The 60,948-nt window shown below is 43.4% G+C and overlaps 2 protein-coding genes across 2 annotated transcripts in view; one reads left to right on the top strand and one right to left on the bottom strand.

The window, feature by feature from the left end:
• Positions 1 to 6,334: 6,334 nt before the first annotated feature.
• Positions 6,335 to 42,173, bottom strand: hmga2 (high mobility group AT-hook 2). The gene is made up of 5 exons (XM_056424828.1): positions 41,615 to 42,173; positions 40,982 to 41,068; positions 33,311 to 33,361; positions 18,103 to 18,135; positions 6,335 to 11,644 (listed from the first exon to the last, which is right to left on the bottom strand). The coding sequence occupies exons 1-5, from the start codon at positions 41,723 to 41,725 to the stop codon at positions 11,576 to 11,578; spliced, it is 351 nt and encodes a 116-aa protein (XP_056280803.1). The 5' UTR covers positions 41,726 to 42,173; the 3' UTR covers positions 6,335 to 11,575.
• A 9,740-nt stretch (positions 42,174 to 51,913) lies between these two features.
• Positions 51,914 to 60,948, top strand: part of dera (deoxyribose-phosphate aldolase (putative)) — a 9,815-nt gene continuing 780 nt past the window's right edge. Inside the window, exons 1-8 of the mRNA XM_056424829.1 lie at positions 51,914 to 52,024; positions 53,088 to 53,185; positions 53,352 to 53,499; positions 54,447 to 54,542; positions 54,615 to 54,725; positions 56,046 to 56,195; positions 59,404 to 59,516; positions 59,960 to 60,109. Coding sequence (XP_056280804.1) covers positions 51,994 to 52,024; positions 53,088 to 53,185; positions 53,352 to 53,499; positions 54,447 to 54,542; positions 54,615 to 54,725; positions 56,046 to 56,195; positions 59,404 to 59,516; positions 59,960 to 60,109 — 897 coding nt within the window. The 5' untranslated portion in view covers positions 51,914 to 51,993. The remainder of the gene's footprint in view (positions 52,025 to 53,087; positions 53,186 to 53,351; positions 53,500 to 54,446; positions 54,543 to 54,614; positions 54,726 to 56,045; positions 56,196 to 59,403; positions 59,517 to 59,959; positions 60,110 to 60,948) is intronic.

The raw sequence follows: 60,948 nt of genomic DNA, 5'->3' as shown, positions 1-60,948 counted from the left end.
TTTAGTGCACGGCGATCTCATTTCTCATGAATCCACCAAGACGAGTCTTCCCCCCCGAGTCGAGTCTTGTTGACTCATCTCACTGTTCGGCTGCCAAATAAAGTGCAGATGCATCTTCAGAACAGCGCCGTGTGTCTTTGATCTGTGCAGAAATATGAATGGCCACAAAAGTGATGCCACTTAGGAGTGAACTAGTCATGAACCGGGCTATGACAACAAAGGGGGAAACACACAAAGCATGTCGTCAACAGGACGGGTTTTATTTATCTTAGGTAGCATCACTTATCTTTGGTAGCATCACATAATGTAGGCAGAACAACATAACTAAGGTAGCACAACAGTAGCGTGTAGAGTCAGTAGTTCAAGTGGTGGAGGTGAGTGTGTGTATGGTGAGTGTGTGTATGGTGTGTGTGGCATGTTGTGTGTTGTCGGGTCAAACCGTACTCTTGGGGGGGCGGGGGCGCTCGCCTTGCCGCCGCGGCTTGGAGTCTGTGCCTCATTAAACTGAGATCATGCTCAAAGCCGAGGGGGCGGGGCTAAATGAATCACAGAAAGAGTAAGAGGAGAGGAGGATGTGCGGTGGGGGGGAGGGGGGTTGTTCCTCGATGACTGGGCTCTGACTCACTGAGGAACGGAACCCAGTAGCAGTGAGTCAGAGGGCTCCCGGGTCTGGTCCTCTCCAGAGAGTTCCTCTCCTGACCTCCGTGACCTTCGGCAGGTTGTGTCTCCAGGTTCTCACCTCCGGGCTTCAGCCGCTCTGCCAGGTTTCTCTCGCCAGCTGGACGGCGAGTTGGGTCCTAATCTAACGTTGGATCACCAAACCTGTAAAAGCTCGTCGTGGCGTGAAGGCTCCACGCCGGAGGGCGAGCAGCGATAAAGTAACGGAGGATGTACTTGTAAATCTATTTCCTAGTCTTCCGACCTCTCACAGCTCTTTGCCACTTATCGTCATCATCCATAAGCGTTCATACCCTGGTGGGAGGGGCCAGCAGGCGGCCTGTGAAGGGCCCACTTGTCGGCGCCGTAGAACCCGTTTGTGTTCACTTCTCTTGAGGTGAGAGGTCAAGGGACCGATTGGAAAAGGGCAACGCTTGTTTTTCCAACTCCATGTTAAAGCGTGAGTTCCCGTCCGCCCCGCCGACGCTCCGGGTGTCTCGTGGTCTCGGGTGAGACCAGGATGTTTACTGTCGCTCTGGAACCTTCTGGAAAACAAACACGTGGAAGTTTGGAACAATTAAGGAACAGAACAGGACCGCAGAACCTGCATGACGCATCAGACGGAACACAGAACCCACGTGGGCTCTGAAGCCTGCAGAACACAAACGCTAAGGTGTTGGTGGAGCAGCCACACACACACACACACACACATATACACACACACACTCACACACACACACACACACTCACACATATACACACACACACACAAGGTCACAAACACAAATACACACACACACATTCGTACACACTTACACGCACACACAATACCACACACTCACACACAAAAACACATGCATACACACTCACACACACACATTCAGACACTTACACACACTCACACACTCACAAATACACACACACATTCATACCCACTCACACTTACACTATCCCACACACTCACACACACACACACACACACATTCATACCCACTCACACACATACTATCCCCCCCACACACACATACACACTCACAAACACACTCACACACACACACTATCCCCCACACTCACACATACACACTCACACACACTCACTCACACACACACACTCACACACTTACACACACACACACACTCACACACACACACACACTCACACACAGGTTGCTACGGTCAGTCCGGGGAACCAGAGCGGGGAACCTCCGCCCGGTTTCAGGGCGTGTGTGACGGAGACTCTTTCAGGACCGCTGACTCAGCGCCGAGAGGCCCCGCCCCCCGACCCGCCGGCCGGGCGTTCCCTCGGTGGCGATGGAGCGGTTTTCTGTGGGCGGAGCTAGACGTGGTTACCCTGCTCCCTCCTCCCGGGCCAGCGAGTGGTCGACCACTGGAAACCACGCGTCCCCTCCTGGGACCTTTGTTGCTTTCAGACATCCGATTCTTTTCATTTTTTGTTTCCACCGTCGGTACTTCCTCCAGGAAGTAGGAGAGAGCGGACAGGAGACGGAGCGGGAAGCGGTCGCTTCCTCTCACGAGGAAACTCATCAAACAGAGACGGCCGAGAGGAGAGGCGGGGGGGCGGAGCATCGGCCCACCGCTTCAGAGAAAACACACACACACGTTCACAACACAACACAACACACACACGTTCACAACACACACACACGTTCACAACACACACACGTTCACAACACACACACGTTCCTGACCGGCAGAAGTGATCGAGGACGTGCAGCTGATTGAAGGACATTATTATACATGCAGGTACATGACCTTTAACCTCGCAGCCCCTCCTCGGTGTCTGACTCAAGGGGCCTTTGACCCTTTGACCCTTTGACCCTTTGAGTGTCGACCATTCTGAGGCTTGGGAAATGTGGGTGAGAGTTGGAGAGGCGTTCAAGGGTCAGCGGAGGTCTTTGGATAGAAGTACAGGAAGCGAATATTTACGCCGCCAGATTACAGATTCCGAGAGTTCTCCTGGAGCCGGATCACAGAAGCCCGCGTGGCGTCTGCGTCACGTCAGACTCTTCTGGAGCCGCTCTGCATCCAGAGCTGCACGACGGCATCGTTTTAAAAATGAGGAGAAAAGCAAAATGACATCGCAGCAGATTACTAAACGTGAATAATCTGATGATGTCATTATCGCGTGTCCTGTTGGCGCGATATGTACAAAAGCATCATAATCACAGCTCTGGTTCTGAGGGAACTGTCGTAAACGGCCTCAAGTAGCAGCGTGGCGGCTGTGAGGTGTGGAGGAGAGAAGAAAGAGACAGTTTTATCGCAACCGCGAAGGTGCGGAAGAATAAAAAAATACACACAATTAGTTTAAAAAAACAACAACAGCCTTTCGGTGGATAAGAGAGAAGCCAGAGGACTCCATGCTTCTTCTCTGGAGATGAGCGGAAGTATCACTTCCTGACACGACGAGTGGGATGTTTAGGTTATGGACTCAAGAGGTCTGGAGTGTGTGTGTGTGTGTGTGTGTGTGTCGTGCGGTGCCACTGGAAGTCCTTCAGGGTTCTGCTGGTCTGTTAGAGGATCAGCAGGGCCGTGGCAGGAGGCCGGCCCACCAGGCAGGAGGCATCAGAACCAGCCAGGTCCGACGGACCCGATGAGACGTGGAGTCACAACGACTCCGAGGAGGAAGCAGAGTTAGGAATGTGTGATGGAGGGATGAACATTCATCCATCTGGATCGTGGTCCATGCCTAATATTAATTATTCATACATGTCTGTGATATTCATTGAATGTGTTTTAACTCTAATGATTCCTTCTGGTCACATGACATCTATTGTTGTCACTTTTTTTCTCCCTGTGAAAGTTTTTTTTGGGAGTTGTTCCTGATCCGATGTGAGGTCAAAGGTCAGGGATGTCGTATGTGTACAGATTGTAAAGCACTCTGAGGCAAATTCGTAATTTTGTGATATTGGGCTGTACAAAATAAACTGAATGAAATGTAATATTTTTTATTAATTCACATTAGTTTAAAAAAAAAGTTTTCACTTTGATATTTTTACTATTTTCTTTTGGTGCAAATCCTTGTCAAAAAAGCCGAATTATATTGACCATGATTCATGTATAAATGCAAAAGAAGTGTGAGACATCCGTGTGTGTGTGTGTGTGTGTGTGGGGGGGGGGGATACTTGTTATAGGTTGAGGTAACACAACTACTTAGTTAGGTTTCGGGAAAGATTGTCGTTTGGGTTGAAATTGAAACTATCGACCACTTATATGTTCGCGGTTTTATACTCTATTCTAGATTACGTTGATAACATATAAAACTATTATGTGAGCATAGGAATTACGATGCAAAACGATGCAAAAAGTAGCTTGAAGTGCTTATTTAAGTTGTCAAAAAGATTTTGATGAAAAAATATATATCCCATTTTGGTTGCTAGACATAGATATTGTAGGGGAACATTCATTGTTATTCAATTCAATTCGGTTCATTTTTGTATATCCCATTTCTCACAAATTACAAATTTGCCTCCTAGTGCTTTACAGTCTGTACACATAGACATCCCTGCAGCACATTTTCGAAAAACCCCCTCTTTGCTAATGTTATTAACATAATGATCAGCATTGACATGCCGTCACCATTGAATGATGGTGGCATAAGCTTTGCCTGCAGAGTGAAATCCATCACATTAAATATTAAATATTGCTTTGTTGTTTCCCGTCCTCCTGTAAGATACATATTTATAACGTCAGTAAATCTATTTGGACATAAAATGTGATCTGATTCACTCAGCGTGGGAAACCCAGCAGGGCAAAGGGCAAAACTGGTCCTCAGAAATATAATGTTGCCCCTGATGTCACGAAGAGGGGCAACGAATTCCCCCAGAATGTCCTCTAATAATGATGATAATTTAATGTCCTTTTATTTTTGTGCTTTGTTTTGTCTGTCGTTCTGTACTTCCTGTAGATACACACAAAAAAATCGATGAATCTAGTTTTGAATTGTTAAAAAAAAGTTTGGAGTGTTAATAGTTGTTTAAAAAATGTAATAACAATAATTAACCACGATGACATAAGAATAAAATTGAATATGATTGTCTCATTTATGTTTTCTGTTTGTTTGTTTTTCAAAAAATCTAAGAAAAAACTTTGAATCTGTAGACTACTGCCTAATAGTCTTATTATTGCCCAATAGTCTTATTATTGCTTAATAGTCTTATTATTGCCTAATCGTCTTATTACTGCCATTTTTATGACAATTGCTCATATCCTATAAGCCTAAATAAGTATATTTAATATTTTTGAACAAAGGTTAAATGTTATTTCACAAGTTTCAAAAAGTGCCCCAATTTATTTTTAAATGCTCATGGAATTCAGTCAGTGGGGGGAAAAATTTGCAACAAAAAAATATGTATATTTCTCACCGTGGTTTCGCTTCACTGTGCCATAAATGAACTTTCATCATGTATAAAATTGAGTGGTACACTTGAGAGAAGGCGTATTAAGCTGCTCCACACCTGCTCCTCTTCATGGGTCAATCAGGAGGAATTAGCACAAGGCTTTATCATGGGCTCTGGCACTGTGTGTGTGTGTGTGTCGGGGGGGTCGCTGAGTGACGCCGCCTGTCAGGCCGGCTTTGATGTGCGGTGAGGGAGCCCCCGCTTTTTTCTTTTCTTGCAGAAATCCCTTTAAGGTCAGAGGTCCGGCGCTCCGAGGTGGTCACGTACTCCCGAGAGGGGAAGGAGAGAGATGTTATGTCGAGGAGGAGCAGGACTGAAAGGATGGAGAGGGTGCAGTGTGTGGTATGGTGTGTGTCTGTGTGTGTGTCCTTAAAAAGTCTATTTAATCCTTTCAAAAGCTTGTATTTTCCTCAGATTCAGTGGAGACAATGTGAACGGCCTCCACGGCGGCCTGCTATTGGTCGCTGTGACTACGCCTGCATGGTGGCTTCCTGTTTACTGAAAACATTCATTTTGACCCAAATCCACTCCATAAAAAATAATTACAAAATTAAAAATAATTAAAAATTCAAAAGAAGAAGCCCAAAAATCTCATGACAATGTCATGAGATTTTTACGTTACATGACATCACATGTCATTTAGCAGACGCTTTATCCAAAGCGACTTACAATAAGTGAATCAACCAAGAGTACAAACTCAGAACAACAAGAATACAGAAAGTAACATTTCTTCAAGATAATCAAACTACAAAAATACTATAAATAAGAGCCATTTAAATGCCACTGAAGCGCTAATCTGTGTTTTAATCCAGATAGATTAAAACACAGATCGGGGCTTCTTATTTTTGAATTTTTTTTTTTAAATAGTTGGAATTCATAACTCTTTCTCCTCATGACCATGAACACACACATGCACACGGAAGTTTGTTTTGACTCAAACCTGATGCCTAAAATCTGATGTGGATCAATCCGCTGCTGAAAATAGTCCCAGACAAAAGCAAAAAATGTTTTCCCTGTGTGCTAAAAACTAGTGTTAAAAAAAGAAGAAATATAACTATTTGTAAAGCTGTGCGTCTTCAGTAAGAACCAATGGTCTGGGAGCTGAGTGCTGCAGACCAAAGGCACACCGAGAACACAGAACTCATAGCAGATGCGTCACGACTGTTGTCGCCGGAGAGAGAGAGAGAACCCAAATGCCGACAACGGTGCAAAAGAAACTTTTGACACAAGGGCGTCCGAAAAACACACTCACACGTCTGTTATGGATGCCATACTTTTTTATTTATTGTGCTGGGTAAAACGCAGTGGACATCTATACAGACTTTTGTTTAGCAAGCAAGCAGAATATGCAGTGAAATGAAAGACAGTAATACTATGTGGATAGAGAAAGCAACAAAAGTTCGATATGGTAGAAGACATTTGAAATGATGCAGAAGGAGTGAGGCGGAGGGAGAGCCGGGAACTCTCCTCACTTCCTCCCAGCTACGACCAAACATTGCATAAGGGAAGAAACATCTTCTTTTAAAGGTTACATGTCCAGTCTTACCGAACGGCGACTGAGAAGCAGAGAAAAACAGTCTTATAAAATGCATCCCCACAAAAAATAAACTATATATATATATGTATATATATATGACATTTTAAAATGTTCTCCATATGCTCACAGACACCTGAATTTTGAACAGTAAGTTTGAAAATGAGGTAAAAGTCGGGCTTTCTGGAGGTAGCAATTTGTATTCGATTGTACTAGAACATGATATCATGAAGAGAAACTTCATACGGCTCCCAGAGCTGAGCGCTGGTCATCAGCTCCGACAACCTCTCTGCACACCACGGTGAGCATCGCCTCCAGAGGACATCAGCAGGTGGATTCTACAGAACAGGAAATCGCTAACTTTTAAAAAAGAAGCTCAAAGCCTGGAGTTTGACGAGCTCTGGGGCGTCACTTTGACCCCCGACTTTGACCTGGTCTCTTCTTCCCGATAGATGCAGATCCCGGGTGGATAGCAGGTCTACATAGGGTCCCTCTGGCTGATGGAGGGCCGTGTTAAATAATGACGCCTGTCTGTTTCAAAGCCATTCATTCAAAGCCACCGATCAGCCGTCATTCACAGCTGCACACGGTTCACGGAGCTGGAGGTTGTGATTCTCTCAGTTTGGATTGGTTGGATTATTAGCAACAGCATCGCAATATAAATAGTTTAGTAACTTGTAATTACTGATGTCGTTTTTCAAATCATACTTGGGGCTTTTGACAACACTTAAAATGCATGTTTATGGTTGTTGTAAGATTAGCGATGTGTCATCTCTGTTCGTCCAATGAGGTTCGAAAGCCCCGAGAGGGAAGTGAGAAAGAAACGGTGATGCATATTTAAAGTACGATCTAAATAATTTGCTCTCCTGTGTTTATGACTGAGGAACAGGTGGGAAATGTTTCACCGAGATTTATTATCCCTTTTTCTTCCATCTCTAAAAACAGGTGTTTGTTGTTGTAATATTCATTCCAGCCACCAGAGGCTGAAGTACACGACTAACCTGAGTTTTTAGTCTGGTTTAAGCCTCGGACAAAGACTGGCAGCAGATACACGTGCTTTGTCAAAAGGGAGGTTCTGGTTGGATGTTGCTAGCGAGCTAACAGCTAAAGCTAACATTCGCTAGCTAGCATCAGACTGGCTCTTTGTGTCAAATAAACACAGAGAAGCCAAGACAGGGGCCACATTTGGAATACATCCAGGGGAGAGTTTGCTGTGCCGTTTGAAGGTGGTTCAAAGCAACGCTGTGCATATTGTTGGTCGATGAGAGTTTAGCACGTGTGCTACGTAGCTGGTGTCGCTAACGACGGCAGGTTTGACAGGATCAGCGTCGCTCCTCTGAGGCTCGACCTCAGGCCCAAGTTTAAAATACCACGTCAACTCTTCAAAGGTTGCGATGGTGACAGGTGAAAAAATGGTCGAATCCATCACTAAGTAAAAAATAAATGCCATATACATCTGGTTTAACCATATCACAAGAAAAGAAAATCACATGTGTCAAGTACACAAAACAGCTAATCAAGTATATCGATATCTACTAATTAAAAACAAGAAAACATGTTCATGAATACAATATACAAAAATCCAGACATATCTTTTTCAAAAACCTGAAAGTCACTTTGAATGTGAGAATCCAAATGCACTGAGATTGGAAGCTTGATCTGATACATTAAATACGGAGCTTCTGCAGTCCTGATATAGGTCATATCATACATCAATGTGAGGAGACTGGAGGTAGGTATTTGTCAATTGATTAGTCCATTTGTAACGGTCTGTTTATGGTACTGTACATATATAGGTCGTACATAACTCAGGAAAAACAACTCTAACTATTCAAAGCCCCAAAAAAAACAAAAAAACATGTTGCAGTTATATCATGTAGTGCCATCGAGACACTTGATCCTCACTAAACCATCGTGTCAATCAGAACTAAATTAATTCAAGTTACCGTTAAGTCCCAGTTTGCAGATGACGCTAAATAGGTTTCATTACAATGTTGAGATACAAATTAACATTAAGTTAAATAAGAGAAAATAGTACGTAATATGTCAGCTGCTTTTGTGTTTTAAGTATTAAAAACAGACCACCAGGAATAAAAATAAAAAAAGATAAAGTCAGGAGAGTAAGCGCCACGTGATGATGGAGACGACCTCTAAAGACTTCACTTATCCAACGAGATTTATAGAAACAACCAAAGCTGAAACTGAAACTAAGAAACAAAAATGACGGACTAGTTCTGGACAAATGGATTTAGAAACTGCACATGTTGGACTGTCGGCTTTAGAGTCGTCTCCAATTACAGGAAAACATCAGGATTATGTTTTTTACCTGTCTTATTCCTAAAGTTTTGACCATCGCGCCTGAAGGTTAGGATTGGTAATATCTGGCAACTCTTCACAAACGAGGCTGGAGTCCAGTGAACACGTTCTGGACCCAGCTGAACCGTCTGGATATAGAAAGTACAGACAGATGTTCTGGCATCTGCAGGGTGGATAAGTAATCGCTACGCTATCAGGGAGGCGTCTTAATAATATACACTTTTATTAATCCTCAAGGGGAAATTAGTTCAGGAACGGATTCCGACTGTATCACTCAACCTTTACCCAAAAGTCAGATGTCAAGCAAATTTGAAACTAACTTAAATGTCAAAAAAGAAAAATATTATCTGAATTAGGCGCATTTCTATCAATTGATTTGAGCAAAAATAAACGTGGCTGAAGCGTAAACCGCCCGGAGACAGAGCAGAAGAACTCGAGGGCGACAGAGGTCTTCAGAGATTCGTGTTCATTGGTCGGCTTGTATCAGCCATGTACGTCAGAATTTATGTACAAACATCGTTTTTCATAATCCACATAGCGCATCAACTCATTGTTTTGATGCAATTGAGGATGTTTTCTTTTCTTTTTGCCATTTACATACAGATATTTAAATGCGATATGTCAAAAAAAAAAAAAAAATTCTACGTGTAGAGCTAAATCCAGAATCTGGAATGTGTGGTTTAACAACACAAATCTAAACAACACTTTGGGTGTAATAAGGTTTTTGTTATCCCTTTTAAAATGTTGTTCTGACAATGTGGTAAAATCTGAAGGTCACAGCCTAGTTAAGGTCAAACATTGTCTTTGCACTCGTACGACTCGTCATAACCAACAGGACGGATGGTCACAGAGAGTTTTCCTTTAAAGTCGATGCACGTGGCTCTGTCATCTCTGATTTTAGCTTCTTTCTGGATTACGCAGTGTTCACCCGACTGAATCAAACAAAACAGTTGCAGACAAAGTGCCGTTCTCCATGACGAGACGACAGCGACCGACCGGCATTTGACCTCGCTTCAATGTACAGTATAAGGTTCGACATCTGAACGCACACGACCGTAGCCTTGGTGTGTGTGCGCTGAGCAACAGCTTCTGTTCGCTGGTTGAGTCAGAGGTAGTTTGAAATCATGAGAGGATGCATATCAGTGACCAGAAAGCGCTGGCATACCACCAGGTCTCCTGACGGTGGAGCTTTGAGTCATCCGATGCCACCATTCCAGGTATCAAGTGATTCATGAGGTAATGTGTGGTTTGATCGTGTGTTTTTTTTGTTCTTGAGGTTTTATTGTCTTTGACTGTGTGTCGTCAATAATGGAGTCGAGGTTTTAAAGCTATGGAGAAAAAAATGTACACAAGTGTGTTAATGTAAAGGTGAGCAAACGGCAGATCGTAGTTTGATGCGACGTCGAGCCGTTGGGTGGTGAAGGGCTTCCATCGTTTTTTCTAGAGCAGTGGAAGAGGCAGTCCACCAACGACAGGGCTCTGGTGGTCTATCACCGGTACCATCCTGGATCAAGTCTTTAGGAGCATTCTGGAGGCACCGCAGGACGAGACCAGTCTAGAGAATGGCTTTCTATCTCGATCGCCTCGAGGTTTCAAAGCAAATGTTCTGCCCGAATAAAAAGTGAAGGGGAAGAGAATATTCGATTAAGAAGGATCTGTTCGCCTGGAGCAGGTTCCGATGAAGAACCTACAATGAATATATCATTTGAAGCTACTTTGTGTTTTCAAACGGCCAAAAACAAGAGACTCCATATGGCTCCATTGAAGTTCTAGAGATTATTAGGTCATTAAATGGTATTTTCATTGAAATTTAACAACCATCTTTCCAGCAGAGCGTCTGACGTTAATATTGAAACGTCTGTAAACTGGTGGAATTTACCAGAAAAGGTTAAGGATTGTTCTCATTTCTAATTGCCATGAATCCAGCGGACTGCCCCTTGTTCTGGCTCAACTGGTGTTGGCCAGGAGGTACATGAGGTCCATATGCCACTTCAAACTTTGCATGGGGTGCTGCTTCTTCCCTGCGTATCGCTAGAGAGAAGATACAAGAAGATGGGCTTGTTTTATTTCGATGTAGAGATGATGTTTGGGGACTCTGAGGTAATGCTGACCACGTAAACAAGTCCGTTTGAAATGGCTTCTCGCCAACACAATGGATGAGCCACTGCCCTGAGTAAAGACCTCTGTGTCTCCCTTTGGTGACCTAACAGTCCGGGTTGAGGGGTGTTTTTAGATATATTAGAACAGTTGTTCTACTGTCCCAGTCTCTTTCCTTACCTCGTTGTGTCTCATGGAGCAGTGCAGCTGTGTTGCACAGGAGCCACGTTGTGTCTGCTGCCTCATTTGTTTGTTTCGACAGCCACAATGTCTGGAGCTAAACGTCGTGCTTGTTCGAATGTGTTCAACCAATCGGAGCTAACGGAAGCACGGTAACCAAAAGGTTGACTCTGTGCAGTCGATGTGAAACTGAATGTAAGGGAATTTAAAGGCCACACTTTTTGATGGACATGTTTGCCCTGACAGAGCAAAACAAAAATTCTCTAACTGAAATTAAACCGAGTAAAATAGTCAAAAATAAGTGGTCACGACAGTCTTTTTCCTTTCAAAGACCTGACAGCTGAATGAGGTAGAGATTTCACGGTGTGGTAGCTTAGTCCTCCTCTGGGGACTCTGCATCCTGCTCTTCTTCCTCTTCCTCCTCTTCTTCTTCTTCTTCTTCCTGTAGATGAAAACAAGATGTGTCGGTCAAACTCTCAGCTCTGTCGTAGAATGATTATTAAATGTGTATAGTGTCTATTTCTCTTGACACTCATGGGCCTCACTGTGAACAGTCAAACAAACACTGGAGTTTCACCCAGGGGACCGCTGTGTGAAACCAAAGTCGCCACGTTGAGTTGTTGAAAGAAGGTCCGCAACAACGAATCGATACAAATCGATTATTAAAAGAGTTGGCGATCAATTTCATTATCGATTCGTTGTGTCTCGCGATTATAACGCCACTCGATAAGGAGAGTATAAAAAAGTGGCGGATGGCGAAAATGATAACCGTTTCCGCGGAGCAGAGCCACAGAGATAAGCCACGCCCCCTTCTCCGACACGAATAAACCACAAATAGTCAGGCGAGTAAAGCATTGCCAGTTCTGTTTTTGAATATAAAGGCTTGAAAATGTATATATATATATATATATTAATATATATATATTACATATATATATATATTTTTTTTAAATGAATAAATATATATATTTTTTTATCCGATTCATCGATTAATAGAAAAAATAAACTACAGATTAATCGAATATTAAAATAATCGTGAGTTGCAGCCCTAATTGAAAGTGACGTACGTAGTGCTGTTTAACAATGTCAACCACTGGTTCAAATGAAACTACGACCGTTTCCCACCATTAAATGAAATGGTCATGTGTGCAGTTAATGCATGCCGCCATTGGATATTAACTACCTATTCTGTCTTTTATGTTGCTCATATGTATATTTACACTTATTTCGTACTTTATACTGCAACTTCTGAACCTCAAGTTCCCTTTGGATGAGTTATCATGTCGTGTTTCATACCAGAGGGGCTTCACAGTCTCACTTCAAGATGAGGAGGACCACAACCAGAGCGGTTCAGTCACCTGTTAATGGGGTTAATGAAGCAGCACGGCCACAAAGTGAATGCTTAACCTGGAACAGGAAATGCTCATGTGCATGATGAGACGAGCCGAGGCAGAACCAACATACTGCCTTGACCCTGATTAACAAGTCAAGTCAAGGCCACATTTCCTGGATTAAACCACAAACTCACGCTGTCCTGAGGTCTGTCCTGGAGCTTTTATTAACCTTTATTTTTCCGGCTTCATGGCACTAATTTGACATGCTGCATTGTTATTTAGATAACTCTGAAAATGGCACTATACAGTTATATGAGTGTCACTTCCACAAAGACATCAGAATAATCTGACTTTATTGTAGCTAGTCACTTTTGTTTTCCGTTTATTTGGTTTTACTTATGCTGTGATTTTAAAAAAACAATTAATTTTTTATTTTTGTATTGTCTGTCACTGTTTTACGTTGTTTGTCTGAAACTTTGTCTTGGCCAGGACATTCTTGTAAAGGAAATGTTTTTTATTATTATTATCTCAATTAGGCTTTTTTTGGTTAAATAAATGTAAATAAAAAAATGTAAACAAAAAAAATGTTATAAAAAAATTTAACATTTAAAATTAAAAATTAAAAATGCTTTTGATTTATACGGTGTCATCCAGTGTGGACACTAATGGAGGACTGAAGCTGCTGCTAATGTGCTGCTTTAGCTCTGCAGCCAGTATTGAAAGGTGTTAAACTTCATTTATACTTCTGGATTATGAGGTTTGCTATGAATATGCTGGATGTGAGCATATCGGCTTAATAGCTAGTCGGGGGAAATAGCTGGGAAAAGTATGTTTTGATTCACACATGTTTTGGTTCCAGAAGTGTGTGTAAGTTTGGACTGGAGGAAGAAGCACGTTTCTCCCTCCTCCTCAGATGAAATGGATTTCATTTTCCACATGGCTTCATTTTATTCCGGGAGGCTAACTGACACAATTTATAACCCTCTTCCTTTCCCAGGCCGCGGCGGTGCGGCTCCAACTCCATTCATTAGTGCTCACACACTTCGGGCTTTAAAGGCCCACTAAATGCTACCATGTGTGACGAGGGCAAGTGAGAGCGAGGAGAGAGGAGAGAGGAAAGGTGGTGGTGGTAGTGGTGGTAGCGTGGGTGGGGGACACAAGAAAAAGCAGCTTTAATCCTACTGCTCCACACCTAAACCATTTCACACGCTCATTCGACAAGGACGAGGGCATCTTTGATCAAAGGCTGCAGTTTACCCAACCTAGGAATGGAGTTTATGATCTTTCCAAGGCCTTTTTTTATGGTTGTTCACTCCATCCTGATTGATAAGTTCTGTTCTATTGGTTTAACCCAGTGGTTCTCAAACTGCGCGGCGCACCCCTCAAGTGGGGCGCCGAGGTATTACAGGTGGGGCGCGGGGGGGGGGGGCAGTGTGGAGAACTTCACATAATACAAAAGTAGGTGTAAATATTTCCGTTACGGTTACGTCGTTAACAGGTTCGCGTGCGCGATCGCGACGTCACAGATGGTTCAGACCATGGCGGGAAAAAGGAATGGCGTGCAGCCGCTGGTCAAGAGGGTCTCTCCAATGGGCAATGGACACGCTGTCGTACACAGAGAAGCGCAAGATGTGCCGTGAACTACACGATGTTTTGACCGATGCTATCAGCGTGTCAGTTTCTTTCTTTTTTTATACTTGATATTTTATTAAGGTATTTTTACAGAAATACAACCTTCAAAAGAAAGAATGCATAATAATAAAACCTAAAAATAAAGTAAAAATTAACCATGCAATAAAAATTCAGCGTGGACCATTTAGTTAACATTTTTGTTGGGGCATTGGGGCACGAACATTTTTCTTCCTCCGCGCAACAGAAAAAGTTTGAGAACCACTGGTGTAACTCAACATTGTCTCTTTTGGTTTATTTATTATCTTCAACATAGGTGTCAATGTGTAATCTTTCAGGGTTCTTAGTCGAGGTATTTCATTATCGAAAAGGGTGTTCCGCAAGGCTCTTCCTTGGGACCATTTATTTTACCTCAAATATGTTTAAATTTCATCTTTGTTATTTACACTTCTAACACTGATGTAATATTCTTTACATTCCGAGTTTATCACAAACAATAAAACAAATTGTGCTGAATAAAAAAAGAGATTTGGATATATTATGATGGGTCGCCCCTTGAGAAAGACCATTCATACAAATATCTTGGACTTTAGATTGACCCTGAACTTTCCTTTAAGCCACACTTTGATATATTAATATTATAAAAAAGGACATATGTTTGTCTGAGTTCACTTTATCGTTCATTTCATTGTTTTACATTTCACATTTGAAAATAATAATTTCTAATTCGATACTACCTCTTATTAATCATGCTGTTGTTGTCTATCAGAACACCTTATCCAGACTAAAATTAGAAGGCAATTTTACTGTTCAGTTTATCTTCAAATGTGTTTATGTTGATTGGCCTCCTTATTTGGAACAGTATATGGCTCCATATAGATTGTTACTCAGACTTGTGTAATATACTTTTTTCTTTCTCCCTAGAATTATCAAAGAAAATTACAAGCTCGACTGAAACAACCGACCTTCCCTCCAATGCTTTGGGACATTTTAATTTTTCTAATCTTAAATCAACCTTTTTATGCTTTACATGTGTACATTATTTCAGTCTAACTGGAGTCGAAAAATAGTTGCTCTTCATGCTGACATCATTTGTTGATTATCACATGAGTCCTTATCATTATCATTGTAATCATCGTGTACTGCGAGCTGTCTATATCTGTGTATTCGTAGTGTATGTTATGTTATCTCATGATGTTTTTGTATGTCTGTGTTTGTACTTGTGAACTTTTGTTGGCAGCAGTAGCTGAAACTTCACGTGTACAGCCAGAGCTTTCTGTCGGGTCATGTCTCCACCCCACCCCGAGCATGGAATGAAAGGGGTCTGAGGTTTTGAACAGGCTGGTCAGGCTGAGATAAAGCAGCCTATCAAAGTGGGAGAGCAAAATGACATTTTTATGGCTTGCAGCTCCCAGGGCCTCACAGCGCCTCCCAACTACCTCAGCCCTGTTCCCACACAGCCACAAATCAGAGCCGAGTTATGCATTCACACCAAGAAGTGGCCCGCACCAGTGAACAGACGGGAGGCTGGTGGATTCCTGGAGTGTGAGGGAATGCTGGGGGGTGGGGGTCCTGTGTCATGTTGCACTCACTTATTACCATTCGGCTTTCATTCCCCCTCTAATGTAGGTGCTACCCACCAACAACACAACACACGTCTAATGATCTGCTACGTATGAACAGTCGCACACAGAGGGACCGCAGTTGACTTTGGAATTTTTCTCCTGAGATAATAACTCACGTCTAATGTCTTAACTCTTTTCTTGCTAAAGCCGCTAGCTGTATTTACAGATGTGACTTTTGCCACAGTTGTCATCCGGAAGCAACCTTTCACAAGTAAAAACAGGAGCACTAGTGTAAGCTTCGGCTGCAGGCAGAGCTAATGTTGCAGTAGTCCGACTTCCAGGATGTTGACTGTTCATAGAAGCCTGCCATTGGCCGCTTTATTTCAGATGGAATTGTCCTCGCTTTTCGCTGCATGTTACCGTTTTGCAAGGGCACCATAGCTCCTGGTCTGAGCGCCAGCTAAGGCGATTGTGATTGGTCTTGAGAAATACAATCACCCCAGAGCATTGTTTTCCCTTAGTGCAGAGTTATGATGGGTTCAGCCAGATAGGTCTGGCTATATAAGACTATCGGGATGTAAGAATATGCAAGACTATAGAAAGTTACAAGACTATAGGGATGTAAGACTATGTAAGACTATAGGGATGTAAGACTATGTAAGACTATAGGGATGTAAGACTATGCAAGACTATAGGGATGTTCCAAGACTATAGGGATGTAAGACTATGCAAGACTATAGGGATGTAAGACTATGTAAGACTATAGGGATGTAAGACTATGCAAGACTATAGGGATGTTCCAAGACTATAGGGATGTAAGACTATGTAAGACTATAGGGATGTAAGACTATGTAAGACTATAGGGATGTTCCAAGACTATAGGGATGTAAGACTATGCAAGACTATAGGGATGTAAGACTATGTCAGACTATAGGGATGTAAGACTATGCAAGACTATAGGGATGTAAGACTATGCAAGACTATAGGGATGTTCCAAGACTATAGGGATGTAAGACTATGCAAGACTATAGGGATGTAAGACTATGCAAGACTATAGGGATGTAAGACTATGCAAGACTATAGGGATGTAAGACTATGCAGGACTATAGGGATGTTCCAAGACTATAGGGATGTAAGACTATAGGGATGTAAGACTATGCAAGACTATAGGGATGTAAGGCTATGCAGGACTATAGGGATGTAAGGCTATGCAAGACTATAGGGATGTAAGACTATGTCAGACTATAGGGATGTAAGGCTATGCAAGACTATAGGGATGTAAGACTATGTCAGACTATAGGGATGTAAGACTATGCAAGACTATAGGGATGTAAGACTATGCAAGACTATAGGGATGTAAGGCTATGCAAGACTATAGGGATGTAAGACTATGTCAGACTATAGGGATGTAAGGCTATGCAAGACTATAGGGATGTAAGACTATGTAAGACTATAGGGATGTAAGACTATGTCAGACTATAGGGATGTAAGGCTATGCAAGACTATAGGGATGTAAGGCTATGCAAGACTATAGGGATGTAAGGCTATGCAAGACTATAGGGATGTAAGACTATGCAAGACTATAGGGATGTAAGACTATGTCAGACTATAGGGATGTAAGGCTATGCAAGACTATAGGGATGTAAGACTATGTAAGACTATAGGGATGTAAGACTATGTAAGACTATAGGGATGTAAGACTATGCAAGACTATAGGGATGTTCCAAGGCTATAGGAATGTTCCAAACCTTTAAGAAGCTTGAAAAGAATAATCGTTCCACCTCTTGAACTGACCAAGCCAGTACACATTTAATATAAGAAAAGGTAAAAAATAAATAAATAAAAGATACAAGGAAAAAAGGAGCAACAAAATATGTTCGCTTGACAAGGTCTGGTTGAGTCAGTTATGAATCGGATTGTCAGGACAAAAGTTAGAGGTTGTTTGCTGTTGTTATGAGCGCTCTGGAGGAGATTGGGTGGTTGGAGGACCACAGTTTCTGGTTAAGCCGACATCTTGAACTTTAGTTAACTCAAATCTATGGATGTAGCAGCACCGAAAGGCATTACCTAACTATAGGGCAAAAACAGAGTGGCCACACACCCACATGGGTTATTTACTCAAATATTCCCCCATTTAACCCAATTACTTCTATTTGGTGAATGCGCAAACCAGCGTGAAAACACAAGGAATAACAACAGTGCAGTACAAGGACAACTCCTTGAGTTAAAGTATACAATAATACTTGAGTATGTAGTCTAAATTTAGCTAACGTCATCCATCAAAAGTAAAATGTTTGAGTCGTGTGTTGGAATACAAAATAACATTTCGTGTAATTAGAATTACAAAGCAATGTTTGTATCCGTGATCTTACCTGAGCACGCTTCTTCTGGACCACTTGTTGCGGCTGCAAGAGAGCAGAAGGGAGAGGTTAGTGTTGGTCCTCACGAACAAGAAGGACAATCAATCTCGCCTGTCATTTAACAAAAATGTCACATGGTGGATCGGCAGAAACGTAAACCTGAGTGGTTCATGAATCTACCTGCAACATATGATACGTGCCACAGAGAGGAATTACTTTTGAAAATAGCCAAACCAAAACCAACCTGCAATATATTGATCTATATATGTGTCTTCAACCTTAAGAAAAGTTAAAATGATTAACTATTTGATATCTAGCAAAATATCTGGATGGACCATCTAAATATATAACCATTCACACTCACACCCTCGGGGTAATTTAAAGGTTCACTATGCTTGAAATGAACGAGGATGGACATGTTCTCCAAAGTCTCTCCAAAGTCTGCCATCATAGCCTCTACCTGGCTGCACACTACTGTTTGATTTAACTCCCTGACCAATCAGGTTCATCAAATTGATGACGACGCCCCCAAAGACGAAGCCCCCAATCCGTCATCGGGTTTTCCGATTTTCTGAGGCTTCTGAGTCTCACATTCATCCCAGCATGTGTTCCTTGACTTTTGACCGATGTGCTATAGACCAAGTGTTTTGAGGTCACGTACCCAGACTGATTTGAATCTGCCTTCAGCTTGATCAGTAACAAAATAATTAAACAGTTTAATGATTGCAGGCCAAGAGCCAAACAGAAGTAGCAGCGCACCACAGGGACAGGTTGAGAGTCATGCTGGAGGATGTGCACAGAGGACGCAGCTGCCTCTGACACTTTGGATGTGAAAACTCTATAAATAGAACATTTTGGGAACTAACAATGAAGTTAAGTGAGCTGAGGTATTATCCACCAAAGTGTGTGTAGAGATTTTGAATGGGACGTGTTTGTGCTTGCCCATTAAAAACTGAGGCATGCACTTCAGGACTCTCCTCCCACTGGCATAGTGGTGAGTCAGCAAATCCCAAATAATCCCAGGACACGCCAACACGAAGAAGAACAACAATTGTGTGTGAAAGGGACAGTTCACCCCCACATTGTTTTTGTCTTACCTGTAATGATAGTTACAGGTAAGTAGTTGTGTGCTGAGTTGTTGGAGATCGGATTGCACTCGACTCAAAGCGGCAAAAAAAACCAGCAGTAAAGTATCTATTCGAAAAACCACAACCCAGTTCATCAAGATGGTCCAAAGACCTTGTTGTGAGCAGCTTCATGGAGGAACTATTTTCTTTCTACAAAACTAGACTCGCCAACAAACTACCATCTTCAACACGGACAAGATGCTCGTACTCGTCGCAGCGGCAGATACAATCATGGGTGGCGTCTTCCTCAGCTAGCGTGAGCTCGCTCAGTGGTGCTAGGTAAACCACCTCTGAGCCTCTCGTTCATGAGTAAATGCTTCCTTCGGTTCGGTGATGAGGTTTGTGGGTGTAGTTTGGAATCTTGAGTAACCGGGTCATGATTTCTGGAAAGAAACATTGCTGTTGATTTTAAAAAAAATGTAATACTTTTTATTTGTGGCACTTTGAGCAGCAAAAGTCAATTCTGTCTCGTTCCATTATATTGGAGAGACGGTAGATAAGACATCCCGATGCAAACGTTCTCCAACAGAACTACAAGTAAGACGCTAAACATGTATTTTAGAAATTTTGGGGTGATCTGTACCTTTTAGGTTTAGCAGCGATTGATTATTTTTGATATAAAGGTCTGTAAGTATAAGGATGAATGGCTATGCATATTCGTAAGCCCTTTAAAGATGCGGAACAACAAATATATACAGCCCGGAATTGCATTTGACTGAGGTTTCACGTTGGCCTTGAACAGAACACACACATTGTGGGGTGAAGGCGGTTCTGATCGAGCTCGCACAGGAAGTCGGTCTGGACTCGGTCTGAACAGCTGAGCACTTCATCAGCTCTGAAAATGTAAAAAGAAAATGCAGAATCCCTGGTGCTCGTAAGCCCGGCCAGCTGCTGGCCCTAAGAAGAGAGCACCATGTTCCTAACCCCCCCCCCCCTTACACCCACCCACCCACCCAATACCAGTCCAAACAGCTGGTGTTTTCTGTGCCAGCTCAGGCTGGAATGTCAGAAGGCTCAAACACAGTAATGGAGTCCATGTCAACACCGGATGGATCCTGCATGAGGATTGCGAGCAGCAGTGGAGGGAGAATGTGGAGACGAGTGCACACAGAGAGGAGGATGCAGACCCTCTGAACACCACCAGGCGTCCCCCTCCTTTGTCGTTGGGCAGGTGGGTGATTGACTTCTTCTCCTGAATCCTAATTCTGACACTTCATCACATGTTCCCTGCAGCAACGGTCATCCATTGCTTCCGTGTCGAGTCATCGTGAAATAAATACGTCTTTTTTTTAAACAAGAACTGAACCATGGACATTGTGGACCCATATTTATATCAAGCCTGAATAATGAATCTTCACATGATGGATCAAGTCTTGGAGTTCATTGGGTTATCCTGAATATAGTTTATAGTTGCGTGTAATTTGATGCCTTTCCTCCCTTCCAAATTTGAGTTTGAAGCATTAAGCGACGGATCAAAAACAACTGCGGGGACTGCAGGCTAGCAAAAAAAGAGTTGAAGTCAATACTTCTAAATCATTTCAAGGAACAGCTGACAGTAGTTTTACTGACCATGAAGACAAAAGATGAAGAGTTCTCTAAGTTTACAGCCTGATGGTAACATCGACTATCTGCTGGTAAACCAGCCCCTTCTCCCTCTGTGGCACAACAGAGAATTGGCAGCATTGTCTTTCACAGGGTTTGGTAGCTTTGACGTTGCCTGGGCTAAACACTACAAATCACGAGTGGGCCGAGCTGCAGAGCACGACGGCAGCGTGGGCAGCTCCAACCCTTCCGAGGTATGCTGAAAATAGGACCCCCATCTCGGCTGAAACCTCATCCCTCCGCTGCTCAAAGAATGCGGCGCTCCAGGCTCCCAGCTATACCGCTTCTTTCTAAAAGTCTTCCTCTGATCGAAGAGAGGAAAGCTGCCATTCACAAAAAAGCCCCACTTGCCCAGCTCCATATGTCCCTCGACTACGAGACCCGTGTGTAGAGCCGAGTGTCCTGAAGAAACCATGCATCATGAGCACACATGGGCTCGATTAAATTCTCTAAATTCTTGCTATTTATATTTGTTTCGTCAAATTTGCCCTCATCGGGGTGCAAGAAGAGAAGGTCAAGGATCAGCAGAGATGTTAATGAGCTCTCAGACTTTGACTGCAAATCTCAATCAATGGAAATCTGTTTATTAGGTGTTGCAGAAATGTTTAGAACCAAAGAGATTGGTCCAGAGGTTTGTTGGTTGTCAGATGATGAAAGGCCCATAAGTTAGAGAAGCATAAATGTCCACAGCAAATTTCATGGAAATCTGCTACTGAAATCTCGCCCAGCGCCAGATAGAAATATTGGCATTGTACGTTTCTGCAAACGACGGAAACATCGAATTAGAATTTTTTTGTTGCAGTCGGATAAAGCAAGTGACGTGGTAGAGAGCAACGTTGATACATCCCCCCGTCGTTAACCGAAACGAACACAGGACTTTCACGAGGAGTCCGATGTCCGTGTCCCAGCGTGAAAGTTGACTTCACACTAACATTGCGCTCATTGCGTACCGTAAGAAAGGAAGCCATAGCCTTAACCCAGTAGTTTGGTTGCGTAGTGATACAAGGCTGAAATGAAACTTATTTTAGGTTGAATCTACATTCAACATATCTCTTGGTATTTCATCGATATTACATTTATATAGTTGATATGATAAAGTGAGTGAGCAAAACTCGACCTTTAAAAACTTGTTTTTACCCCTTTTTACTCCCTTTTACCCTCGAATGAATCCCATAAAGTGCCCCTTCCCTTCCCTTTTGATCTGGCACACAGCTTCCATTCAAAACACTCCCAGTTTGGGGTCACTGAGAAATGACTTTATTTTTCAAAGAAAAGCACTGTTTTTTCAATAAAGATAACATTAAATTAATCAGAAATACACTCTATACATTGTTAATGTGGTAAATGACTATTCTAGGTGGAAACGTCTGGTTTCTAATGAAATATCTCCAGAGGTGTATAGAGGCCCATTTCCATCAACTATCACTCCAGTGTTCTAATGGTACATTGTGTTTGCTCATCGCCTTAGAAGACTAATGTCTGATTAGAAAACCCGTGCAATTATGTTAGCACAGCTGAAAACAGTTATGCTGGTGATATAAGCTATACAACTGGCCTTCCTTTGAGCTTGAAGTTTGTAGAACAAAATTAATACTTCAAATATTAATCATTATTTCTAACCTTGTCAATGTCTTGACTACATTTTATATTCATTTGATAAATAAAAGTGTGATTTTTCATGGAAGACACAACATTTTCTGGGTGACCCCAAACTTTTGAACGGTGGTGTATATGTCCAAGATGTTGGTTTTACAGCCTAAACACAAAGTCTATCCACACAAGTCCACACTGTTCAAAATAATCAAAATTAGACAGTATTTACATTAACCCTAAAGTGGCAATTTTTACAGACCATCTTGTCTGCACCAATCAATTAAATGAGTCCAGCCAAGAGCAAACATGTAACACATGTTCCAGTAAATATTGTGTGCCTGAAGGTATCCCATGGATACACAGGTGTTACATGTCGCCACAAACAACACCTTCAAATTAACTACAGCTTTGTAATCTATTTTCAAAATGTTTGTTATTGAGCGTTCTCCTTCTCTTGTCATAACTATATGTGATATCTCTTCATCCACGTACCAGAGTGTCCTGTATGTGTGTATATTCAGTGCATTGTGCTCCTGCTCTGCTGTCCTTGGAGTCTGGGTGTTAATTATCCCATAAGATAGGCGCTGCCGCTGTTTGCTCTGGTTAACCGTTACTGGGCCGGCTCACCTTTGGACCTCCTTTGAAGCCAAACGGATAATTTGACCAACCTTCCCTCCACAAACACGATGAAAGGCTTAATTGATTAAATGCTGTTAGAACCTGGAAGGCTCACCGTGTAAATTGTTAAAATGTAGCTTTGCCTAATAGAGCACTTAGGTAGGTACACATTTGACTTATCTGGCAGGTTAGTCACACACTTGGTAATGTATTATGGAGGCTAAGCCACAAGAATAATTGATGATATTCATTTTAATTAACTTTATTGAATTGCTTTAAAGTAGTGGTTATTTATGAGCCAGTAATGAAAGTGGCAACAGGCATGTTTTTTTTGCTTTAACTTATCCTGATGAAGAAAATGTTGATTGCACAATGTCATTTAAAAAGAATTATGGCACCATCTGCGTTTGGACTGCTTCCTTTGAAGCCTCACGTTCACTATGCAACTCTTTCTTTAACAGGTACATTGGATGATTGTTGTGTACTAGTTTGCTCTGCCTTTATCGAACCACTGAGCGAAGGGTTTCCATTCAAATTGGGATTATTCCGGTAGTTTCTTGCTTTGGATAGTAGCCATGTGGTAGCCATGTTGCTAACGCTACCTTCAGCTAACTCTGGCTAGGAGAACCAGGAGCGACAAGGAAGCGAAGACCACCCAGAAACCAAAAATGTTAGTTTATGACCGCTAGTGTTAGCGTTAGTATTGCTCAGTTACATTGGGGGGGGGGGGGGGGGGGGCTCTTTCCACTCTATTCAATTCAATTCATTTTATTTGTATAGCCCAATTTCACAAATTACAGATTTATCTCGGAGTGCTTTACAATCTGTACACATAGACATCCCTGCCCCAAAACCTCACATCGGATCAGGAAAAACTCCCAAATAACCCTTCAGGGGGAAAAACTAATACATTTATAAAACCAAACCATAAAATGATTTAACAAACATTAATTTCAATGCTGCTATTTAGATCTTGTCATTGTTAAGGCGACCACTTATTAAATGGACTGATTATCAGCATTATTATTATTAGAACCGTCGGTCTGTCCTCATTCCTGTGGTCTGACATTATGGTCCAGACTGAAATATCTCAACAACGATTGGATTTAATGTTATCACATTTTTATTTATCACGTTGACGTTAAGACCAGGCGGCAACCTTCGGTGCTGCCGAGTGAAGCCAATGCTTGCATTCTCTCTAGAGTCCATCAGGGGGCGACTCCTCTGGTTGTATAGAAGTCTATGCTTCATGTGCTAAAGCTGCATTCTCTCTACTGACCACCAGGGGGCGACTCCTCTGGTTGTATAGAAGTCTTTATACTTGACTTTACTTCTCTCTTGATTTACTCCCTCAGGAAACATTGTAAAAATGAGTTTACGTCTTAATCTCCAGTGTTAAATCTTCTTCAATGCAGTAGGATGTCCATAAATGGTCAAATTCGGACTCATTTAGAGTCAAATAGACCATAAAGGAGGCTATGCTTTAGGGGCGGGGCTACTGAGATTCACAGGTTTGCCTCGACCAGAGATGTATCCGGTGTCTCTTCGTCACTCCTCCACATTCCAAATATTCTCATCTCCATTCATTGATTGCAAAAAACAACAACATGGCATCTCTCCCATTCTCATTCTCTCTCTCTCTCTCGCTCTCTCTCTACTACAACTTTACAAAGAGAACTTGCCCGTGTGAGCCTTACACACATGAGTGGTCAAACAGATTCAGGCTTGTCGGGGGTTCCAGAGAGAAGCAGAGAATATGAATTCCTGGTGGTCCCCGTGAGAGTCTGATGACAGATTGTTCCTGTCTGGGTGTCTCCAGATCGGGGCTCTCCGACCTGTTCAAACACACAGCTCTTCCTCTCAAGATTGGAGCATCCCATTGGAAAAGGTTACGCGGGGGTTCTTCCTGTCGACTCAGTGCGCCGCTCGGCCCCAGAAGGAGACACCCAAGACGACCGAGACTCCGCCGCCGCTGCCCGGTAGCTCTCCCTCCCGGACAGCCGTCATTACCCAGAATAAAAGCCATGTGTTGTGATGCGGTATGAAGTGATGGATATGATCCCCACCCCGCCCAGCCAAGGCCCCATCAGTTATGAATTGCACCTATCCGACTAAACACGGCGATTAGGGGAAATTTTCCGAAGGGCCTTTTTGTACGGGAGAAGGAAAAAAAAAATGTCTGTCGTTGCAAAGAATGTGGAAAATTCCTAACAGACAAGAAGGCTTTTGTTTGTAGAGGGTTTTTTTTTTGGAGGGGGGGGGTGCTCTGAAAGGAAAGAAAGGCGCAGACAAATTGGATCGGCTCTGCTGTTTGAAGTGGAATCTGTTCCCAGAGTATATCAAAGGGAAAGAGGGAGTAAAGTAGAAATGCAACACGTCTGCTTTGACTTGACCGACGTGTCTCCGCTTTTTGTTCTGCGCGTCTCAATTATCTCTGTTTTTGTTTGTTTTTATATACGACGTTTTTGCAATCTTTAGCGTCTTGGAACTATTTGATGAAAAATGCATGTGGCGCGCATGCACGGCGGCCGGCTATGAAACAGGAAGGACTCGGCCTCGTTTGTTTTTTCTTCTTTTCTTTAACAGAGCGTCGCAGATGTTATGAATTAACCTGTCGGGCCTGGAACAGCTCACTTCCTGCCTCATAATGGCGGTAGCAGAAAAATACTCTTAATGACACAAATGTCCATATCTATTTGAGGAATTTGAAAGAACTGCATTGTGAAAAAAGGAAGAGGTGGGGGTTTGGATTCCCGAGGCATCGCTGCACCAGGACACCACAGGACAGCGTGGAGCTTCCTGTGTCAAACAAACAGTGAATGTGGGCGACTCTGGGTAAGTGCTCCCCTCCTCCGGCTGCACTGCAAACATGCGTCTGAAGGTTCGGTGAGCGAGGTTCTCAGCGAGTCGTTTTAAGCTGCTTTGACACCTTTTTTTTTTTACCATTTAGGACTAAAATCCATCACCTTGATGTTCCTAAACACTACAAAAGCAACGATAATGATACCCTAAAATTCCGTTTTAAATGCTTTCATTTAAAAGAAACTTGAAGTTGCATCATGTCGGCATTGCAAAACCTCTTCTCCAGACAACCGGTTTGTTCCCAAAGCGCCGACTATTTTAGTAAAAGAGAAAAGTCGCACGTTAACGACGCGGTTATACGACGTGACGACGGAGTAATGCCACGAGTGTTATCTCTGCAGCGGTCGTTAAACTGCTTCTTTACATCCGGAACCGTGGAGCGGCTCGCCGCCTTGATGTTTCACAGTGAAATGATTAAACCTTTCCAGCAGGAAGAAAGAAAAAAGAACGAAAGAGGGGGTCAGGAGGGTGGGGGGGCCTGGAGGAGGCATAGGTGACCTGTGGAAATCCTGCTAAAGGTCCCAGAGAACTCCTGATGTTTGTCGAGTCCCCCGTCGGAACAAAAGGCCTCTAGTGGCTGGAATTCTGCCGTTGGGCCCGGCAGCAGCAGCCGAGGCTGGAGGAAGGTGGGGGGTTGAGAATGTGGGGAATGAGGCAAAGCTGCTGCTGCTGCCCACCCCCCAACTCCTTTCAGTGGCGTGTCTCCGTGGTCTCTGAGGTCTCTCTTACTCTCGCTCTCACAAACAGCCTTCGGGAAGGAGTGCGTTGCAGCGGAGGCGCTCTAAAAATAACCGAACGCACCTCGATCACATGAAACAAAGAGGAACTGCAAATGTTTATTTTTTATTTTTAAGAGCTTAAATCAAAAACTCCTGAAATCCAAAAAGTCTTCAGTCAAAAAAGGACAAATTAAGGGTAAGAATGTGTAACAGCACAGCATTAAAAAAACTCCGTAAATAAAAAAGGCCACAGATATTTAAAAAAAGCCGTAAATAAAAAACATCCTTCAATAAAAAAACTCCTTAATTAAAAAAAAACCATATATCAAGGCCTTAAATCAAAAAAGGACAAATTAAGGGTAAGAATGTGTAAAGGAATGATCCTTTTTACATGGTCTTATGCTGCTGGTGTGATAATATAACCAAATGGACGCAACACAACAGTGGAGAAGGTCCACCCTGAGAAACACAGAACCAAACCCAAAGCACACGACAAATGTTGATGTTTTTTAAGTCTTATATTTAAAAAATCCGTAAATATAAAAAGCCTTAAATAAAAAACTCCTTAAAAAAAAAGGTCACAAATAAAAAAAGCCGTAATTAAAAAAGCCATGAATAAAAAACTCCTAAAATAAAAAAACTCCTTTAATCCAAAAACCTTGAATCAAAACAGCCGTAAATAAAAAAAAGGACAAATTAAGCGTAAGAATGTTTAACAGCACGAAGAAAATGATAGTTTTCACATGGACGTATTGCTGCTTGTGCGTTTATCGTGTGATAATATAACACGACAGTGAAGGAGAAGGTCAAACCCCAAACATCAGACACACAGCATGCTTATTAAAGGTTTCATGTTTGCTCTTCTCAGCACTCTATATGTATAAAGGGGGCAGTCCTATAGCACAAAAGAAGACGATGTGTTTTACATTACCAGCTTGTTTGGAATTGACCGAGGATGAACTGGATGGTAATCACAAACAGCCCAAAGCCAAGCAACATAATCTCCTGCAAATTATGTTCAAATGCATTTTCTTTTGCAAATGCAGCACTGAGGAAACCATAATTCCACCAGGATGACTTCTTTTAACTCAACGTATACACAGCCTCTCCAGACATGCGCCTCGCTCCATCAATGTGGCGGTGATGTCGCTGTCATGGCTGCACAAAGAAGTCTTCCAGTCCCTTTTTGTAGAAAAGGAGCCGCACAGATGAAACCATGTTTGTCCACACTGTAAAAGGCATTAAAAAAAAAAAGTTATCGTAAAACAGTGTGGATTAGAAGGCGGTTTTAACGAAGATAGATAAGGATTTCGCCGCTCTGATCTCCTCAGGCAAGTCCTACAGAGTCCAGGAGAACAGCTCTAGGTGTCCGAGCAAGAAGAAGAGAGGACCGAGGAGCTCAGGGGAACATGATGTCCTGATAGGTCAACTACCTTTAATGTGAAACCATCCACATCATTAGTGAACAGAGGATTTTAAAGAATCGTTCATACGAAACACGCCCGGCTCTGATACTGTTCTTTTGTGAAGGCTCTGATCAAAATAAATGCTGGCTCTATTTCTTGATTATGAAATATAAATTGCTGTTGTTTCATGAACTACGCTTTGGGTTTCATTTACAGATTTCCCCGTCACTTTCTGTGCGATTGGCTCCTTTGGATTGAATCGTGGATTAGTCCACTATTTGGGGGTTAATTCAAGCCATGTGCTTAACTCACATGGACATAAGGTGCAGAGTTACGTCACAGAAGTCTACCTGCAGGGTTCCTTCACATCACTTCACATCATACCGAGGTAGTTGGGGGAACAGATCTGAACTAGATCTTGACAAATGGATTTCCAGGAGCGTCTTTCTTTTAAAAACATATACAATAAATACAATTCTGATTCTGATATTTATTATTTCAAACTCAGCGTAAACGAACATGTGAATATAACTACATTTCCAGGATTTTTCCAATTTTTTTTCGAGATTACATTTATTTCAAGGAGTTTTTTCCAGTCCTGGAAATAAGCTTTTAAAAATTCCATGACTTTTCCAGGTTTTCCATGAACGTACGAACCCTGTAGCTGACTACTCTGCACTGAAGGGTTATTAGGGGGTAACAAATTACGCCAGGGGCAAAGTCTGTATGTTCCGAGTTGGGGGTAGCAGGTCGGGGTAGAAAGTGGAGATGAAACCTCCTATGAATGAGCTGTAAACAGGACAGAGGTGTAAAGTAGTAGTATGTCGTAAGTGACACATTTCTCAGATTCAGAAAAGAGGATTGATCTCAACTGAGGTCCTACAAGGGGGGGTCACAGAGAGAGGCTGCAGACCACGATCCTGTGACCTATGACCTATGAGCTCTGTCTTATTGCAAGGACGTTCTGAGACATCAATGGTGTGAGGCTTGTGAAGACTTCAGGGATCCATCAATGGCCGTCTCTCATGCATTCATCAAATCAAATCATAAATCAAACAGGATTAGGATTAGAGCGAGTGCCAACACCTCATTCACTCCTTCTTTTTCTCCATCTCTCTTTTTCTCTCTCTCTCACACACACACACACACACACACACCTTACTGAAAGGTTTCCAGAATGAACATGTGTATTCCTCTTAGTCTGTCATTTTTTTGTCGAAATATGAAAGTGCGAGCCCCTGTTTTGATGTTGTTGTCTTTCTTAAATGTTTTTTTAGATCAGTCAGAAACCCCCAAAAATATCTGGTTTCTGTGAATATGGATTATGTTTATGAATGAATTTCCAAAACATGCTTATATCTCTCGTTTCTCCAGCAGTTTTAAGATCCATTTCCCTATGGCTTGTGTGTGTGTGTGTGTGTTAACCCAAAATAAATAGATTTTTCTGTGATTTTGTTGCACTAAATGGATCAAAAAGAATGCCTAATAACTGCATACAAATTATGATTTGTAAAAAGTCTGAATTCATGCTTTGACAGGTCGAGATGAGCACCAAACTACTTTTAAAATGCTTGTTTTCCGAACGATCGGGGATAGGTCACAATAACATTATAGCTGCTCCATCAACTCTCAAACATTTATTTTAATGATCTACAGGACTGTCTCAGAAAATTAGAATATTGTGATAAAGTTCTTTATTTTCTGTAATGCAATTAAAAAAACAAAAATGTCATGCATTCTGGATTCATTACAAATCAACTGAAATATTGCAAGCCTTTTATTCTTTTAATATTGCTGATTATGGCTTACAGCTTAAGAAAACTCTAAAATCCTATCTCATAAAATTTTAATATTTCCTCAGACCAAGTAAAAAAAAAGATTTATAACAGCTGAGTGTTTGTCAAGGCTCAGGAAACCCTTGCAGGTGTTTCGAGTTAATTAGACAATTCAAGTGATTTGTTTAATACCCTACTAGTATACTTTTTCATGATATTCTAATATTTAGAGATAGGATATTTGAGTTTTCTTAAGCTGTAAGCCATAATCAGCAATAAATCAGAATAAAAGGCTTGCAATATTTCAGTTGATTTGTAATGAATCCAGAATGCATGACATTTTTGTTTTTTTAATTGCATTACAGAAAATAAAGAACTTCATCACAATATTCTAATTTTCTGAGACAGTTCTGTATATGGCGGCTCCGGGTCGTCTGGCGCAAAAAAAAATCCCGTTTTGATGTGAATCCATAAAGGCACGGTTACGTATCTGCCTGAACGCAGGCGAGCGACCATCAGCTTCCCGAGGCGGCGTCTGCGCTGATGTGGAGAGAGCCAATCGGGGTCAAACACACACACACACACACACACACACGCACGTCTATTGGTTGAGGTTGGCGACTATGCCGGTCAAAGTTTGACAAATGTTGAACTCTAAAATTTGCTTTGCAACCCGAAAGCAGAAAAGCGTATCTCGTCCTGACGGTTCAGACTCTTGTCGTGTTGTTTGTGCTTCGAAGCCCCAGAGCCCTGATTCCGCCTCCGACTCGCTCTGGAGACCGACTCGCCCGGTGGATCTGCTGCCCAGAGGGCCTGGAGGCCAACTTCCATATGTTCTCTGTGAGCCTCTTGCCATGGTTCTAAAAAAGGCTTTCAATGTCTGACACCGACCACAATCGTGTAATTACCCCCTACCTTTACAGACGCACGCATTCAAAGGAAAGACGTGTTCGCATGCCGCTAATTTCTAAAGGACTTTTCCAGGCCTTCCTCAAAGCCGCTGGGCAGACTCCCAATCGTGCCGCTCATCACCTCTGCCAGACTTTCTTACTTTTCTAACCCCCCCCCCTGAGCTCTGATCCCATTGCTTGGCACCTGCCTTGGGCGTCTGACCCGAAGCCAAGAACAGCAAAGCCTTGTGTGTGAGATGAAGTATACCTCTCTCCCATTCACACTACATCAACTCCCCTAAACACACACACCCCGCGCCACAGCACTTGTGCTCCCATGCCCATTCACTTAGTCATTTCCGCACGTTTAATTCGGAGGGCATTAGTCTCACAATAGACTCCATTTAACGGCAATAAGAGCGCAGAAAGGGGAGATGGGTATGAGTGTATCCTGGGTGTGGGTTACGTCGGATGTGACCGCGGAGGCATCACAAAGAGGCAGCTGTAGGGGAGGCACCGGGACAGCCCTCGCTGGGAGGAACTGGCTGACCAGTGGAAAGGGGAAGCAACGCATGAATAGATGCAGAATCATATTTTCCCCCTCTTTCCCGTGCTTTCTACTCAAATACAAATGGTGCAATCCCTGCTCGGCATTGTCGGCGCGCTGCTGGACGAATCGTCTTTGTTTCACTCGTCTGAAGCCAATATTTGTTCTTGTGTTCCGAGGATCGCCTCCAGACTCCTCGCCCGGTTCTTGACAGCAACATTTGTAAAAGAAGTACACATTCTATTGAATTGGCATCCAGGAGAATCTTTGCAAATTTCAAGACCCCAAAATACTGAGATGCCACTTCACATCGGAATAAAACACGAAGGGTCATTTTGAAGTCAGGAGTTCAAATCTTTAAATCTACGATCGTTCATATCCGTCAGCAGATTGATCTTCTGAATTCCTGTGATAAACACCCCCTCTGTAGATGACTCCTAATAATTACTCCAAACCTTTGTTGCCTGAGCGTCAAAATGCATGGTCTGACTTAAAGCCTCACCAAGATCTGCCGTTTGGTTATATGTGTACGTAACCTTTTGTGCATCTCTGAAAATGCACTAAAAAAACTCAACAGTGCACCTGCACTAGAGCAGGCTGTTCTGGGATTGGGTACCAATCAACCTCAAATATCACCTCAATGAGATGGCCCTATATGAATGTATGGTTTGTTTTGACTATTTCTATTGTTATTGCCGTGACAACAAGAGGGCCTTTCATATTGGCCACCAAGTGTTAGGGTATGCCAAAGATGTTCGTGAACTGCTGTGCACAACTGATGAATGCAATCTATTCGAGAGCGGAGACTCCCCCTTCAAGCTTTTACGAGAAGAGGAAGCCGGTCAGCTTGGCAGAGGTCCTGCCTATCCACCCCGGCACCTGCACACAGAAGACGGCGCCCACGGCCAGACGGTGGAGGAGCGAGAATGCATACCGATGAGGGACCGACCTTGGATCAGCCGGGTCTGACTAACCTGGCAGTTCCTGCCAGCTGCACGGTGGCGGTCCATGGGGAGAAGGAGTGCGTGACGCTGAATAAACCAAATACAAACCCCGGTCCCAGAGACTCTCCAGCAGCTGACTTAAAGGTTGTAATCTCTATCAGCAGATAGCTGCAAATGAATGCAGACGCCGCTCGGCAACGGGGCACGGTGTCATGATCCGGGGTTTTCGTGTCTTGTTTTGTATCTTATTTTGAAGTCCCTGTCTCTCGTGTCCTCTGTTTACCTGCATTTCCTGTCCCTGTGATTGTCTCACCTGTCCCTGATTGTTTCCTACTGTGTGATTGCTAGCCCCGCCCTCATTGTGTCCACCTGTGTCTCGTTCCCCAGTGTCCAATCACCTCCACCTCCCTGTGTATTTAAACCCTGTTTGGGTCATTCCCCAGTTTGCACCATTTAGCCGTGTTTGCCCTAGTTTAGTTTGTGTGGGTGTTCCCGTTTCGTTCATGTCTGACCCGTTTCCTGGGACACGGTAAATGTCCTTACAGTCGATGCGTAGGCTACGACACTCCTTCCAGGGAAATAAATATAAAAGCCACACTTTATGACTGCGTTCTTGTCGGCTTTCACTCTCCCCCCCACCTGAAACGCAGACACAATACATGCGGGAGAAAGTTCCCGTTTCCTTGCATCTCTCCCTTCCTGGTGGCACTTCTAACTGCCGAATGCTCCCCCCCCCCCACCCCATCAATCAGGCCTGTGACTTTGGAGCTGATAAACACTGAGGCCTTCAAGCTGTCACTGGAATTATTTAAGTATTCCTGCGGTCGCGGGTGGAGAGTAAACATTTTCTCAGACCGATAACACAAACATTTTGGAGATATCCCTGAACCCACACACACACACACACACACACACACCAGCAACAAGCAGGAGAGGAACCTCTGAATGTATTCAGGCCACATAATGAAAGTCAATATTGAAAGATGACCACAGTAGAGTGAAGCAGGCTATATCTATAGCTATGGAGACAAAATGAGACACTTTTTGCACTTTTTCCTCCTTGTGTTGTGTGTTGTGTGTTGCGTACGATGCGTGTTCCAGACACAAGCTCGGACCTTAAAGAAACCACCGACTCACCCATTTCCTGGGTCGCCCTCTGGGTCTTTTCTGCCCGGTCGCCTCGGCTTTCTGTGGAGACATAATACACGAGTCAGTCGCTGTACTGAGCGTTCCTTCACGACCGGCATGACGCGAACATTGGATGGAAAACACCGGATCAGCCGACATGTTCGCTCTGGCGCACATTTGAAGGTATTCGGGGGCGACACCTACACAGCCGGTCACAGCGGCGGTGTGGGTCTGCGAACTGTGATGGACGTTTATAACCTACATGTCATATTCGTTGAATGTGTTTATGTAACTGTAACGCTGTTCATCTGGTCACATGACATCTATTGCTTCTGTCCATCCTGGAGAGGGATCCTCCTCTATTGTTCTCCTCTTCACTGTTTTCCCTGGTTTTTTCTGTTATTTGGGACTTTTTCCTGATCCGATGTGAGGTCAAAGGTCAGGGATGTCGTATGCGTACAGATTGTAAAGCCCTCGGAGGAGAGTTTGTAATTTGTGATATCGGGCTATATAAAATAAACTGACTTGAATTAACAGACAGTTTGACTGAGCGTGACTGATCGTCGGACTGCTTGTGTTTCCGATCTGTGTGTCTTCTTTCTCGTGATTCCCAGGTTCCACATATTGACATATCTAATTGTAAAACGAGGATGGTGCTTCAGGGCTCTACGGACCTGCTGGGGTTTTTACATTGAATGTGTTCCCAGTAAAGTGTTTTTGTGAGGTCCCATGACACAGGACGTCGTATGTGTACAGACGTAAAGCCCTGAGGATAATTTGTAATTTTGGCCTAAACAAAATAAATTGAATTGGCTGCAGTTCACATTTGCTGGTTCGGTTACAACCAAACTCTTCTTCACATCCCTTGTGTAATGCCAATAAACGGCCACGCCATGTAACAGCAATACCGGGAGCCAATCAATAGGGCCGGTCCGAATCGGCCGGCCTTACGGTGGAATGGTTACCGTGACGGGAAGATGTTGAAATGAGACAAAAGATCATTCATCGTTCATAAAAAAACATGTCGATTCAGAATCCAAGAATCGGATACTGTTAGTACTCACAGGAGAACGTAGCTGCAGCAGAGCTAGATATATTTAGAATTTATGAGTACGATTGTGGCTTGCCTCCCTGTCCCGTTGACTGCTTTATCTTGTTCTCGCTTCTGTCAGTACGTTGCTACAATAGAAAGAAAATGGAAATTAAAAACGGAATTAAAAGTAAACGTTCTATTTACAAATTAAAGCCAGCGCACCTACAAATACACACAACCAATACCACTGTCCAATATTCTGAAATGCCAACCAACCGATAGTAACATCTATCTTGACCAATAATATTGGGCCTTCTTTACTTTTTATCTCGAGACCCGCACATGTTAAACAGATCAATGAGCAAGAAGAAAATACCCGATATGACGATCAGTCGACTATCGGCGAGACTTTATCAATCGGATTCAACTATTTAAATCCTTAGTTGGGGACACCGATACTGAAGAGGGCTGAAGAGAAAGGACGTCCAAAATGTCATGAACAAGAGCGGTAGGCATATCAATAATTCAAGTAAATTAAATGCACACTAAAAGCACCAAAAGTTGATAAATCCACTGCTTAAAATAATCCCTAACAAACACACTCTTTCCTGATGTTTGCGAAAAAACTGCAGCGACCAGCTGTTTTGGAAATTAATTCAAATGGAACGTAATATTTGCGAGCTGAGAGGAGAAGATTCTCAATTGTATCCGCATCAGCTTGCGCACGGCCTGAGTTAGAAATGTGCCAACTCTGCGTGTTTACAGAGCATTCCCTTGCTGTGAAACCTGGAATGTCCCTGTGTGTTTGGCTTGAGGGGTCGGGAATTACCTTTCTTACTCAGATGATGTTTGCGGGAGAGATTATCATACCCTGCATACCCGTCCAGTGCAGTCAAAAAGCCAAGCTCTGCAGTCACACACAATTAGCAAGACCAGACCGGAGTCAATAATTCATCGGATTCATCCCGGCTCCGGTTGGCAGCGAGTCGGCTGAGATCTGAGTCAAAAAGCTGACCTGCGATTAATTGAGCAGACAATGACCAGCGAGTATTCGGCGGTGGTGTTGTGGGCATGTGTGGCTTTCTGCAGCCAATGTGGCTCAGTCAACACCAGCTGCTCTGGCATGCTGACACCGAGCTTCGAAAGAGATTAAAAAAAGTCTTGACTATGTACGAAATAATGCAAAATTATTGGGAATCGGCTAAGGACTACTGTGTGTAGAGAACAACTGGGCTTTAAAAACATACGATTGTTAAATGCTTACAGGGTCTACGGGTACACCCTCTCGTGACTAAATTCATACGGACCCTCGCAAACGACTTACGGCATTAAGATTCAATATTCAGCCAGTTTATTCAAGTTAAGGATCCCATTGACGCTCTGTTCCAAACACGAAGGAGAGATCGGCTTGTCTGCTTTCTGTGGTGTCGGGTAGGACGATCAATATAACTTTGTCTCTGCAAGTTCACTTGACAGACTGATCCAGGATAAATTAGCTTGATAGGGAAGTTGAGAAGGGGGACAATCCTGGGCCACAAGAGATGCAAGCATGTGTACACGGTAACCTTGGGATTGTTGGAAGGCCCCTTTTAATATTTTTTCTAGGCATTTGGTTAGATGAAAAAGGTTCTTAGAAAGTTCATATTTACATTTTTTGGGCAAAGCTGAGATTTATTGAAACAAATCTTGCTTTCCATTACATACAAGAAAAATGACATAACAGTTTTCTTCTCTGTATTGTCCTACCAGATTATTTATGGACGTGCGGGCAATTCAACTCTCAAACCTTGAGATGCAGAATATCGTTAAGCCTTAAAGGGAAACCTCAGGACTAACTAACATTCACAGACCTACAGAATCAAGTGCTTGCCCAAGGACGCATCGACACGGACGAGCTGAGCCAGGGATCGAACCGCCGATTCTCGATTGAAGGACGACCCCAGTCGCCTCAAGTTGTCTTGTATTGTACCTTAGCACCAATAAGTATTAATAATAATAATACATTTATTTTATAAGGCGCCTTTCAAGGCACTCAAGGTCGCCGTACAACACATTAAAAACAGTTAAGACAACCTCAATGTGTTCTCCAAGGTTTTAAATAAAGAAATAATTGAGCTTTAAGTGTTTTAAACCTTTATTAAGAACTAACACAATGGTGATGTCTTGTGATGTTATGTTCTAATTCTTCGCTTAATGCTTGTGTCTGTCATGACGTATCATATTGCCGGCAAGCCAATCTCTGTACTGTAATCCCAGTTCTCTGTTTGGGATGCTGCATTTTTAATGTGGAGCTTCTATCGGCTGAAAGACGACACCCTTTTCAATTAATCATCTATGTGTTCTATACGTGTGAGCAGCAGCCCCGAACACCCAGCGGTCAGACGGCCTTTCAGCAGGATCGCCTTCCACAGCCGTTACAAATCCACATTGCAGAAAAAAAAAGATTAATGTGACTATTTTCTGATCTGCTACTGCAGTGGTTCAAGGTTTAGCCAGAACAAAATGACTAACTCAGTGTGAGGGAAGGATTGTGGTTTGGGTTTGACCAAATACTATGTTAAGGTTAGGGAACCATTAATCATCATGGATAAAAGAAGAGGTCACGGTTAGGGCTGCAACAACGAATCGATAAAATCGATAAAAATCGATTATTAAAATAGTTGCCAACGAATTTCATTATCGATTCGTTGTGTCGCGCGATTATTACGGCGCTCAATAAGTCACGGAGTATAAACAAAGTTGAGTTGAGCGCAGAGCGGCGCAGGAGAAACCAGAGCGGAGGGAAAGGAGAGACGGGACGCTGTGAGAGCCAATCAGCGCTGAGCTGCTCCTCTGTTGATGAATCTAATTGGCTGCTGCTGTTCACGTGGCGCTGGATGCGGAAGTCCTTCACGTAGTCTGAGACATTCACGGAGCTGAGTGCGCCTCCGGGTGACGTCATGACCCCAGACACCAGGGCGCTACATGTCACGGCGTGTGTGGCATTTCCACAAGAGTATAACGTAGAAAACGTGGTTATTTATTACGTGGCGGATAGCGGAAAATATTTGTCCACGGAGAAAGGCAACGGAGATATGCCACGACGATACTCGCTGTGAGTGCTGCGCGTGCAGACGGCATTTAACGGAGCGGAGCAGCGCGTGAGCTCTGATCGGGCGCTCTTTTAATTAAGTTTAACGTACGGGTACTTTGTTAGTATCGCTACACCGTGCAGCGTGACAGCAGCAGATGTAGCGGACTAACATTCAAGCTAACCTAACTTCCCAAACGCTGTGGACATCTGAACGCTGATTGGCCGAGACGCGACACGTCCCATCAAAGATGTTTTATTGCGAAGAGCACCACTTCACATTTTTTCCGCGTCTCACTGCAATCTCAACGGCAGCGGGCCAGGTGAAAAAAATAATAAATTGGAACGAGTCTCTGATATTGTTCAGGGGGCGGGGCCACATGGGGACCACTGCTCAGGAGAGGAAAGCTGTCAGTCTGTTTGTGACGGGTTCATCACCATGGTGACCAGTGAACAGGTTCATCACCATGGTGACCAGTGGATCTCCAGGACCTTTCCATGACTTTAAACCAAATTTCCATGATTAAACATTTTGTGAAAACTCTGACTATACGTGACAAAGTGAGAAGATGTAGTATTTAAAATAACAATGAGAATTCCAAAGCATACCATATATATACCGTGTAAATTAACATTTGAATAAAGCAAATTTGCATTACTTTTCCAAATATTTTGGGATTTTATTTTTTCAATTACTTTTCTAGGCCTGCTAATAGCCATTTAAAAATTCCATGACTTTTCCAGGTTTTCCATGACCGTACGGACCCTGTTTTGAATAAAGGGTTGAAAATGATTTTTTTATTTTTTGTATCCGATTAATCGATTAATCGATAAAATAATCAACCGATTAATCGATTATCAAAATAATCGTTAGTTGCAGCCCTAGTCACGGTTAAAGAAACCAGACGTTGACTGTGACCTACCCCTCCACCCAAACCTCCATACAAGGTTTTTTGGGATGTATAACAATTCCACAAAAGACAAAAGTGAGAGACCACAGTGTCACTAGGTTGTGCTTCGTGTTTCGACATTGCATTGCAGGTTTATAGAAAGCACCTTTGCTTCAACACAGCTTCTTTCCTCGTACATGAACACGTGCTGACAAGACTACGATCCTGGGTACAGCTCGCTACCCATTGCTAGCTACAATATTAACTGTTACACCACTGAACGACATGCTGGGTACAGCTCGCTAAACATTGCTAGCTACAATATGAATCAATATATTATATAATAACATACATGAACTGATCTAGAGCCTCCAGCATCAGGATAACTTCATTCGTCAGTGCCTTCCCAAACAAATATGTGCATCACAAAAACTCCTGCTGAGGGTAGCCTCAGATTTTGTAGAATTCCAAGATCTCATTTCCTTGTATTCAATTCTGAACCGGACGTTTTCCGTAAATAATGCCTTATTTTTCAGAATGGTGTGAAAAACGGTCCGTATTTTTGTTTAAATAGTCGAGTCGAGGTGTGCAGTACAATTGTTTCTGTTCACAAGCTGCCATGATATCTGTCAGAGATTGCGCAGGTGATTGATGTGGGGAAGGGAAGTGAAGTTTTTAAAGAGTATAAGTTAAAGGTGTGGGAGACCCCGGGACTCTTTCATCTGGAAAGATTGATATCTTCACTGTTTATCATAACAGTACCAGATGAGACGAGACCGGATTACGGCGAGAGCAGAGTGGTTCACTTTTCAAAGTGCTGGGAATGTTTACAGTGGTTCGTGGTGGCAAGGGAGCACTAAGGCTGCTGTCATCGAGAGCCTAACACAGCTTCATCTAACTAATTGGTGAAGACACGGGGTGAAGACACGAGGGTGAAGACACGAGGTGAAGACACGAGGTGAAGACACGAGGTGAAGACATGAGGTGAAGACATAAGGTGAAGACACGAGGGTGAAGACACAAGGTGAAGACACGGGGTGAAGACACTAGGGTGAAGACACGAGGGTGAAGACACAAGGTGAAGACATGAGGTGAAGACACGAGGGTGAAGACACGAGGTGAAGACACGAGGTGAAGACACAAGGTGAAGACACGAGGGTGAAGACACGAGGTGAAGACACGAGGTGAAGACACGAGGTGAAGACACAAGGTGAAGACACGAGGTGAAGACACGAGGGTGAAGACACGAGGTGAAGACACGAGGTGAAGACACCAGGTGAAGACACGAGGGTGAAGACACAAGGTGAAGACACGAGGTGAAGACACGAGGGTGAAGACACGAGGTGAAGACACGAGGTGAAGACACGAGGTGAAGACATGAGGTGAAGATACAAGGTGAAGACACGAGGGTGAAGACACAAGGTGAAGACACGAGGTGAAGACATAAGGTGAAGACACAAGGTGAAGACACAAGGTGAAGATACAAGGTGAAGACACGAGGTGAAGACATGAGGTGAAGATACAAGGTGAAGACACGAGGGTGAAGACACAAGGTGAAGACATGAGGTGAAGACACGAGGTGAAGACACAAGGTGAAGACACCAGGTGAAGACACGGGGTGAAGACACGAGGTGAAGACACAAGGTGAAGACACCAGGTGAAGACACCAGGTGAAGACACGGGGTGAAGACACGAGGTGAAGACACGAGGTGAAGACACAAGGTGAAGACACCAGGTGAAGACACGGGGTGAAGACACGAGGTGAAGACACGAGGTGAAGACACGAGGTGAAGACACAAGGTGAAGACACCAGGTGAAGACACCGGGTGAAGACACGGGGTGAAGACACGAGGTGAAGACACGAGGTGAAGACACGAGGTGAAGACACGAGGTGAAGACATGAGGTGAAGACACTAGGCTGAAGACACAAGGTGAAGACACGAGGTGAAGACACGAGGTGAAGACACGAGGTGAAGACACGAGGTGAAGACATGAGGTGAAGACACAAGGTGAAGACACGAGGTGAAGACACGAGGTGAAGACACGAGGTGAAGACACGAGGTGAAGACACGAGGTGAAGACACGAGGTGAAGACACGAGGTGAAGACACGAGGTGAAGACACGAGGTGAAGACACAAGGGTGAAGACATGAGGTGAAGACATGAGGTGAAGACATGAGGTGAAGACATGAGGTGAAGACACAAGGGTGAAGACATGAGGTGAAGACATAAGGTGAAGACACAAGGTGAAGACAAGAGAGTAAAGACACTGGGTAAAAAAACACAAGGTAAAGACATAAGGTGAAGACACAAGGGTGAAGACATGAGGTGAAGACACGAGAGTAAAGACACGCGGCGCCCTGTGAGGGGTGAGCGCCGCGTGTTTCCCATGGTCACAGAGGCCCACGCGGCTTCCTGTGGGTTCCTCTTGACGTGGTTCCTCCATGTGGGAGGTCCCGCTGAGGAGGAAACAGGCACATAGGTGTCCGCTGGAGACGTGCTCCGTGGCCCTCCACATGTTCCCCGTGCAAACACATGTGGGACATCGGCTTGTAAATAACAAATACACTTCATAAATAAGTGAACCGAGATTTGGAAAGTTAAAGACTCGACTCATCAGCGGCCACGTATCGATTATGGGATGGAGGTCGGTGTGTGGGCGTCGCTCAGGTGCGTGAGGCTCCTCACCTTCTGCACCGCCTTCGACGGGCCCTTGTTCTTACTTCCTTTGGGACGGCCCCTAGGTCGCTTGGGGACAGGCTCTCCGCTGGGCTCCTGAAAAGTAGAGAGGGGGGGGGGGTGTACATGAGATGGGTGTCCAGGAACAGGAAACAGAAAGCTTGCTTTGAACCCCCCCATCTGTTCATTGCTTTATGGTTCAAGACCAAAAGTGTGTGTGTGTGTGTGTGTGTGTGCGTGCCATCGAGGGAGGGAATACATGAGGGAACTATCATTCAGTATGTCCCCCACTCTTTAACTCTACACCTCTCCATAACATCCAGCTCGGCGTGAGACGTTCAGGGCCCCCGCATTGACACGTTCATAAGCGCAATGTCTCTCTTTTCACTCGGGTAGTCAATTAAAGATCATCGTCCCAGAGAGTGTGTGTAAGTGTGTGCGCGTGCGTGCGTGCGTGTGTGTGTTTATGTGTGTGTGCAGTTCCATAAAACTAACCTCGGTAAGTTACAGGACCTGAAGACACTAAAGTGTTACCTCGACCCTCCGGCCGCAGCAAAGCGCTTACAGGCGGAACCGCGTGCAGAATGACTGCAGTCACGGGTCTCATTGTCCCGGTGAACAGCGGCGGAGACACGAGCTTACTTTTTGGGGCTTCCGCGGTCTCCCCGGCCTCCTCTTCTGGGGCTCCGCGGCCCCCGTGGTGGGCTCCTGGGAGCCGGAGGTCTCCGCGGCTTCGTCCCCGCGTCCGCTCATGGTTCCCGCCGCTGCTGCTCCTCCTCCGTTCCTCCCGGTAAAAAAAAAGAAAAGAAGAAAGGCAGGAAAAAAAGAAAAAGTGCAGGAAACCCAAAAAGTGTGGATACTTTGAATGGCGCGTTCACGGGTCTCGTGTCCACTTCCTACAAGTGTCCCCGCGCGGGCGGCAGGAGCGGCGCGCTGCGAAGCCGACACGAATGAGCCGGCGAAGCCGCTTCGGGAGGGTTCTGGCTCGGCGAGCAGAAGAAGACGGAACACCGGGGGACGACGGAGCCCGAGACGCCGAGCGGCTCCGACTCAAAACGTGGCGAGAACGCACCGCGGCACCGGGAGGCAGGAACCGCGCAGCAGCGAGGCGTGACAGCTCGGCACGGATCGGCTGAGAAGTGTGGGCATAACAACCGCATCCACTACAGCCCACTACTACTACTACAACACACACACACACACAAAAGGAAAAGAAAAGAAAAAGAAGAAGAAGAAAAAACGGACCCACTCAATGAGGATGGGTTTAAATAAAAAAGATGTTTAAAAAAAAAAGAAGGAAGAAATCACCTCTCCCGTGGGTGGATAACACGGGCGGGGGAGGAGGAGGAGGAGGAGGAGGGTGTGTGTGTGTGTGTGTGGGGGGGGGGAGGGGGGGGGTCTGGATAGGAGCCAGAGAAAACAGAGGAAGACGGAATCCTGGCGGTGGGCCAGACATGGCGGGCCGCATTTATGAATTAAATTCACATTTTCACACGTTTCAATGGAATCCGCTGCAGCCGGACACTGAGCAGCCATTCAGGGTTCATCTGGATGTCCTCCACACGGGAGAGTGTCGCTGTGAGGACTGACACACGAGCATTACACCGATACACACGTCCTGCTTCATCTACTTCATACACATGTAATGCAGAGAATAAGCAAAGCTGTTTTTTAATATTAATTTCTTACATTTTTGCATGCAACGAATCAATTTTCCAAGTTAAGTTAACCTAATTTGTGAAGTCCATTCAATGTATATTTACAGGTAAATTTAAGTTAAATTAACTCACAACAGTAAGTTGACTTTACTGGAAAGTCAAGTAACGTAATCCGAAAAATGTTGGACACTTTACTTGCAAATATTAGTCGACTTAACTTAATTAAGTTAGATATACATACCAAAATGTAAAGAACGTGAAAAACATTGAGTAATTTATGTAATATGCAAAACATATTAATCGTTATCGCATCAGGTGAAATGCAAAATTCAAATTTTGAATTTGAGTGAATTTAAGAGAGTTGTGAATAAGCATTCTTACAACGTCACATTAAAAGTAAAGAACCATTTTAACGTTGCATTTTTCTCCCAATCTTTAAAAAAAATGCAATCTGTGTCTGTCTGTTTTTTCAACCCAGTCCACACACCTCGCTGTTCTTCTGGACACGTGGTCTAGATGTACATGCAGATGGAAGGATAAATAAATAAAAAATCAGACCTGGACCAATGAATTGTTTCTGACGTGTGAATACAAGCAGGCTATCTGGAGAACATCCCACCCGGAATATGTATTTTAAATCCTAATGGAGATCCTCAAAGTGTCCAAAGACACCAGATATGTCAGACTGGTTGTTTTTTTTCCGTTCCCGGAAATGTTCCTATAAAACAATGCCCGTGTGCACGTGTAGAATTATTTCACTTGTTGCGGCCATAAAAGAAGAAAAAAGAAAGCGTGTATGTCTTTGAAGCCGTCCGCCGTGGACGTGGAGTGAGATCAATTACACAAGAACAACAGACACGAAGAATAAAGTGCCTTTACGTGGAGGACCTTTCCCACGGTCCTGTGGCCTGCACTCTCTCTTTCTCTCTCTCTCTCTGAGCTTTGAAGAGGAATATCTTCAGAATGCACATTATTGTACAAAACATTTATTTTCACAAATGCAGAACTCCCCCCCCCCCTCCCCCTCCTCTCCACAGAAACAATGGGTTTATTGAGAGAATGTGTGGTTAACTCAGAGCTGGTATTCACTTCATTCATAAAAAATAAAAAAAGCCAGCCAGCCCTTAGACCCCCCAAAGAAGGGGGTTTGTGTGCCGCGCAGACCCCTCCCCTTCAGACAGAGTGGCGTCGGCATTAAACCAATACAATCAATGGCTGCACAGATCCATTACCCAGGGCGGGCTGCCTGCAGCCGGCCGGGTCACAAGGAACCGAGGAAGTAAATGGGTTACTCCGATGACGTGGAAAGCTGCGTGTGTGTGTGTGGGTGGCAGAGGGGATATATATATATATATATATATATTGATTTGAGCAGCAGGAGCGTCGCCGCTCCGCTTTAGGCCAGTGACCTTTCACCTCCTTCTGGCTGAAGGGCCCTTCTGGCCCATATAAATATATAATAAGCAACATCTTTACAGCTGCTGTTGCCAATATCCTTGTAGTGATTATTGTGGGAAATCTTACCATGTGGGGATATTATCATTTTCATTGTTGACGATGAGATGAGAGAAACTTTCTTTTTTTCTTCTTCTTCTTCCTCTTCTTCTTTTTTTCTTCTCTTTGTTGGAACAGTTTTTCAAGCTCAGAGCTTCGTCCTTCAACCGTGTAAATATTCGTTTGACTGGCGGTCCGTTGGCTTCTCCCGGAGCTTCACATGGCCTTCATCAATACTGGTGTCTGTTCAGCTGTGCCTACATATTCATATTTAATAAATACAACAATGGTTATGTTGTAAGTATTGTATTTATAAACGCTTCGTGACACAAACAGTTTATATATCCGTTTATATGACGACACATATTTGCAACGACATGTGTTGTAAACCATTTATTAAATATTCACACTGCTTAGTAATGCTAAATGGTACGGTTAAAATCCAATGTTAACCCACACTTAAAATAGATTATTACAGGTATATATTGTGTACATGTATAATTCAATTCAGTTTATTTTGTAAAGCCCAGAATCACAAATTACAAACTCCCCTCAGAGGGCTTTACAGTCTGTACACATACGACACCCCTGACCTTTGACCTCTCACATCGGATCAGGAAAAACTCCCTAAAAATGGAAAAAAAGTTTTATCGGGGAAAAAAGTGAAGAACCCTTCAGGAGAGCAACAGAGGAGGATCATGAATAGATGTCATGTGACCAGAGTTACAACACATTCTATGAATATGACAGAATGTATGAATCATGAGTCGTAGGCATGGACCACGATCCAGACCTCCACCATCCATGAGACAGATGGAGGTAGAGAGGAGGAGCATCAGCAGAGCCACAGCAGGAGGACTACTAGTACTACTGCTACTACTACTACTAGTACTACTACTAGTACTACTACTACTACCACTACCACTACTGGTACTACTGCTACTGCACTACCACTGGTACTACTAGCTACTACTAGTACTACCACCACTACTGGTACTACTACTACTAGCACCACTACTGCACCACTACTACTCACCACTGGTACTACTCACCACTGGTACTACTGCTACTACTACCACTAGCTACACCACCACTACTACTGCACCTACCACCACTACTGCTACTAGCACCACCTGGTGCTACTAGTACCACTACTACTACTACCACTACTACTACTACTACTACTACTACTACTGAGGTTTATAGGAATACACAGTAGTACAACGCTACTATTTCTACAACTACTAGTATTAGTACTAGTACTACTACTTCTGAGGTATATAGGAATACACAGCTAAAAAAAAAGCTACTACTAGTACTACTACTACTACTACTACTACCACTGAGGTCTATAGGAATACACAGTAGTACAAAGCTACTATTACTACTACTACTACTAGTACTAGTATTAGTACTAGTACTACTTAGACTGCTACTACTACTTCTAGTACTAGTACGACTAGTACTCCTGAGGTGTGTAAGAAGTGACCATCCTCACGTCACTGTCAACACGTCGTCTCTCAGTCCGCCTCAAAGACTCACAGGACCGACGGTGAGGAGGAACTTCCAGTTTTTAAGGATACCGTTGATGAGATATAACGTATTTATGTTCTAGTCATCAAACTCCATTAAAAAACCCAACTGAACATTGAGTGTATCTAATAATAAGTCACATGTGTGTGTATCAAAGCCTGACGTACGTCTTCTTCTTCTGGGCCTTGAGCTCCATTGTTGTTCTGGAACGATTACGAGCAACAGCATGTTCCCTCATCACCATGAACACACACACACACACACACACACACACACACACACACACACACACACACACACACACACACACACACACACACACACACACACACACACACACTGTTGTTTATTTAGACTGACACACACACACACACTCACTAATGGGAAATGTTGAGCTTTAAAAAAGAAAAAGGAAACTACAATTATGAGCCGTTTTTTTCATGAGCTTGACTTCCAGTCGGAGCCTTTAGAGCCACAGGACAGGACGACGGTCGTATAGAGAAAGATAAATCAAGACATCATTGATTTTGACTATAAGAAAAATATAGAATAAGGCCAGACTTATCCTTAAATAAATGACCGATGCAGCTCTGCTTGTGACTTCTACATCGTGTTCTCGTCAATTCAAAAATACGGAGTCACATTCCTCTCTGAGAGCAAATAGTAATTGCATTTGAAAAAACACATTCTTGGTTCTTGTCTCTGTTTTTTTGTTTTTTTGTTTTTTGGCAAAGCCGAAGGAGGAATCGTCCACAGTGCACTAAAATATCTGAGTTTTGACCGCAGCCTCTCTTGCCACCCAAAGTCAGATGTAACTGTTTCCCCTCCAAAAGCAGCAGCACACATGTGATGCATTTACTCCGAGAGGGCCGCCTGCCAAACACTTCAGACTGCTTAAGGATTTCTATTGCTATCTGCTCTCGGATTACATTATTTTCCAACAGACTTCCAGGGGCATCGCACCACAATGGTGTCCTTACAGCCATTCATTGGAGCGGACACAGTCTCTCTCGCTCTCTTTCTCTCTCTCTCTCTCTCTCTCTCTCTCTCTCACTCTTTCCTGGACCACGTTACAGGGAGGTGAGTGTGGGGAGAGAGCCATGTCATCTCCCTGCTCATCCGCACTGTCAGAGAGGAAATTCTCAAATTAAATTTTAAAAAGCTAAGGGGGGGGGGGTCAAATAAGCCATCCCCATGTCAGGCCGTCTGACACCAAGTGTGTGTGCATGTGTGTGTGTGCGTGTGTGTGTGTACGTGCTTCCCAAGACACGCGATGATCCGTTGCCCGATGCTGCCATCGCTCTCTCTCTCTCCTGTGGACAGTGAGAACACAAAGACATACAAAGGGGGGAGGAGGGGGAGGAGGGGGGCATGCTATCCTCCTCAGAATGAACTTTCCCTCACCTCGGATCCAGAACCAACAGGGTCTTCCATGTCACATGAGAGCCTCAACACCCATGACCCAGGTGCATCTGATAGCCATTGTTTAATGTTGGGCAAATGGGGAAAAAGATAAGATCCCCCCCCCTCCCCACCCCCCCACCACCCTCCTCCTCCTCCTCCTCCTCCTCCACTGCCTCTCATACCACCGTGAATGCGGCTGCAGCTTTGGTGCTGTAGTGGAGGAGTAAAGGAGATGGGAGGGCAGGACCTGGTTCTCAGGATCCAGGACTTGGTTCCTAGGATCCAGGACCTGGTTCCCAGAATCCAGGACTTGGTTCTCAGGATCCAGGACCTGGTTCCCAGAATCCAGGACTTGGTTCTCAGGATCCAGGACCTGGTTCTCAGGATCCAGGACCTGGTTCTCGGGATCCAGGACCTGGTTCTCGGGATCCAGGACCTGGTTCTCGGGATCCAGGACCTGGTTCTCGGGATCCAGGACCTGGTTCTCAGGATCCAGGACCTGGTTCCCGGGATCCAGGACCTGGTTCTCAGGATCCAGGACCTGGTTCTCAGGATCCAGGACCTGGTTCCCAGGATCCAGGACCTGGTTCTCAGGATCCAGGACCTGGTTCTCAGGATCCAGGACCTCTGTTTGTCCACAAACGCCCGTCAGCACACGGCCACCATCAGGCTGTGTGGTCGCTAGACCCCCGATCTGATATCAGCGGCAGGGAAATCGTCAATCATCCTCTGTGTGGGTGTGGTGTGCATGTGCATGTGTGTGTGTGTGTGTGTGTGAGTGTGTGTGTGTGTGTTTATGTGTTTATGTCTGTGGATGTGTGTGTGTGTGGGTGCTTGCATTTGTGTGTGCTACCTACCTACATGTCTATCTGTTCACTTACGATGCAAATCTCGGAACATGACTTTGCATTAAAAGTACGTCACCTGAAGGTCAAGGTGTTCATAAGGTGTTCCTCTAAAGTACAAGTTTCACTTCATGAACGGCTAAGCACCTGGAATGGGAACAAGGTACTTTGTGTTTTATTGAGCTTTGACTCTATGTTTATTAACTTGATCTTAATTAACCTGTAAAAGTGTGGTTACATGTATTGTAATAAGATGCTAATTGTAGCTGAAATGGCAATAGCAGTATGGTTATGCGAATGATAGATTTCAGCCTTTTAAGAAAGAGACAATGTTGTGATTAATGTCCACATGTATAGATGAATGTCTTTCCAATAGCTCACAGAAAAGGACACATTTAAGATCGTCAAAATAAGGCTCATTGTTGAACATGAATACATCCCCATGGAAACAGGTCAATAAGCTTCACCATTGCCCGGCTGGTGGTCATAAAGTCGCTGCTTCCATTGAAGCTGAAACAATAAAGCTCAAGTTTTGGAAGTTGGACCTGTCCACCGACATGAAGACACGTTTACAACCTCGCGGTCGTGGTCGTCCTCCAGTAGTGCCGACGTCACGTGGTATTTCTGTGTGTGATGTACGGAGGAAGCTGATAGCAAAGGGAGAAAAAAAAGAAAGGAAGGAAAAACAGCGCCCTTTAAAGCCGTCGACTCCAATGGACTTGCAGTGGAATCCAGCTGCCGCACCCACAGAGGTCAGAGGTCACATGGCAAACATAAAAGTCTCTCCTGAAGGCTCTTTGGTGAAGCACTCTACAGAGATTGCTGCTTGGAGGCACATTCTGCAGAGATCTCCTCATGTATAGATTACGCCCATAGATTTAATAAAACACTTTTGGTGTATGATTTAGTGACTTTATGATGCTGTGATGCTGGAAGAGTTATAAAGACTGAGCAGGACTTGTTCTTTGTTTCCTTCCTTCCTTCCGTGATACTCAGCCGTCTGTCATCAGACTGTACAGCAGCATACTGCAGGCGCCCTCTGCTGGTGCAAAGGCCTCCAGAGCGTTTCAAAGTTTCCTACACAAGTCATGGAATCCCACAATATAATAAGCTATATAAAGTGTTTCATCCTTCTTTTGTTTTTTCATGCTTTTTCTTGTTAAATGTTGTGTGTTTATTGTTCTCTTTACATTTCTACGGCATTGTGTGCATTTTAATGTAAAGCACACTGAGTACTTCTGTAGTTTCACTTCTATTTCGACTGTAACTATAATTGTCATGCCTTGCCTTACTAAAAACGGTGTTAGTGTATGTGAAGCCGGGACATTTCCCATTGCATGGGTTAATAGTTCTGATTTGAGGAAAATAACTCCTGCTATGTATCTGCATCAGGAGGACAGACAGATCCATTTAACAACAAAACATAAAAAATGTTAATATGCTCGTGGCATCATCAGGGAACCATGAATCGCTGTCGCAATCCATCTGGTGGTTGTTTTGGTTGATGGTTCTTGACCCTGAACTTGTAACAACCTGTTAGTTCAATGTGTATTTGTGTCTTCCCAGTGTTTCCTGATTGGTCCTTTCCTTCACCTGCCCTTAGCCACTCCCCTGCCCCCAATGTGTGTGTCTCCTGATTGGTCCTTTCCTTCACCTGCCCTCAGCCACTCCCCTAACCCCCAATGTGTGTGTCTCCTGATTGGTCCTTTCCTTCACCTGCCTCTACCTCCTATATGTGTGTCTCCTGATTGGTCCTTTCCTTCACCTGCCCTCAGCCACTCCCCTAACCCCCAATGTGTGTGTCTCCTGATTGGTCCTTTCCTTCACCTGCCTCTACCTCCTATATGTGTGTCTCCTGATTGGTCATTTCCTTCACCTGCCCTCAGCCACTCCCCTACCTCCTATGTGTGTGTCTCCTGATTGGTCATTTCTTTCACCTGCTCTCAGCCACTCCCCTACCTCCTATAGTGTGTGTCTCCTTATTGGTCCTTTCCTTCACCTTCTCTCAGCCACTCCCCTACCCCCTATATGCGTGTCTCCTGATTGGTCATTTCCTTCACCTGCCCTCAGCCACTCCCCTGCCTCCCATATGTGTCTCCTGATTGGTCCTTCTCTTCACCTCTGGGTCCTTGAACCTGCGTACCTGAGACATCATCTATCGACACACATTGTTGGCCAATCAAATTCTTGCAAGCAAAACATTCTGGTGGATAACCTTGTCCCATGAAAAGGTGTAATTCTCATGGTTTACATCATGAATGTCCCGTTTTTTACTCCCAACAAGTAGTCTGACCCCCTCGTCGTCTGATACCAACGCTTCACTGTCTGTGACCCACCGGGCTTCCAACTGACCCACTGGGTCAGTAGTCAGGTTGAAGATGGACGTGTCTGTGATGCTGCATCCTGCCCACCCACCTTGAAAAGTAATGCATGTACAAAAAGAATCAGCGAAGATAGAGGAAATCAACGTTTACATAATCGAGCCCAAAGAGACATTACAGCCTTTATTTGTATATGTAGTCTTTTGACGGGCTTGTACAAGCTCGACGTGTCAAACCAAAACAACTCTCGGGGCTTCTTTCTTTTCACACACCGGGAACATTTATCACACTTCAGAACACGCCGCTACTATCTTTCTTCCTCTCTGATTCGTGTCCTTGGACGTCGACATCCAGAAAGCTCTCAAGGAAAACTTCTTAAAAGCTCAAATCGCTGCATGGGCACGCCACTTCTTTTCAATCCGTTGCTCTCGAGGAGGCCTGAAGCCGGCGGGACCCGTTGCTCACCGACGGCGTGGCAGCAGCAGCTGCCGGAGGAGTCGCCGGGACACGAGTCCACTTCCCAGGCAGCAGGAGGGGAGTCTTTGTCTTCACGCGGCTGCACCAGCGGATGTTTAAATGTTCACTAATCCACATTAAGAGTGTTCAGGTCATTGGTATCAACTCCTCCTCCATCCCTGCACACACACACATACACACACACACTCTCACACACTCTATCATACTCTCTCACACTCACACCCACACACTTTCACACACACACACACACACACTCACATTCTCGCACACACACTCACACACACACACAGACTCACACACACGCTCTCACACAAAAACACACACTCTCTCACACTCTCTCTCACTCACACCCACACACTCGCATTCTCGCACACACACACACAAAAACACACACGCTTACACACAGACACACAGACACACACACACTCTCTCACAGACACACAGACTCACACACACATCCTCTCACACACTCATCCACTCTCACACAAAAACACACACACTCTCACACTCACACACACACTTGCATTCTCGCAGACACGCACGCCTACACGCTACTGTGTAGACACTACTAAAAATAAAACATGCAAAATAATAAATGAAGAACAGTAAAGAATGATGAACAAAAGATTGGTTTATGCTATTAAAATTGAAATAAAAGTTTTGGTTCTAAGTTAGTTCTGGACATAAGATGTTCAGTTTTAATATAAAATGTTCTACCATCTTCAACTAACAAGCAAAATAATCTAGATGATGAATGATTTAGTTCAATAATCAAGTTTAATGTATTATTAGTTTAATTTCACTCTACAGACATACTTTGTTAGTTTATCTTCTATATTTTTTCGTCTTTTCACACGGAAATTGTCCTGGGGTCCACTACAAAATAATTTTCAAAATGTTTAAATTGTAAAATGTTTATTTAACTCTAAATAGATACGAAGTCACAATAAATAAGAAGTTGGAAGACACTATTTTCCCGCGGTTCTCAGGAGGATTATATACCAGTTGTTAACATATATCGAGGCTGTCATCTGTGGTCTTATGTACTTTATTAAAACGAGAACATCCCGGAAGTCATTTAGTTGCACGGGGAACTCGGGGAACACTTGTTTAATAAAAAAAGAAAAGTTGTGTATGTCTTATTGTGGAGGGATTCCTCTTCCTGCTGCTAACGTTACACGCCGGTTGCAGACCGGAAGTGGAAGATTGACAGGTCTCTCCCACTAACAGTGGCTCCGGTTGTTCATTGCAGTATCTGCCCGTGAATACATATTATCCTGTCTTTCGGCATGTCGGTCAGGAACCGGGGGACCGAGCTCGGTGAGTCGGAGCTTTGACTGAGTTACCGTTGCTTCCGGTTCCCGTATCTCAGGGAGCTGACGGTAGATAACTCTAAATGTCTAACCTACGGTCACGTGCTGCTGTGGCTTCACAACTTTTCCTTTTATCCCCACTCTTTGTGCAAGATACGCTTTGTTAATCGATTCTAAAGTAGATAACACCTTGTCTTCTGTTTTATAGAAATGTGTGTTATTAAAAGCAACAGTTAAGTCGGTTAGTAAAGCTCACGTCAAGCCGTTGCTTCAGTTTAATAAGTAACATGTTGAGGGGGGCTGACCTGCAGAGCATCGGCATATAACACACACACACACACACACACACACACACACACACACACACACACACACACACACACACACACACACACACACACACACACACACACACACACACACACACACACACACACACACACACACACACACACTGTAACACATCACATACTGTAATGCACACACTGTAACACATACTGTTACACACACACTGTAACACACTGTAACACACACTGTAACACACATACTAACACATCACATACTGTAACACACGTACTGCAACACACACACACACACTGTACCAAACATACTGTAACACACACACACACTGTAACACTCACTCAGGTGACTTCAATAGTAGGTAGACGATCAATAGAGAAAATGACAGGGTGGCGGGTGGAGATTTCAGGGTGGCGCCCCTATAATGGTTGGGAAAACACTGTATATATATCTATATATATATGTGTGTGTATATATATATATGCATATGTGTGTATATATATATATATAATATATATATATATGCATGTGTGTGTATATATATATATTTATACATATATATATTTACATATATGTATGTATATGTATTTATATATACATATATATACATATATGTGTGTGTGTATATACATATATATATATAAATATGTGTGTGTGTATATATATTTTTTATGTGTATATATATATATATATTTTTTAATGTGTATATATATCTGTATATAAATACATATATGCGTATTTATTTTTCTTTCCCTGCTCATGGGCGTCAGACCTGGAGTGGATATCCAAAGTGAGGGTGAACACACACGCCGTCCTGAGGAGAGCTCAGCAGGTACAAGGACAGAAGAGCCCCAAGAAGCAGTGGCAGGTAGACGAGACCCACGCCGCCACCATCACGCCGCCACTCACCACGCCGCCACTCACCACACCGCCACTCACCACACCGCCACCATCACGCCGCCACGTGTGTGTTTCACAAAGCAGCATCATGAAAACCGCTGGGGCGCCATCTCCGGTGTGTGTGTGTCCTGCAGGCCGCCTGGCTGCTGAAGGCCGTCACGTGCATCGACCTGACGACGCTCGCTGGAGACGACACGCCGTCCAACGTCCACCGGCTGTGCCTGAAAGCCATCCAGCCGGTCCGACGCGACCTGCTGCGGGCAGTGGACATGCACGACAAAGGTCTGTTGCCGGGCAACGCCGCACGCAGACGCACCGCCCTGCAAAAGTTTGGGGTCGCCCAGACAACTTTGTGTTTTCCATGAAAACTCACTTTTATTTCTCAAATGAATTGCAAAACGAAGGAAATAATATAGTCAAGACATTTATAAGGTTAGAAATAATGATTTTTATTGTAAATATTAATGTTGTTCTTCTTGTGGCGCAAAGGAAGACCAGTTTTATAGCTTCTCTCACCAGCGTAACTGTTTTCAGCTGCGCTCGCATAGAAAGGGTTTTCGAGGGTTTTCTACCCCTCCGTTCGTCTTCTAAGGCGATAACACAATGTACCATTAGAACACTGGAGATGGGCCTTTATACATACAAATTAAACTATAAAAAAAACATATATTCTTTTTCTTCAGTCCAAAATAGAGCACAGGGTTCTGCACAGTTGCAGTTTAAAGATCAAGCTACACTTACATTATTATATTTATACTACTACAATTAGATTACAGTGGGGTTTAGTCCATTCAGTACGATTATTGCCGACTCATCTGTTTCCAAATGTTTCTAAAATCTCCAGTGTTAAGTTCATAAAATAAATCCATCATTTTTATTTATGTGGACGAAACTGAAGAATTATATTCAATAAAGAAAGTTGATTAAATCAAAAAAGACAAAATGTCTCATTTCATCCAACCAACTTTAGAAGGAAAGATATTCAGGTTACGATATGAAACAAAGGAAAGCATCAGGTTGTTGTCACAATTGGTAAATTATATAAATTATTTAAATTTCCTCTTCGTTTGATTGACTCGCTGAACATGAAATCACAATTTAGTTTTTTTTTCATACATTTCATAGATATCACACTGTCAGTTCAGAGCTGCATTCCGCCAGCAGGGGGCGACACAGACCAGCTCATCACCGTGTCGCTTCTCCCCTGCTTGTGTGTGTGTGTGTGTCAGGAGTTACCACGGCAGCCGTGTGCGTGTACCCGTCTCGTGTGGCCGACGCCGTCAAATCTCTGAAAGCAGCCAACTCCGGCCTCCCCGTGGCCTCAGGTGAGTCGGGCTTCCGTCACACCTGCAGGGGCTGACCTGAACGGAGCGCTGAAACGTGCCCCGTCTCCACAGTGGCTACCGGTTTCCCAGCAGGCCAGACACCGCTGGAGACCCGGCTGCAGGAGGTCCGCTTGGCGGTGGCGGCCGGCGCCGCGGAGATCGACATCGTCATCACCGGACGACGCCATCATCGACGGACGAGGACGGACGTTTAGCTCAGGTGTCTGCAGGTGGCATTGGCATATTGTTGTGTATATATATAATAAATAAATGTCTGTAAAAAAAAATAAAAATAAAAAAAAAAAAAAATATAATATAATATATTTATATATATATATATATATATTGTTATATATATATATATATACAGTATATATTTGGGCTGAACAATATACATATATAATGCAAATCACAAACACTATATACACTTATATATAAGTGTAAATTAATGTGGTCATAAACAGAGTATTTAGAGTACTTTGTGCATTATTATTAAATACTGGTTTTGAACTAAAATAAATAAATAAACAAATAAAATAAAATAAATAAACCGAATTGAGTTGCAGTTGTGTTTATTTATTTTTCTTTTACTTTTTCGAGCAGGTGGAAAAAAGTTTCTACAAAGATAATATTTTTGGGTCGAAAAAAATAGCAAAAACAGTTTTTTCACTTATTTTCATCGTAAGTCCTGAAGACAGGATATAAAATCTTAAAATTGGATCCATCATTATTTTTCTCCTTCCCTTAAATGAGCCCCCATTACAAGATATACACTCAGAACTATCTTTGCTCGAGGTCCATTTGCTCAAACTCTTTGCCGGGTTCGTACGGTCCTGGAAAACTTGCAAAAGTCCTGGAATTTAAAAAATTGTTATTTCCAGGCCTGGAAAAGTCTTTGAAAACAAAAATGTTATCCCAAAAGTTTTGAAAAGACCTTAGAAACTTGTTATATTCATATGTATATTTCTGCAGTTTGATTAAAAGAAAGATGTATATACATATTTATTCTTTTAATCAAACTATTGTCTCTCATTTGTGTCATTTAAGGTGTATACTCGTGTATACACGGAGAATTCACAAAATGTATGGTCATGGAAATTTGGTTAAAAGTCATGGAAAATTCCTTGAAATCCATTGTCAACATGTGTATGAACCCTGGCGTCGTCTGCTCGGCATGTTGAGGACTTCTGGTCCGCGATGGTTGAACGTTTGAAAACTGAGCACGGCCATTTCTCTTGGTTCTTGAGCTTTGGAAACGATGGTTGACGAAACAATACCCACTCTGAGCTTCCCATCCCATAATATGGTCTCCATCAGCCGGAGAAGCAGATATAAGAAATAAGACCTTGAGAGGAGATCGATTCGTCTGCTGACAAAAACAACAACAAGCCCCGTAGAGGCCGTGAGGACAATGGCTGCTTCTTACCAACAAGCAAAAACAAATGTTTTATGAGACTTAATGACCAAATCGTGAGAAATCCAAATGACCAGATGTTGAACGAGTTCTGTGTGTTCCCCGCACAGCCCTGTATGATGAGATCCGTGAGTTTCGGGAGGCCTGTGGCGACGCCCACATGAAGACCATCCTGGCTAGCGGAGAGCTGGGCACCTTCGCCAACGTCTACAAGGCCAGCTTGGTCGCCATGATGGCGGGTAAGTCCGCCGGCGCCCCCCGGTGGCCGTCTCCTGAAAGGACCGGTTCACTCGGAGGAGTCGTTGGGATGTGGGGAACAGTCGGGCGATCGGAGTTGTTCTCCTTCTCTCTCGGGGAGTGAGAGAGCCCAGGAGCTCGTTATCGGCCCGTCGCTCTGATCAGCGCCATTAGGAGCTCCTGTCTGCTGAATAATAGATCGCAGCCTTCGCATGTTCGGCATGATCATAACAAATGACATGTTGAGGCTGGCTTCATGTCTGTGTGTCATGTCCTCCACAGTCAGAGAGACACAGACAGCTCCCTTTCAAAATAAAGGCGTTCTCACAAGACTCCCGAGACAAAAATGTAATACATTTAAGAGATCTATAAGTAATAGATATTTAAGAGGTTTATAAGTAAGATACATTTAAGAGGGCTAAAAGTAAGATACATTTAAGAGGTTTATAAGTTAGATACATTTAAGAGGGCTATAAGTAAGATACATTTAAGAGGTTTATAAGTAAGATACATTTAAGAGGTTTATAAGTAAGATACATTTAAGAGGTTTATAAGTAAGATACATTTAAGAGATCTATAAGTAAGATACATTTAAGAGGTTTATAAGTAAGATACATTTAAGAGGTTTATAAGTTAGATACATTTAAGAGGGCTATAAGTAAGATACATTTAAGAGGTTTATAAGTAAGATACATTTAAGAGGTTTATAAGTAAGATACATTTAAGAGGTTTATAAGTAAGATACATTTAAGAGGGTTATAAGTAAGATACATTTAAGAGGTTTATAAGTAAGATACATTTAAGAGGGTTATAAGTAAGATACATTTAAGAGGTTTATAAGTAAGATTCATATAAGAGGGCTAAAAGTAAGAGACATTTAAGAGATCTATAAGTAAGATACATTTAAGAGGGCTATAAGTAAGATACATTTAAGAGGTCTGTAAGTAATAGATATTTAAGAGGGCTAAAAGTAAGAGACATTTAAGAGGGCTATAAGTAAGATACATTTAAGAGGTCTATAAGTAATAGATATTTAAGAGGGCTAAAAGTAAGATACATTTAAGAGGGCTATAAGTAAGATACATTTAAGAGATCTATAAGTAAGATACATTTAAGAGAACTATAAGTAAGATACATTTAAGAGGTCTATAAGTAATAGATATTTAAGAGGGCTAAAAGTAAGATACATTTAAGAGGGCTATAAGTAATAGATATTTAAGAGATTTATAAGTGAGATATTTAAAAGGTCTAAAAGTAAGATACATTTAAGAGATCTAGAAGAAAGAGAGATTTAAGAGGTTTATAAGTGAGAGAAATTTCAGAGGTTTATAAGTGAGAGACATTTAAGAGGTCTATAAGTAAGATATATTTAAGAGGTCTATAAGTATGACATTTTAAAGAGATTTAGAAGAAAGAGACATTTAAGAGGTCTAGATTTAAGAGGTCAATAAGTAAGACATTTAAGATGTTTATAAGTGAGAGAGATTTAAGAGGGCTATAAGTAAGAGACATTTAAGAGGTTATAAGTATGACATTTTTAAGAGATCTAGAGGAAAGAGACATTTAAGAGGTCTATAAGTAAGAGAGGTTTAAGAGGTCTATAAGTAAGAGAGGTTTAAGAGGTCTATAAGTAAGACATTTAAGAGGTTATAGAAAGTCTCCAGTCGGTCGTAGCTGGTGTATTTCCTGCAGCCGTCCAGTTTGTGGCGCTGCTGCTTAGCTGAGATTTTTCCTTTGTCAACCTGATAAATGGAGCTCTCTCTTTCTCTCTCTAACACACACACACACACACACACACACACACGCACACACACACACACACACATGCACGCTTAACTAGCCATCACATAATAAGCCGATTACAGGACCAAATTGTCAGGGCCTCTGATAGAGATCATTATTAAAATGCATTGCTTTTGTCGCCACACTCGCTCCTTAATCTCCCTTGTTCCTATGAATTGCGTATGAGATTCCTGAAATTGAATGATAATTTCACCTATTAATCTCCGATGCGGGGGCTATTTTACTCCGCTGGTCCCTCGCCAGTATCCCCCTGCCCACGCAAATGAATAGCGCTTCATTACCGCCACCCGCATTTAATAACCGTTATCCATTATCTTGTAATTAAGACTCCCCATAACGAATCTTAAGGATTATGCCAGTTTGAGGAAGAGGGGAGAGTGACTGAGAGAAAGACCTGGCTGGAAAAATACATAGAACATGTCTTTAATGAACTGGAAAATGTTCATCTTGTTCTGTTCAGTAATGAACAGTCATTATACACCAGGGAGGCAGAGGGGGTGGGTTTTTCTTCTTCTTTTTCTTTCCTGCAGTTTGCGGGTAATCTATTAAAGAGTGTCATTTCATCTTCTATTTTTATCAGGAAAGCTGATAAAACATAATTGGCTGTGAAGGAAGGAAATGAAAAATGAAGGATTTTATTGATGAGCGTACACGCCGCCCCTCTGTTAGCCGTCGCGGGCAGCATCTGTTCCCGACGCCCCGTGAAGCTCTTCTGCTGCCCCTTCACAGCTTCACGTTATGAAATAACAACAAAGAACAACGTTAGTTTTGCCCACATCTTCTGACACTACGACAACTAAAAGGCTTTTGGCCGCTTCAGATCATAAACTTTTGTCTTTATCTCACGATCGCTACTGAGCATGTGCAGCTTTCAACAGAGTGCAGGGTTCGTCCAGTCATGGAAACCTGGAAAAGTAATGGCATTTTAAAACTGTTATTTCCAGGCCTGGAAAAGTTTTGGGAAAAGTCATGTAAATTTACTCGGTATATACTGTATGCTTTGGAATTCTCATTGTTAGTTTAAATACAAAATGTTCTTACTTTTTCATGTAGGCTCTGAGATAAAAAAAAATGTTTAGTCATAGAATTGTTATTTACGGGCCAAAAGTCATTGAAATGTCATGGAAATGTCATGGAAAAGTTATGGAAAAGTCATGGAAAAGTCATAGAAAAGTTATGTAAATGTCATGGAAAAGTTTTGGAAAAGTCATAAAAAAGTTATGTAAATGTCATGGAAAAGTCATAGAAAAGTTATGGAAAAGTTATGGAAATGTCATGGAAAAGTTATGGAAAAGTCATAGAAAAGTTAAGGAAAAGTTAAGGAAAAGTTATGGAAATGTCATGGACCAGTCTAGACGCAGTCTGTCTGTGTCGAGGACTCAGTGTCACCCGTTTGACTCCCGACAGGCTCCGACTTCATCAAGACGTCCACGGGAAAGGAGTCCGTCAACGCCACTTACCCCGTCGCCATCGTGATGGCGAGGGCCATCCGGGACTACTTCCTGCGTACGGGCCAGAAGGTACAGAAGCGCATGCAGGTTGTCTTCCATACAGGATATGAACATAATAGTTACAGGGTCGGTCTTATTTATTAATCTCTATTGTTTCATTAATACAATAAACACATTTGTATTTCAGTATATAATGTGTATTTAAAATGAGATAATGTCTTGTTTGAAAAACTAGGAGACGTCCATCTCCTCTTTTCTCTAAAGTTGATGCACTGGCCCCGTGTCGGCAGTTCTTGAGTCTCATTCACAGGATGTGAACTGTTTGGACCTTGTTGTCCCTCCCAGGCTTCCGTAGATGTGGAGAAACATGAAGAAATATGTCGGCCTGAATTACACGACTCGTCCGTGCAGCAGCGAAATGTTGTAATCACGCCTTAAGAGAAGTGTTGTCGTGTTGACCGAGCTGTGTGTGTGTGTGTGTGTGTGTGTGTGTGTGTGTGTGTGTCCCTCAGGTGGGCTTCAAGCCAGCAGGGGGGATCCGGACGGCTCAGGAGTCTCTGGTGTGGCTCGCTCTCATCAAAGAGGAGCTGGGCAACGATTGGCTCAGCCCGGTCCTGTTCCGCCTGGGAGCCAGCAGCCTATTGGCTGACATCGAGAGGCAGGTGGGGACTCAAACGCACACACACACACACACACACACACACACATGCACACAGACACACACGCACACACAGACACATACATGCACACACACACACACAAAGACAGACACATACATGCACATACACACAAACAGTCACACACACAAACACATGCGCACAGACACACACAGACACACACACAGACACATACATGCACACACACACAAAGACAGACACATACATGCACATACACACAAACAGTCACACACACAAACACATGCGCACAGACACACATGTACACACAGACACACACACACACACATGCGCACAGACACACATGTACACACACACACACACACACACACACACACACATGCGCACAGACACACATGTACACACAGACACACACATACACGCACACATACATGCACACACACACACAAAGACAGACACATACATGCACACACACACACACACACACACACAAAGACACACACATACATGCACACACACACACAAAGACACACACATACATGCACACACACACAAACAGTCACACACACAAACACATGCGCACAGACACACATGTACACACATACACACACGCACACATACATGCACACACACGCATGCACACACAGACACACACACACACGCACACATACATGCACACACACACACACAAAGACAGACACATACATGCACACACACACACACAAAGACAGACACATACATGCACATACACACAAACAGTCACACACACAAACACATGCGCACAGACACAGATGTACACACATACACACACGCACACATACATGCACACACACGCACACATACATGCACACACACGCATGCACACA

The sequence above is a fragment of the Pseudoliparis swirei genome, chromosome 10 (genome assembly GCF_029220125.1).
Source record: "Pseudoliparis swirei isolate HS2019 ecotype Mariana Trench chromosome 10, NWPU_hadal_v1, whole genome shotgun sequence".
NCBI lineage: Eukaryota > Metazoa > Chordata > Actinopteri > Perciformes > Liparidae > Pseudoliparis > Pseudoliparis swirei.
The sequence above is the reverse complement of the archived record's forward strand: the minus strand, read 5'-3'. Positions and strand labels throughout refer to the sequence as shown.

Excerpts from the sequence above, each read along its gene's own strand:
- hmga2 (XM_056424828.1), bottom strand. The coding sequence starts at position 41,725 with ATGAGCGGACGCGGGGACGAAGCCGCGGAGACCTCCGGCTCCCAGGAG. Across the intron at positions 18,136-33,310 it reads GAGGGCGACCCAGGAAATGG|CCGCAACAAGTGGTCCAGAA; the intron begins GTGAGTCGGTGG and ends GCTCTCTTGCAG. Across the intron at positions 11,645-18,102 it reads TCCAGAAGAAGCGTGCTCAG|GAAGAAGAAGAAGAAGAAGA; the intron begins GTAAGATCACGG and ends TTTCATCTACAG.